The sequence below is a fragment of the Macaca nemestrina genome, chromosome 6, assembly GCF_043159975.1.
Source record: "Macaca nemestrina isolate mMacNem1 chromosome 6, mMacNem.hap1, whole genome shotgun sequence".
NCBI lineage: Eukaryota > Metazoa > Chordata > Mammalia > Primates > Cercopithecidae > Macaca > Macaca nemestrina.
Genome location: NC_092130.1, coordinates 149781936 through 149854024, shown reverse-complemented (window position 1 = coordinate 149854024; position 72089 = coordinate 149781936). Strand labels below are relative to the sequence as shown.

The window sequence follows — 72089 nt, the reverse complement described above, 5'->3', positions numbered from 1 at the left end:
ATTAAAACTCTAGCATTTTCCACACCCCTTCCTTTCTCTCCATCCCTGTGATTGTTTCTGTCTTGGTTGCTGGTCTGGGCTATTACATTAGTCTTCTAACTAATGTCCTACCCTGGCTCTCACCCCTCCTCAGTTCTTTCCATGGATTCCAGATGGTTCTTTCCAAACTACAAAATTGATCATGTTACACTCCTGAGTAAAATCCTCCAACTAATTGAGGTTGTTTCTGAAAGACCAAACTCCAGCAGTAGGTGTGTGAACCTACCTGGCCCAAGTTATCTAGTAACCCAAAAATAAAATAGAATAAAAAGCAAATATGTCATCCATTATCATGAAGTGTAATGGAAATGTACAGAGCACAGGTTCAGTATAATCTGTCATCCAGAATAAGTCCTCCCATCACCTGAGTTGCCTTTAAATAAACTTTCTTACTATGGTCATGAATGACAGGAATGAAAATAGCAGAAACTTAGGAATTTCTAACTGGATAGTTCAAGTGTCAGCTGTTTAATGTTTTCTCCAAGTTTTATTATGGTTCTTATCAAATCTGAGAGGAATAAAGAAATAGTAGCAGAGGAAAGGTAAAACCCATTGAACATCAATGCTCTTACTCTTTCTGAACAGTAAATGTAGGAATGTTGAAATCACAATTTCATCAGTTTTTACTTTAAATTTTGTTCCTTTGTAGAACAAGAAGGAAAAAGCATCTATTCATTCAAGAAGGAATTTTTGAACATCAACTATGTACTTGGCATAGCATTAAGTACTGGAAATTAAAAAAAATTAATGTCACAATCTCTGCCTTTAAGAAACACATATTGTAGTGGTGAAAATATGTAAAAATGTAATTAGCACAGCAAATACTTCTATAGTAATTACTGTGTGCCAGACACTGTCCTAAGAGTTTTACATATATTTACTCATTTATTATTGACAACAATCCTTTGAGGTAGATCCTATTATCCCTATTTTACAGATGAAGAAAATTAGGCACAGAGATGTTATCTACTTGCTCAGGTCCTCACAACTAGTATGTAGCAGAAACCAAACTCAAACCCATACACTCTGGATCCACAACACTGCATTGCCTGTAAATGATAAGTTAAGGAATAGAAATATGCTCATGATATTATAGGAACAGGTTCAGATTAGACAAGGTTTAGAGAAGTTATTTTAATACTAATAATAAATATTATATATTATACACTAATCAAAAACTAATGCATATTGCAATCATTTATTATGTTCTAAATACTTTTATGTGTTGACCCATTTCAACCTCATAACAATCTCATGAGACTGGTTTCATTATTATCCCCATTTTTCAAATAAGGAAAACGAGGGGTTTGGTAACTTACCCAAGTGATATGGTTTGGCTGTGTCCCCACCCAAATCTCATCTTGAATTGTAGTTCCCATATTCCCCACATGTCATGAGAGGGACCAGGTGGAGGTAATTGAATTATGGAGGTGGTTTCCCCCATGCTATTCTCATGATGAAGAGTGGGTCTCACCAGATCTGATGGTTTTATAAGCTTCTGTCATTTCCCCTGCTTGCACTCATTGTCTCTCCTGCCACCCTGTGAAGAGGTGCCTTCTGCCATGATTGTAAGTTTCCTGAGGCCTCCCCAACCATGCAGAACTGTGAGTCAACTAAACCTCTATTCTTTATAAATTACCCAGTTTCGAGTATTTCTTCATAGCAGCATGAGAACAGACTAATACACAAAGGTTACTCAGCTATTAAGTGCCAGAAGTTTCTATAGTAGGCAGAGTAGAATTTGGTCTTAAATACATATATGGAGTTAGCCAAGCCACCAAGTCAGAGACCAGAAGTATGGGTGAAAAGGATACCCTTTTCAGGGATACATGTGGAGACAAAGAGGTACCTGGGCCACAGAGACTTGCAGATGTCCCCAGCACATGAACTCCCAAAGCACAGCTCAGAGTGAGAAGAATTAGGCAAAGCAGATGATGCAGGGACCAGTATGCACGGTTTGATTTTACCTCTAGAAAATAGGAGCCTTTGAAGGACTTTCAGGCAGGGACTGACATGGCCAGGTTTTAATTTTAGATAGGACACTGATGATTGTGAATCAATTTGAAAGGCAAAAGATGGAGACTCTTGAACTTGCCCAGGAGGCTCACTTCTAAAGTAGGACAGTAGTGTTAGAGTGAAAAACTAGAAAGGACATAAAACCAGCAAGTTGCTCCATTCACACCACAATCTCTTCTCTTTCTGAATGGTTATTTGATTATTCACACAACCACCCATCCATAGCAGGTCTCTTCTTTTTTCTGTAACATTAGAGAAGTCAATATATTTATAGGTAATCACTCTTATCTTTACTGTATCCTCTTCAACTAGTGGCTCTCAAAAATCTTGCACTTAATTACTCTCAATGTTCTCACTGAAAATTATTATATGCTTTTTACCAAAAAAGTACAACATGACCAAAAGTCCAAACAACACGAAAAAGACTAACTCTCCTATGGGTTCAGTCATCCCAAATCTGTTTCTTTTGGTGTGTAAGTAAGTACAGATGAGTTCTTGCTTTATCTAGACTGTGGTAGGCAGTTTGGGTACAACTCCACATTTAAGGCATTTTCATTAACTCCTTTATTATGTCAACTAATGTTAACATAACTAATAGTTAAAACACAACACATTATGTCCCTAGTGAGGGATATTATGTTAACTAATAATTAAAACACATTACAAAAACAAAGTAAACAATGAAAAATAAATAAATACAAAAATCCTAAAAGATTACACTATTTTCAAAAACATAATGCAATAGTCAAGACTGGTATGACTAGCTTTGGGCTGCAAGTAAACAAAAATCACAGTGGTTTAACCAAAAAGGGATGTATTTTTATGACCTAACAGGAAATGCATAAGGAGGCAGATCAAGAAAGAAAGAAAGATCTCAGGCTCTGTCCAGCATCCTGCTTTGTCCTCTTAGGCCTAAGGCTCTTACCCTCATGGTCATAGTCTGGCTTGTGTATCTTCAGTCATCTGTGTGCATGCTTGGCTTTCTCAGCAAAACAAAGCAAGAAGGCAGAAAGCACATGTCCCTTTCTAGCTAGAAAACAATGTTTCCCAATGAAGCCCATTCTCTAAACTTTTTATTCTATCTCATTGCTCAGAATTAGTCCAAAAGAGTCTGGAAAAATGACTACATGTACCTGGAATACCTTTCAACTCCAACAAAATCAGGATTCTATTGGAAAAGAAGAATAGATACTGAGTACATAAATTGGCAGAGTCTGACACCCTGAGAAACACTGGTATTTGCAGGATGGATGGGACGATAGGAGCACAAGAAGGGAGTAGAGAGGTACATTATGAGAAGCATATGGACAAGCCTGAGAGGAGTCACAGAAGCATCGAATTCAGCCTCAGTTTACAAAAAGAGGTTGACAGAAACACACCAGCTGCATCTCACAATTAGGACACCACTGGTGATGTTTGAATATAAATGGGACTCTTTTGTGAAGGAAGAACTAAAACAATATAGTGTATCCAAGAGTGTAGACACTAGAATAAACAGCGTTAATGTACCTGGCACAAAGATGTGCATAGAAGTTAGGGAGATAACTTGTCCTAGAGGGACTGGCAAAAATAACCAGAGATGGTCCAGTCAGAGAGAGCCTGTGTTGCTTTCTGCATTATGCTACCTAAGTTTACAAAAATTGTTCCTGCATTAAGGGTCTGACCTGAGAAAATAAACAGAACTCTCTTTTAGTTTCCTATCTCGTCAGTAGTGTTACTATCCACTGCAGTGGCAGAGAATGAGAAGAGAGCCTCCCTCTTTCAATTACACATTCCGTCAACATATTTCCTTCCTTTTGCCTCTGGATTAAAGAAATCACATTAACAGCTATAATTGCAAGGCAGGTGGTCAACAGATCAGATAGGCTGCTTTTACAAAGTGCACACTCTATTTTACCTAGTTCTCATCATTTGTACCCTATTTTTTCATATTTTTATCATATTCTAAAAGGAACTAGGCTTTGAGACAACATCATTCTTAATTCCTGAGAGCACAGTGGGGACCAAAAAATTGCTTTTGAGTATTCTAATGTCTTTTTTGGTATAAGATGAGCAATCTTTTAACAAAGAAGAAATTTTACAGAAATATTACATTGATTTTCTTGAAGTTATCCTGCATAAAGTATCCTAACTTCCACGACTCAGAATATTAACCAATTATTCAAAGTCCAATTTGTCACCCCAAGCATATTTTGAACCTGGAAATCTTAATAAAGTTTTATGCTACAGATAAAAGTAAACTTACTTTTTTTGTTTTATCTCAATACAAGTCAACTACCTCGCAGATTTTGAGTCTGTTAAAATTTGTCAAATGTGGATCATTGATTTCTTTAGCCGGATGTAGCAACTAAATTGAAACTCTTTTTTGTCAATTAACTGTTCTCAGAGATGCCTACAATATGGGTAGTCTCATGGATTTGGGCTCTTAGGTAAAATACCTTTCTACTCAGAACGTATTTTTTCCCTTTATCATGTTTAAAGACAAATACCTTGAAATCTAGAATCTGTATGGCATCAGATTCAACTGAATTTATCATATTCAGCTGAATCCCTTTGGTAAAACTAAAGCCAGTTTTGATAAACAAAAGTTATTTCTAAAAACCTTTAGACTAAAATCTATAAAATGAATGCCACATTCTAGCTCTGTCCCTGCCCAAGTACACATGTTCCTTTGAGGGGGTCTGGACATCCTATTAGGTGAGAAATAATTAGAGAAAAGATGAATACACATGATAATGTTCAGATCTTGGAGGGCACTAGGGGTTCTCCAAATACTGATTATTAAGCGGAAGAAGTAGTAAGAAAGAAAAAGAAAAGATGGATTTCAGCATATTGTGAAGGACTTCCTACTATTAGGAATGGTGGTGAGTTTAACTTTAATTAAATACTGAATTCCTTTTCACTTGAAGGGTTTAAACACTTGAAACCCAACAATGTTTCAATGATAATAAAACCATCAACTGATAATAAGAAAGCCACCTCTTTGTCATGCCAGGAGTCGCCATTCACATTTTTGTCTGCATGAATGACATGCCACCAGTCATGCTCTGTAGAATAGTTTAGAAAAGTCTGCATTCGCTGGATAAGAAGATGAAGGTAATGCGAGTCACAGGGACACAAATGATGGGCTAAAAAAGAGAGCCAATTTTTTTAATTTTTTTTTATTTTTTGAGACAGAGTCTCGCTCTGTCGCCCAGGCTGGAGGGCAGTGGCACCATCTTGGCTCACTGCAAGCTCTGCCTCCCGGGTTCATGCCACTCTCCTGCCTCAGCCTCCCGAGTAGCTGGGACTACAGGTGCTGGCCACCAAGCCCGGGTAATTTTTTGTATTTTTAGTAGAGACAGGGTTTCACCATGTTAGCCAGAATGGTCTCGATCTCCCAACCTCGTGATCCACCCACCTTGGCCTCCCAAAGTGCTGGGATTACAGGAGTGAGCCACCGCGCTGGCCCAGATGACCAATTTTAAGGAGGGAGGGATACCACTTGGCAACTCATCAGACCCAGGGTATAAAACAAAAGAAATTGGTTAGAATTTCAAGATTTCAAAATTATGTGACCACATGAATGATGCAACTTTTACAGTGAGGGGATTCAGAACAAGCACTCCATTTTAGAAGAAGTCAAGAATAGATAATGCTACTGGAGGATGACATGAAGTCTCCACATTAGAAGCCTAATATAATACGTGTACGTTTCATCAGTCCACTAAGACTGAAACCTTATTGAAAATCCTGACTCTCTCATGCCTTTTATGCTACACCAAACTAGTACTGAAGAGTTTTCACAAGGTAGAATTTAAAACACACTTACTGAATCAAACTAATCATGTTTTACATCATGTATTGGTTTCTCTCAACATACATCTCGCCAGACTCTTGGTGTGAAAATTGTATTATTGGCATGAACAAGGCACTGGAAACCTGCATTAACTTCTGCCAGCCACTAGAATACCACTCAGAAAATTACAGCTTCCACGGCTAAAATGAGTTAATATCCTGCCAAATAGAAAGAAATGTGTTCTCTCCATGTTGCCAACAGATTAACTTAAATGCTTGTGGCAAAGACCACTGAGCCCATTCAATCAGGATTATATTTGACCAAAGTTGCAATTTCATCAAAGGACATTGTAAACAAGAGGAAAAGCAAGATTCCCATTTGACATGATTAGAAGTATGCTTAGATATGAAACTGAAATCTTATGAGAGAGAGAATAAAATGTTACAGAACATAACGCTTGAGCTGTGTATGTAATAAGAGATGACTTCAAATTTCAACCATGGAACTGCCTTCATTCTAAATGTTTGGCTGGTATACAAAATATTATTACATTATTTATTTAAGCCAAGTTTGAGTTCTAATATCTACTATAGTCAGTGTTCAAGAAGTGTTTATTGAATGGACATCATGTATTCATCTATTCCATGAATACATATTGCAAATCATGAAGCTTACTGTTTAGTGAGGGAAATTAAAAAATAATTCTATACATACGTAAATGTGTATCTTTACAAATTGTGAATGTGTTAGTAGAAAATACAGCGTGGCTCCTCAGTTGGAAGCCAGGTGAATGCATAGCAGGTTTCTATTCTATACTGAAAAGATATGAGAGCAAAGACTTTTCACAACATTGTCATATCTCAGCATAGTACGATGCCAGGCACACAGAACATTGGAATTTGGACTGAAATTAGAAGAGTAAGTGAGAATTAACCAGATAAGTCTAGGGCTAGGCACGGGTACACTGAAAGAACCATCCAGGTCAAGGCAACTTGTGAAAGATTCCAAGATGAGTAGGAGAATCAGGCATTTGAGGAACTTACAGAAACACCAAAGTAGTGGGGTGGGGAAGCAAAGAGAAAAGCAGTAAGACAAGAAGGAGATCATGCATGGCTTTACAGCTCACCTTAAATATTTTGATCATTATCTTGAGAACAGCAGGAAATGCTTGAGTGTTTTTAAAGAGTAAAGGAGCATTATCGGATTTGCTTCTGTAAAAACACCACTTTAGTTACAGGGCAGAATAGGTAGATTGGTCGGTAAATAGATGTAGTAAGGAAGCTTGCAGGCAAGACCAGGCAAGCCATGATGGTAGCTCAGGCTAGGGTGGTGGCAATGGGGATAAAGATAAATGAATAGATTTGGGAACTAATAAGTAAAATCGAATTGCTAGTATGTAGCAGACATTACGTTTTGACAGTTACAAACAAAGTAACTTCCTTTGAAGAGCTAAGATTCTAGTTTAAGGGAAAAAAAATATGTATCTCAACAACAGCACCTTAAGAGATATTTATAAGCATAAGAAATTAAAAATAGCAATATGATAAGTAACAATACGAATGGGTAAACCATTAGATAAGATGTTCAGGGAAGGTTTCTTTAAGGGGGAAGTGTTTGAGATGAGAAATAAATGAAGAATAGGATATGTCTACGGAAAGAATTAGAGACAAGATATTCCAGGCAGAAGTAAGAGCAAGTGCAGAGATCTTGTGATAGAAGTTATCTTGTTCTATTCAAAGAATGGCAAGCAGGCCAGTATAGCTGGTGCACAGCACAGGAGGACGTTGAAGGAGATATGGTCAGAGACACAGTGTTCACAGCAATAGGAAACACAGAATACTGAGTTTGGGATGGGAGGTCATTGGTGCCGTTTTAGACATGTCGAGTTTGAGGCACCTTTGAAGCATCTAAAGAGAAACTTTCAATAAGCACAATAAGCAAAATTGGAGCTAAGAGATAAAAATATCAATTTCAGGGTTCTTATACAGATGGTAATTTAAACTACGGATGTGAATAAGATACACTAGGGAGAATACACAGAAAACAGAAGGGAGCAAAGAATCTTGGAGTCTTAAGGAATTTTAACACTCAACAGCCAGGCAGAGGGAAATGAGCCTGCACATGAAAGATGTAGCTTGAAAGGGAGCCTCACATAGCTGCCCTGAAGCCCAAGGATGGGAATAGTTCAAGGAGAGTGGCCAAGAGAGTCAGTTGCTACTGAGAAGCAAAACTCATAGAGATGGATTTCAAGATAAGGATTTCACTAGTGGTTTTAAAGAACTTCTTGCTGAAGTAAAAAGAGAAAAAGCCAGATTAAAGTGGACTGAGGAGTGAGGAGGGAATGGAAAGTGATAAAGTGTTGCCACTTGGGTAGACAAGTTTTCTGAGAATTTTGGATGTGAGGATAAAGTTTTCAAAGGTAGAAGTTAGAAGAAAAATTTACTCTTAGGTGTTTTCCTTGGTTTTTCTATTTTTGAAAAGGAGGAAATTTGAGTATATTTGGATGCTGAGAAGAAACATCAGAATATACAGTTAGAGAAATTAAAGCAAAGGTCCTACTCATATAGAAGGAGCCATTTTCTCAGTCTTGTTATTAATTGAAAATTTTAACAATTATTGTGAGCATATGCAAACTCTAGGCAAAACAATGTTTTATATAGACAAATTCCGATTTTCATTATCATCATAATTTTATTTTCTTCATATTGTTAGACCACTCTAACAAAATTAAGTGGGAAGTGTACACATTCAATATTTAGTGTGTATATGTATACATACATACATATATGAATACATACATATATGTATGTACACATGTGATTATAGATTTGACTTGTATTCACTATTTTATCATAACATTCAACATTGTGCATTCATTTTTAAATAGGGATCTTTCATTAAAAGTTTCATTCATTTTGACATTTTCAACAATTAAAAATGCAGGAAAAAAACACTCTAAATGTATTTCAGTCAGCTGTTTTTACCAAAGAAATTTAATTTGAAAAAAGTAATTCATAGACATATTCACTACATCTTCATAATCGTATTATGGTTCGTATGACTAAAAAATGAATGAATAGGAAAATTAGACATTTCATTCAGTTGACTCTCAACATCAAATGCTATAGTCTGAAAAGAGATAGTGTTCAAATATCTAATATAGGATATTTAAATACCTAAATTATCAATTTAAAAAAACAATGTACTGTATGTATATTATTCCTACAAAATAAGTATACAATTTACAATTAGCATTCTTTTTTCTCTCTTGCAAAGATGTAAGATAATATTGATGTAAATATTATTTTGAGCCTTGCCTGATAAGAAGTTTAAACTCCATACTATATCACAGTGAAAATCATCTGAAATGTTTGTTCAGCAAACAGAAAATACATGATAAGGTGTGAGGTTGGTTGGACCCTTAAAGATTAATTCAATGTTCAGTCATTCAAGAAATATTTGAGTGTCTCCTACATATCAAACGACATTTTAAAAGGTGAACCATAGGCCAAAAACCTGAAACATCCCTATTTCAAATCACGAAATTTAAATCACTCCTCTGCATACTGATTCCTCTATCCAAAAAAGAATGTTGTAGGTATTTCTTGAGAACATTCTGTAAGACTCTAGGTAGAACCAACAGGTAGGTAATATGGTATACTCAAAAATAAAGCAATTAGGAAAGCATTGGAGATTCAAGAAGCAAATACATCACTCAAGGATAATAAAGAATATGTTTGTCAAGGAAACTTGCGGGAGATACTCAATGATTACATGCATTCACACACACTCATACACACAGCTATCGCTTTTCTATGATTGTCAGATCTGACTAATGCAGAATTTTATTTCATGTATTTTTCACCATGATTGGCCAATGCCACATGCTAAAGGTATAATCAGGTAGTCAACCAGAGACATAATAGCCGTTACCAGGAGCGAGGACTTATGTGTCTCACACTGTAGCAGCTCACAGGCAAAGAACTGTCATTGAAAAGACCAATCAAATAATCCCAGTAAAAAGTGGGCAACGGACATAAACAGACATTTTTCAGATGAAGACCTACAAATGGACAAGTATATGAAAAAATGCTCAGCATCACTAATCATCAGATAAATGCAAATAAAATCACAATGAGATATCATCTTATGCCAGTCAGAATAGTTATTATTAAAAAGTCAAGGCCAGCCGGGAGCCGGGGCTCACGCCTGTAATCCCAGCACGTTGGGAGGCCGAGGCGGGCGGATCACGAGGTCAGGAGATTGAGACCATCCTGGCTAACACACGGTGGAACCCCGTCTCTACTAAAAATACAAAAAAAATTAGCCGGGCGTGATGGCGGGTGCCTACAGTCCCAGCTACTCGGAAGGCTGAGGCAGGAGAATGGCGTGAACCTGGAAGGCGGAGCCTGCAGTGAGCCGAGATGGTGCCACTGCACTTCAGCCTGGTCGACAGAGGCTCCGTCAAAAAAAAAACAAAGTGAAAAAAAAAAACCAGATATTGACAAGGATCAGGAGAAAAAGGAAAACTTACACTGGTGGGAATGTAACTTAGTGCAACCTCTATGGAAAACAGTATGGAAATTTCTCAAAGAACTAAAAATAGAACTACCATTTACCCAGCAATCTCAGATACCCATAATTGTCCTTTATTTTTTTGGCGGAGTCTCGGTCTGTCACCCAGGCTGGAATGCAGTGGCACCATCTTGGCTCACTGCAACCTCTGCCTCGCAGGTCTAAGCAATTCTCCTGCCTCAGCCTCCCAAGTAGCTGGGATTACAGGCACATGCCACCACACCCGGCTAATTTTTGTTTTTTGTTTTTTGTTTTTTTTTTTAGTAGAGACGGGGTTTCACCATGTTGGCCAGGCTGGTCTCGAACTCCTGATCTCAATGACCGGCCCGCCTTGACCTTCCAAAGTGCTGGGATTACAGGCACGAGTCACCGCACCCAGCCATACTCGTACTTTTATAGCAGCACTATTCATAATAGCAAGGATATGAAATCAACTTAAGTATCCATCAACAGATGACTGGATGTGTATATATATATACATACACACACATATATATAAATAAAATACAGTATATATACATGTATATATTTTATATATACATGCATATATAGTTATATATGTATATACATACACCAGATGTGTGTGTATACATATATACATACATTTATGTGTCATAGAATACTACTCAGGCAAACCATATACATATATATACACTACATATATGTAGTATACACATATATACATAACATACACACATAACATACATATATACACACACTACTCAGGCAAGCCATGGTTCGCCTCAGTATTCCATGGCACATGGAGGTAGTATACATACATATATATGTAGTATACATATGCATACTATATGCTATACATATATACATGTATATAGACCTGTATGTAGTACATGTATAAATATACACATCACATATATGCATACATACATAACATATATACATATATACTATACATATATACCATACAAATATACATATATACTACATACATGTATATATACATATGTGTATATATACACACACACACATATATATATGACATGGAAACTCAAACAAAAGAATGAAACCATTCATGTCTTTTGCAGCAACATGGAACTGGATGCCAATATCATAAGTGAAATAACTCAGAAACAGAAGGTCAAATATCACATATTTTCACTTGTAAGTGGGAGCTAAATAATGTGTACACATGGACATAGACAGTGAAATAATAGACATCGAAGACTCAGAAGGGTACAGGGTGGAATGGGGGTAAGGGATGAGAAATGACTTAGTGGGTACACTGCACATTATTCACGTGATGGCTATTCTCAAATCTCAAACTTCACCACTACACAATATATCCACATAACAAAACTGTACTTGTACCCTCTAAATTTATGCAAATAAAAAAAGAAAAGACCAATCAAGTCATGATATAAATTTGTAGAAGAGGATAAACTGCAGATTTAGCAGAGAAGAAAGTGGTTGAGCAATTCTGCCCACGGTGACCACTATATGGGTGGCATTTGGCCTCAAGACCAGAGAAAACCTTAGATGGTTTCATCTCTGATGATGGAAAGTATAAGCAGAAATTCACCCCTTTCAGGTTGGAAATGTTCCCTGAAATTTAAACGGAGACAAATCTAAACTTGAAAGAGGCTTAACAAGAGTTAGGCTTAGAGATGTAATCTACATAATTTTGAAGCTGTGTGGAAATACACAGAGAGAAATTCACCCAGGACCTTGAAATACTTGCACATAAAAGATTCTTCAGTTGATGGGATATATTCACAGGCTTAAACATAGGCACACACACAGAGACCAATAGAGAAAGACCACAGCGAGACTTTAATAGCTTCAAGTATTTTATGAATATTTCTGAAGGATTGAACTGTTTGTCACAGTGTTGACATGAAATCATTCAAAGGTTCCTCTGTAGTAATGAATACTAGCAAAAGTTAAGCACAAAGCAATGAACTGACAGCACCAATATTTCTCCATATACTTTCTGTTAATCATTATTCACCAGTTACATTTTCTTTTTTTGATCACTCACAAATCCAAAAAAATGCAAGCACACCCACAGACACTGATGATTAATGATAAGTTCAGATATTGTAAGGTTAAAGAACAAATGATTAACCACTTCATCATTGCCCGGCTGATTTCGAGAATGATGTCAGTGTGAAGGATTCTCTGAAAACAAACAAACATTATCATCAATTGGTTTCAGGCAAACTGCGGTTCTTCTAAACCTGTGGTCCTAAATACTGACTTTTTAAAAGGTATCAGGTCTAACAAGTGACCTCAGAAGACTCAGTTACTGTGAGCTACAGCCTAAATCCCAGAGTGACTCAAATCGGGAAAATGTCCAAACTCTGGGTAATCTCCATCGAGAACAATCACTTCTAAAGAATCTGTGCAAAGTACCTGTCTCAGACTTTGGTTCATGATTATAATCCAAGTAATGCAGACATGACAGTTTCTTATGTCTATGTGCAAGGTAAAAAGGAAAAGGGAGCTTATTTAAAATGTACTAAGTGGTCTAAGGAAAAAAAAAACAGCACATTTTTATGTTTATGGAATACTAATAGTTTAATAGTACTCTATGAAAAGCTTATCTCTCCAATCAAATATACATGTCTTTGACATAATTGCTTATATTCAAACTACCTTCACACATGTTACACTTTATGCTATATCTTGTGTATTTTGTTTTTATTTCATTTCCAAGTTCTTATCTTTTTGCATTGAGGATTAAGATATTTAAAAATTGCTAGAGGCACTAACCCTAGCTATTTTCTTTTTTTTTTAATTATACTTTAAGTTCTGGGATACATGTGCAGAATGTGCAGGTTTGTTATATAGGTATACATGTGCCATGCTGGATTGCTGCACCCATCAACCCATCACCTAGGTTTTAAGCCTCGCATGTGTTAGGTATTTCTCCTAACGCTATCCCTCCCTTTGCTTCCCCCACCCCTCGACAGGCCCCAGTGTGTCATGTTCCCCTCCCTGTGTCCATGCGTTCTCATTGTTCAACTCCTACTTATGGGGGTGAACATGTGGTGTTTGGTTTTCTGTACCTGTGTTAGTTTGCTGAGAATGATGGTTTCCAGCTTCATCCATGTTCCTGCAAAGGACAAGAACTCATTCTTTTTTTATGGCTGCATAGTATTCCATGGTGTATATGTGACACATTTTCTTTATCCAGTCTATCATTGACGGGCATTTGGGCTGGCTCCAAATCTTTGCTATTGTAAATAGTGCTGCAATAAACACACGTGTGCATGTGTCTTTATAGAATGATTTATAATCCTTTAGGTATATACCCAGTAATGGGATTGACCCCTACCACTTTCTTTTTTTTTTTTTTTTTGAGATGGAGTCTCGCTCTGTCCCCCATGCTGGAGCATAGTGGCCGGATCTCAGCTCACTGCAAGCTCCGCCTCCCGGGTTTACGCCATTCTCCTGCCTCAGCCTCCCGAGTAGCTGGGACTACAGGCGCCCGCCACCTCGCCCGGCTAGTTTTTTGTATTTTTTTTTAGTAGAGACGGGGTTTCACCGTGTTAGCCAGGATGGTCTTGATCTCCTGACCTCGTGATCCGCCCGTCTCGGCCTCCCAAAGTGCTGGGATTACAGGCTTGAGCCACCGCGCCCGGCCATGACCCCTACCACTTTCATCACAGTTATTCAATCTTTATCAAAAACTTATGGTAATAATACTCTTTGACTAAAATTCTAATCTAGTCTTAGCACTCTAAATTTTAAAATATCTAGTTACTTAAACCAAGTCAGTAATTTTCTTAGTTAACATATGTATACAGATATTTATAAAATTTCTCCCCAAAATATATAACTTTAACTTTCTTCTAAAGATCTATCCAAATAGTCAGATTTTATGTGTATCTTGGTCGTTTTTAAAGTGTAAAGCTCTTTAGCTTACAAATACGTCATCCTAACAGACTGCTGTCCTCCAAGATTGGAGAATTTTATGGAACTTTCTTCAGAATACTTCTGAAATTCTTGGGATTAACAGTGACTGCTGGTGCAGCACACCAACATGGCACAAGTATACATATGTAACAAACCTGCACGTTATGCACATGTACCCAAGAACTTAAAGTATAATAATAATTTTTAAAAATTAAGAAAAAAACAGTGACTGCTTCAGACAACAGGCAGAGTGAAGAGGTGTAAGAAATACTTTTATTTACATTTTTATTTCTGTATGTATTGCCGCCTGGGAGCTCTGGCAGAAGAAAGGTGTTATAGAAATATAATTTATTAATAATAATTTGTTTCAGGATGGTTTACAATGAAAAGGGAAGAGGAAAGGATCTGAGAAAAGCCATAAAATTCCCTGAGAAGGTGGCTTACTAGCAGTGTTAAGTATTTACAACAAGAATAAAAGGATAGCTCTCACAATTGTTTTTATGAGCAAAGAACTGCATTGGTAGCTCCCAGCCAGGCTTGACGGCTTCTTCAGAGCAGACTAAAGTAATTTTCCATGGTACGAATTCACTAGACTAGTTTCTGTCCCACCCAACAAACAATGGCAGATTACACAAGTCCTTATCTGCTGAATGCTTCACTTTCCCCTTACTCATACAATTTCTTTAGAAAAAAAGGAAATCTGATACAAGGATGATTTAGAAATAGTCATTTGAACTCGAGCAACTCGTTTATTTGAAGAAGTCATGCAAAGACCAGGAAATATTTATTCTTCCTGTATCAGAAATAAGTCAGACCTTTGTTGATATAGGGTATCCAGATTAAAGGGATGTGAGGCAGCTTGCATTGGTCCCTACATAAATAGCAAAAATGTGGAAAATATTTCCAGTGAGAAAAATTTAAGTGAAGTTTGTTGGCTTAGCCAAGAGTAAAAAACTTTAAGCATTTGCCAAATGTAAGTATAGAAATGACTTTTCTTTTCTGAGAGAGGGAAGGGACGTTTATAATTAATTTGTTTTAACTTTGGAGCATTCAATCAGAAACATGGTTCTCAACCCTGGTTGCTCATCCCAATACCTAGGGAGCTTTAAGAAAACACTGATCCCTAAAGTGCATTCACAATAATTCTAGGGTAAGGAGGGGTACCCAGGTATGTGTAGTTTGTAAAAAGGTCTCCAGATGTTTTCAATATGTAGTCAGTGTTGGAAACCAATGAATTAGAGCTATTTCCACAGTTGAAAACAGCTGAGATGATCAGGGAATTAAAGAAGACATTTTAGGTTAGTTATTTTGTTTGTCTTTTTACAAACCAGGGCATTGATCAACATCAAAATCACCTAGATTGCAGTGGTCAATACCCAGGACAGGCCCACTTTCCCACACTTCTCATCCAAACCAAAGCTCCCCATGACATTTTGACAAAGACTATTTCCTTGACCAAACTTTAGTCAGGTTTCTCTGAGCACTCTTCTCAAGTAGGTCTCAGCTTTGATCCCTGCCCCACCCCAACCCCTGCAGCCCATCCCCTCATCCTTGCTGGGCCTACATAACACAGTAGCAAACTTTTAACAAGAAACCCGTTAAGCCTGCTAGAGAGAACCCCCTACACTTCATATCCAATTTCCCTCATTCAAATTCTACATCCCCCGACTCCCATCCATCCCTCATATCTGGTCACCCTGGCCTGCCTTCAGCAAGAATCCTATTAGGTCAGTTTAGAGAGAATTCCCCCAATTCTTGCTACCTCTGATGTCTCTTCTTGTTCATTTTCCATCCACTGATTATTGCCCCCACCACCCCTTCCACCCCAACAACCTGCTCCTTGACTATAAATTCCTATTTGATCTTGTTGTCTTCAGAGTTGAGCCTGTACTCTTTCTACTCTATTGCAATGGTCTTGACACTCATCACAGTAGTCCTGAATAAAGTCTTCCTTACCATTTTCAGAAGTGTCAGAATAATTCTTTCTTTAGCAAATAAGATTCCGGGGCAGTGATATTGGCAGCCTTCCTCCTCCTACCCTCCTCCTACCTCCTGCCCACATTGGGAAACACTCCTTTATGCCACCCAGGTGACACCACTCTAAAATGTGCTACCACTCAAGTATTATGAACTTCAGCACTATCAGTGTCCCTAGGGAAGACTGCAGTAGAAACAGTATATACAAAAAAAAGGATATATGATTTTTTCCCCCAACAGATAAGATAAATGTGGCCTAGCAGTAAATATTGAAGGAATAAAATCCCTTTGGGATAACAGAAATGCAGAACTGTAAAAATGTATAAAGGGTTTGATTGATGGTTTTGTTAGTAACAAGGTATGTATTAAAGAGAGAGAGAAAGAGGCAACAAAATAGGAAAAAGAAATACGAGCCAGCACTTTTAAGAGAATATGATTTCAGAAAGAAAAGAAAATGTTAAAATTCAGCGCCAAACCTAGAATGAGATCTGTGGAATGTAGGCCAGGTGACAGATTCCTGAGTCAGGACCTATTGGTCCTAATGGCTTTAATGGAAGTGGATTACCTTACTTTACATATGTTAATGATTGACCTTGGAAATTAAGACCCAACCAGGCTATGGCTAATAAATACATTCACCTCTGCAACAGACAAGAGCTACTCTTTTGTCTTCCCATACAATGCATACTTATAATACAAGTAAATCACCTTGTAATCTTTTTCATGTAAAATTCTACAAAAATAACATTAAAATACATTAAGCATTTAAAAATGTTCATGAATAAAGTGAGATGGCAACTTTCTATCCTTATGAAATAACTGTGCCTGAAAGAGGACTTAACCAGATAACCTTGCAGAATCTCTTCCATTTCTAAACCTATCTGTCTTTAGTTCTTCAGCAAGTTTATGGAGAATCTATTTTTAGACTGATTTTATAGATGGGAAAATAGAGGAAGTAATGGTAAATGGACTTCCCAAGGTGTTAGAGAGGATGTCTATTGGAGTTAAAATTATAATTTACAGTCCCTTAATTGCCCAACTAATTACCAAGCCTGCTGTTAAAAGCACTAAGTTATATTTTTTGAATATAAAGTTTGATGCACATTTCCTCTGATATCAAGAGAATTACATCAAATAGAAAGCCTGCTCCACTTTTTATGGGTATTTCAAATTGAATTCTGCACCAATTACGTGTGGTTTTGAGAAGTATGCTGCCCACAATATGTAGGATAACTCACTTGTGCAGGACACACAGACACAGTTGTGAATTCTTTGACCTTTCTGTGCCTTTTGAATTCTCTTCAAGATGCAATAAACATACAAAATACATCTGCGTTGATGTAAACCAAGAGTTTGGAAAACCAAACTTTGTTATTATATGCATGATATAGCAAAGATGAACATAGTTACATGTTATGAAATATGTTTTGCACCAATTTAAAATTTTAAAAGCACACTAACAAATGTACATTCATTTCAAGAAATAGGAATTGTTTCATCTGTTCCAGGCACTGCGGAAGACACTGGATAGGAATGCGCAAGAAGACAGTGTAAGCTGAGAAGAGGCCCAATCTAACTTGTATTTAGCAAGGCTCACTCTGGTTGCTGGCTTCTGAATAGACTTTAGGGGGTGTTATGGGATGAATTCACAAGTGCTCCCCCTAGTAGTCATATGTTGAAATCCTAACCCCCAGTAACTCAGAATGTGGCTGTATTTGGAGATACAGTCTTTAAAGAGGTCATTAAGGTAAAATGAGGTCACTAGTCTTATTATATTAAGGGTAGACTACTGATATAGCTTGGCTGTGTCCCCACCCAAATCTCATCTTGAATTTTAGCTTCCGTAATTCCTATGTGTTGTGGGAGGCACCCAGTGGGAGGTAACTGAATCAGGTAGCTGAATGGGGGTGGGTCTTTCCTGTGCTGTTCTCGTGATAGTAAGTCTCAAGACATCTGATGGTTTTATGAAGGGGAGTTCTCCTGCACACATTCTCTTGCCTGACACTATATAAGAAGTGACTTTGCTCCTCATTTGACTTTCACCATCATTGTGAGGCCTCCCCAGCCCTGTGGAACTGTGAGTCAATTAAACCTCTTTCTTTTATAAATTACCCAATCTTAGGTATGTCTTTATTAGCAGTGTGAGAACAGACTAATACAACTACCCTTAATATAATACGATGGTGTCCTACAAGAAGAAGAAATTGGCACACAGAGGGAAGACCATATGAAGACACAGGGAGAAGATGGTCATCTAAAAGCTGAAAGAGGCCCACAGAAAAAACCAACCCTGCTGACACATGAAGTATGGTCTGGGACTTTATGCCTCCAGAATTGTGAGAACATTAAGCCACCCAGTCTATGCTACATTGTAAAGACAGCCCCAATAAACTCATATGGAAGCAATCCAATGAAGCCACAGGAAACAGTGAAAATGTCCAGGTATCATTAAAATTATTCTAATATTATTAAACGGTATGGTTGAATTCCGAAAATGGCACTCTTTCTGATGCAGCATGTTGTCTAAATACAAAAGAATAGCCAGGGACCTGATGATTACTATTTTCTTGCTTTTGATACAGTTCATATATAGGATTAATGTTTTCTACATATTATACAAAAGTTTTGAATAAAATTTCAAAACTAAGAGAAGAAAATGAATGGAAACAAAGAGCCCTAGGACAGACAGCTGCCAGGAGTATCAAAAAAAAAAGTCTAGAAACATAATTTCTGAATAGGCCTTTCAAGTAGCATGCCCAAGCACTGTCTGTACAGTTGTAGCTGGTGATGTTAGGTTATTATTAATCTCATCTTGCTACTGCTGAGTCTACCTGACGTCCAGGGCCATGTTGTTTATTAATTTAAGAGGTCAGTGGACTGCTACAAAGAATAGCTGTCGTAGAAGTTGATGTGGATCACAATTTTCTTTCCCTCATGTTGATTTTGGCTTAGCTTTTATCCATGATTTTCTAAATTAGGAGTTTAAACACTGGGGTTATGAGAGGCAGGATTAGGAAAGTGTTCCCAGAATGACTCTTCTCTTCGAAAGACCAAAAACCCAAAATGTGTCTCCTTACCCATTATTTGCCTTGCTCCCAAATAAACTACCTAACAAGAAAAAAAAGGGGGGTTTAAAGGAAGACATCTCCCACACAGCTGGTTATATATTGATAAATAAATCCAATTTTTTTCGCATGCCAGAATGTGACCACTGGGAATCTTCCCAGTAAAATATTAACCAACTCTGTCCTTATTGAATCAAAACAATGAATAACAAAAGAGGACTTTGACTCTAATCTGAAGCCATAAAACAAACTGGATGAGGCATGATAATTCAACAGGAAAGAGATTACTGACCCTTCATAGACTGGCAGCTCTTTAAATTAAGATGACTCCTAAGAGAAAAGGTAAGGTTCTTACAGGTCAGGCAGCAGGCTTTCTTGTTAAAATTAAAGTTGAGTATTAGTCCACTGAGTTTATAAGGAAAACAAAGCAAATATAAATAAGAAAGAATAGAATTCTCAGAGTGGTTTAGTAGAGTGTCACAAAATCGGACAGACATATATTAGCTGAATTCTAACACCCTTAAATTGTCAGGCTATAGAAAATTAACATTTTAAGCCTCAATTCCATTTATATAAATGGGATAATAATACTTGCTTCCCAGAGAGATTGTGAAGACAAAACAAAGTAGCATATGTAAAGCATTTAGGACAATGCCTGGTACTTGGAAGACACAGTAACTATTACATTTTTATGTCTTCCTTTCTGCCTTTCCCAAGAATATATTTATAGCATTGCCTGAACCCTCAACTAATTTTTATCAAGGAATGTGAAGGCAAGACACTCTTTAAAGTTTGTTGATGTTTTCCAAACTTAGAAGACCAAGTGATCTGGCAAATATTTCTAACATACTTTCTTCTTCCCACTTTACCTTCCTTCTTTCTTCTCTTATTTGCTATTATAGTTGTCTAGAGTAGAAAATCTGTGTCATTCTAGTGACTACGTGAGAAAGGATGAAAAAAAAAGAAACACTAGAGGTAATACTTGAATCACTAATATGAATTTTATAAGAAATATGCTTAATAGTCAACTAAATATCGAAATCAAAAACAAACTAGATTGAAAGTACTTTTAGTTTGTCTTAGTGAGGTTGGGCTGCCATAACAGAATGCCACAGACTGGGTGACTGAAAAGTACATTAATTCCATCATGGAGGTCCCCACCATCCTTTTGACCTAATCTAATTTTAATTACTTCCTAAAAGCCTCATTTCCAAATAACATCACATTGGTTGTCAGGTTTCAAACACGTGAATGAGAGGGGCACAATTCAGTCCACCACATAGTTTAGAAACAAATATGTTTTTTCTCTATATTTCAAACAAATAAAAGCATCCCTGTTGAAAAACTCTAAGAAGTTTCATGAGTAGGTTGTTAGCCCCCAGTGCCTTATAGAAGGTAGGTACTCAGAAATTATTTCAAATGAAACCTAAACAAAGACCTGCAGGAATAAGCTTTATTAAAGCACAAAAGAACTACCAAATTTTGGAAGATCCACATTTCTATTTAGACAAAGCATTCAACACAATCTCAAAAAACAAATAAGGATATATTGAAAAATGCCATTTCCAAAATGGAAAATGGCTTAGGAAAGAAAAAAATACTAGTAAAAATGCAAAATTCCACCGAGTTTTGGATCTTGTAGGAGATAAGATTAAATCATACCACTGCATTAGGGATGAGGAAAAAAGACTTTGCAAGTATGAAAAATAAAGTAGTGGAACTGTAAGAAAAAGTATGAATGAGGGCCTCCTACAGCAGAAGTCAAATACATGGAAATAAAATTATCAAAAGAGATGAGTTAGGTAGGAAAGAATCCACTGCATGATTTGGAATTAGGACTGGCAACAAAGGTAAGTGAGATGTTTTATGAAGTTTCTGGCTGTATGGTCCCTATTCTGAGAGGAAATACTGCTGGGAATGAGAAAGAGGCAAGAAATTTAGAAAGTGGCTATGGTTGTGTCAGAAGTACTAACATGAACGTGGACAAGAATTCCTGACACTACATCATCTCCTGGCAAAAGGAGTCAAAATCATGACCCCAGTAGAAATGGCAGGCTAGTGCCCAATGACATCTTGCCGTTGTTCTCCATGAAGTTGCCTCTTGGGGTTGACTACATAATTTGCAGGGCCTAGTGCAAAATGAAAATTTGTGGTCCTGACTGGGAACAGAGAAGTCAATCATTTCCTCCCAAGGGCCTGTGACTCCATCCCACATCAGATTGGTGTAGTACAACAGATTGCAACTTCCCTGCTGGGATGCCCTTAGTATTTGAATGAGTACAGCCTTCGGAGAAGATAGCCACAGTCTTATTCTCCTCTGAAACACCACGAGGCACTTGCCTAATCCTGATTTTCCCTGGGCCAACACCCAAGTGCCCCCTACAGGCAGAAGGCATGGGCAGATGCAGACATCTCCGCCCGCACAATCCAAAGTGCAGCAGCCCTTTTGAGGCTCCAAGACGCCAAACCCCCAGGTCACATTATATTGTTTCGTTGAACTTCACTTTTAAAACACAGAGTCAAAAATACAATTATTAAGAACTTCAAGACTGTAACAACATGGACAGGTAGCGGTGACTCACACCTGTAATCCCAGCACTTTGGGAGGCCAAGGCAGGTGGATCACCTGAGGTCAAGAGTTCGAGACCAGCCTGGCCAACATGGTGAAACCCTGTCTCTGGATAAAAAAACAAACAAACAAACAAAAAATACAAAAAATAGCTGGGCGTGATGGCGGGTGCCCTGTAATCCTAACTACTCGGGAGGCTGAGGCAGAGAATTGCTTGCAGTGAGCCAAGATTGTGCCATTGCACTCCAGCCTGGGTGACAGAGTGAGACTCTACCTCAAAAAAAAAAAAAAAAAAAAAAAGACTGTAACCACAGAGCATTAAACTCCAACATCTAAAACATCTACAAGATTTGAAAAAGATGGCACTGTTAAAATTGTTCGCTGTTTGCTATGTTTTCTTTAACCCAATGTCAAAGACATGGGAACTTTTCTTTCTAAAACTAGGTATTTTTATCATTATCATTATAAAACATTGCACTCAACACAGTAAAATAAATCTCAAGTAATACAGAAGGATGGAAAAGTAAAAATATCTCAATGCCTCCTGTCCCCAGAAACCAAGGGTTAACCTTAGTAGATTTCTCAGTTATACTAGTGGCTAGGGATGTAAAATTAAATAAAATACACCTTTAATTCTTCCTTTGTCAACAATGAAAATGAAAACTATAGCTTTCAAAATCTTCTATACCGTTCCCAACTCCTTTTTTTCTTTTTTTTTTTTTTCTTGAGACAGAGTTTCACACTCGTAGCCTAGGCTGGAGTGCAATGGCGTGATCTTGGCTCATTGCAACCTCTGCCTCCCGGGTTCAAGCAATTCTCCTGCCTCAACCTCCGGAGTAGCTGGGATTACAGGAGCCCGCCACCACGCCCGGTTAATTTTTTTAAACATTCTCCTGGTCATATTTAGCCATTGCCCTGGTGGTGTATCAATTCATACTCTCTCCTTTTTTATCCTAAGTACCTGCTGGATAATTTTTCATATAGGGTATTATGTGTAATGGTCTGGATTTATACATGTTCAAAATGTAAATTTGGATACGATATGTAATAGACATTTTGAAGTATACTGGAGAATTTTACAAGTTGACAATTATTTTTGCTATAACTTTTAAGTCCTGGTTGCGTTGCTTTCTAGGATTCAGAGTTGCTAAGATAATTATTCTCTTCCTGTTGTAAACAAATGACCTCCATGTCTCCAGGAGCTTTTAAGAATTATTCCGTTCCTTTGGAATTTTGAAATTAAAATAGAATGATTTCTTTTATTTATTTATTTATTATTATTATACTTTAAGTTCTAGGGTACATGTGCATAACGTGCAGGTTTGTTACATATGTGTACTTGTGCCATGTTGGTGTTCTACACTAGTCTTTTTCATGATTTGTCTTAGTATTCAGTTTGCCCTCAAGGTCTCCCAAAACCTGAACTTTCTACTTTTGGGGGAAAATGTGTCCTATTAACTTTTATAATTATTTTGTCTTCTATAGAGATTATTTGAAGATTTGTTATACTTACTTTTATATTTTGCATCTCTAAATTTTATTCTGAATTACGGCAGATTTTGTTAACTTTATATTCTATATAATCAATTCTGTTTCCAGCCATGCTCATTCCATTATTCATTCATCCCAAGTGCTTGATTAATTTTAACATTAATTGGCATATCATCTGGCCTTAAATTAGTACCCATTTAACATTTGAGTATACTAATTGCTCCAAAGTCACTATCAAAACTTTCTTCATTTTATGCAGAGAATGGGACTCTGTTATGTCTGTGACTAAAATATTAAAGTTATTATGTTGAAAAAAGTTTGAAAATAAGCGTAGACAGATTCAAAGAATAACTAAGATGTCTCATTTTTGGAAACAAAGATTACATGTGGTAAGTAAAAGACAGTGATGTAAATTAAACTGACTTGGAGAAGAACATAAACTACAACTTCCCCAAGAGGAAAAACATTAGAATAAAGTAATTATTCCAAGAAATAGAAGATACTTGATTGACTAAATATAGACAAAGCTAGACAGACTGGATTAAGAGTAAGTTATGAAGAGATGGTGGTTAAAACTCTGAATATGTGAAGGATATTGGTATCTGATTATTGTTCAAAATACCAGACACTGGTTTAAAGAAGATACAATTAGACATAGCCTTATTAATTAACAGCTTACATTTTCAAGGTGCCTCATTACTATAATTACTCACAACAGATCAGGGGAAAACTTTTCTCACATCTTTCTGTGAATCAGCATTAGTAACAGAGATTTGAATCCTCAATTCTGTATTTAGTACCCTTAACTATTTTGATCTCATATTATTTGACCACATTTCATTAAAAGAACCAACATATTTCTACTTTAGGTACAAGGTTTTATTGATTTTGAACATATGGGGCATATAATTAAATTTAGCATTATATTTTCTAGTGAATAGACTAACTCAATACATGAGAAATACATACATTAATAGCTAATAGATTAAAATCAGCAAAATTCTTAAGAAGCTACTATAGTTTGGTTTGTATTACCCTTTCAAATCTCATCTTGAAATTTGATTTCCAGTGTAGTTGGGACTTAGTGGGAGGTTTTCTGGGTCATGGTGGCAGATCCCTTATGAATAGATTAATGCCCTTTCTGAGGAAGTAAGTTCTCATTCTATTAGTTCTTGTGAGAGCTTGTTGTTAAAAACAGCACCTCCATCTCCCTCTCTCTTGCTTCCTCTCTCACCATGTAACTTCTGCAAATGCTGTCTCCTCTTTACCTTCCATCGTGAGTGGAAGCAGCCAGAGGCCCTCACCAGAAGCAGATGCTGGTCCCATGCTTCTCATACAGCCTGCAGAACCATGAGCCAAATAATATTTTTTTTAGCAATTACTCAGCCTCAGGTATTCCTCTAGAGCAACACAAATGGACTACAACAGAAGCCTATCTATCAAACGTTGTACCATTCACTGAAGTATTGTAAATCAATGAAATGACAAATATTAATAGCAAGCTGTTAACTTAAGAAAGTTAATACTTTCTATTACACCATCATGGAAATTGGACCAGTCAAGTGTCTGTGGATTCAGATTTGCTTGAATTTGTTTTGTTTTTAAATGTACAACCCTTCAGAGTTTATTTTCTCTGGGTCAAGAAGCATAGCATTCTAGTTCTAAAGGAGTTTTTTAAATAGGGATTATTCCTTAATAAAAAGTATACAGTTGGGTCAGCTTGTGGTTTACAATAAAAGATACTATGACTAGTGGAGAATGAATCAAATAGTACTTCCAATTACCTTCTACCCAAGAGAGTTTGATCTCATTATTTTGTTTGAATTTCTAAACCCATACTTTCATCCTTCTTTGGTCATGTTCCCAGAAACATCTGACGTATTTAAAACAAATAAATAATTTGTAGCTGTTGCTTCAGATGAGTGAGGAAATGACCAAATTAGTATTTTCTCTGGGTCAACATGTGCTCTGTGAAAAATAGGATAAATAGTAGATAGCCTGAACAAAATTGGAGCCTGGCCAATGGAAAAATAGAGAAGTCTGCTCTTTGATGTATTGGAGCACTCATTAAAGGAAAAAAAAAAACAGCTAAAAAAGAACTCACCCTTTTTCATCAATATCATGTTTTATGAGAAAGAAATGAAGTATCCAATGATGAAAATTATGATTCTTCTCACACTGGAAACATGGAAGTTTTGAAATGCAAGACTTTCAGAAACCCATTCTAATCTAGTACTGAAATATTTCTTGCACCAATCATAATCATAACTTTTTAATTGTGTTGACATCTCAGAAAGACTACGTAAAATTTGCCATTTTGGGGAAATCACTATAGAATAAGTTAAAACTTGGGCTGGGCGTGGTGGCTCACGCCTATAATCCCTGAACTTTGGGAGGCTGAGGCGGGTGAATCACAAGGTCAGGAAATCGAGATCAGCCTGGTTAACACGGTGAAACCTCATCTCTACTAAAAATACAAAAAATTAGCTGGGTGTGGTGGCACACGCCTGTAGTCCCAGCTACTCGGGAGGCTGAGGCAGGGGAATCACTTGAACCCGGGAGGCAGAGGTTGCAGTGAGCCAAGATTGTGCCATTGCACTCCAGCCTGGGTGAGAGAGCAAGGCTCCGTCTCAAAAAACAAAACAAAACAAACAACTTGCGCTGGTCTAAATTTCATCATGATAGTATAATTTAAATTCTTATTGTAGTCTGTTTCTTGTTCTATACCATGTATATGGATGGTTAAAATGGTTATAGTTGCTTTCTGGGTAGTTATTTCCTTTAATATGGCAAAATAGAAATTATGCTTTTAAAGATGCAGATCAAGTGAAAGGGTTTTCTTTCAGTCATCAGGATTAATTTCTTTGTTTTAGCAACTATTATAATTTTAGATGAACTCTCATTTGCTAAGGAAGAAGAAAAAAATCAGTGACAGTACACATTTCAGGTAATCTACATTTATCTGCCATTACGAATGAATTTGGATAATGTCTCAGACTTCCACCTCTTTATTTTACACATTAGGAAAACCGAGGATGAGACAGACTAGAAAATGCAACTTAATGTCAGCAGTCAGCTATTATATTTAGATATCAAGCTAAGACTAAAACTCAGACTTCTGACTTTTAGTTGGTTAGCCTTTCCACAATATACTGCATCTCCTTAACATAAAAAGATTTTAAAAACATATTAAGTGAGATGGGAAAAGAAATTCAAAGTAACTAAGAGCTTCTAAGAAAGCAGTAGTTGTAGATTAGCCTTGAAAAGGGAGAGTTTTTTCTTCTACATTTCTTATAAAGTCATGTTTTAGATTTTAGGTTGAATAATTATGTGTCTGCCTAAAAAGGATCATAAGTAGATTGCTAGGTGTGTTACACATAGAATGATTTAAGTCCTGAAGATCAAATTCCTTTGTTTTCCTCCCAAATGGTTGTTTACATTCTATTTTTTGCAGCGTAACTCACTTTCCAAACCAATGTTATTGCCGTAAATAGATCAATGAACTCACTGTAATAAATCATTACTAGGTTTTAAAAAAATAAATATAAAAAGACTATGAAAACTACATAGCTAGAATGTAGTTTTCTAAACAAGTGGACATAAGACCAATAAAAGGCAAGCCCTTCTTTTGGAACATTAACATGGCATTACCATTGGCAGAACTACTAGTTGATAGGTGACAACACATCTTCAAGATAAAGATTCTGAGGGAAACATAAGATATTGCCAGTGTTCAAATAAGTCATTGTAACAGAAAGAAGAGCTTACTAGAAATCTGGGCAAGGGAAAGTCTGTGGATGAACAATGAGTGCTGAAAGGCTGTTCACAGAAAGCACACATTGAAAAGGGATGAGGTTGGAATATGGCATGTACATCTGGTATACCCGCTGACCTCTCTAGAACCTGTTTTAAATTTCACATTCAAGAATTCTTGTTTCAGTTATTTACTCTCTGCCATAAAGTTTTGGAAGATAGGATTCTGATAGGTGAATAAATAATGCAGTGACTTGAGTATAGAGACAAAGATCAATGTGGAGACTGGGAAACCACAGATTCATTGGAGGAAAGTCAAAGCGGGTCAGAGACCCTTTCCAGCTCAGAAAGTCTATTAGTTCAACCTTTAAAGCCAACAGGAGATTTTATAAAAGGCAGCAGAATTGAAACCATGGAAAAAGAAAAAGAATGGCAATAAAGGTATTTTATCTAGTTTACCCTTATTGAAAAATCCAGAAGTAAAGACACAATAAAAATATAATGATAGATTTAATTCAGTAAGGCTGTGTCAAAAAGAATATGGCAAATAATGAGATAATATCATATAGGATTCAATCTTGAGATAAGAATTTTCTCTTATCAGGTATGTATGGCCTAATGAAGGAAGTATAATTTTTAACCACCCAGGTTTTTTGTTTTATTTTTAGCCATTGATTTATGATAGAAATAAGCATTGAGAAGGAACCTTAAACTGTATCTTTTTTCTTCAGGTTTCATTTGAGCAAAGAACTGTGACTTTAATCACCCTGTATGTCTTTCATATGTACGTCAATAGAACTAAAATCAAAATTACTTTAAATAACTGTCTGAACTATCTGCAACTGTAGTCACACAGAAAACATTTAACCAAAATGTAAATTAAGTCAATTTAATATCACCATTCTTGGAAATATTTTCTTTATCAGTCATAGTAACTAGATAGAAAAGCATTCACAATCAAGTTTTTAAAATACCCAAGAAAATAAAGGAATTTATAGGAATATTATTTTTCCCTGAAATAAATTTATTTTACAATATTTAAAAAACAGAAGGTAGCAGTTTCTTACATACCCACAAAGAAACTTACTTTTAATAAGAATATACATTAAATAGTGTTCAATAATTTAAAAATAAAACAAACACAATAAATCACTTATAGAAACAATAAAGCAGATATAAAACTGCAAAAAAAAAGTTAAATCAACATTATGACAAAAAGAATTAAGGGAAAACTAAATGGAGTAAAAAACAGAAGGAAAGATACCAGGCACAAACAGAGAAAACAGGGATGCAAACTAAAAATAGTAAACTTCTTGGGAGAAGTTAAAAGAGTAATTAGTTCAGAACTGGTAGTTATATGTATAGAAAGAAACATTTTAATCAGAAAAAAAAAAGAAAAAGAAAAACCTGACGTTTTGCCTAGGCAAATTTAATCAGAACTGAACAACTAGAAATATCTCAATAAAAACTTAAATTTCAAAGATAAATAGGTAACCCAAGAAGTATTCTAGGAGGACAATAATTTTAAAAATATTAGCTTCAGCCTTCCTCTATGCAAAAATAAATGTCAGAAAGTAATTATATGAAGGCAGCCAGTGAAACTGGGGAGGGGTCAGAGGGTGAAGGAAGCTCCTAGCTGAATTTTTTAATAATTTCAACTGAGCACGAATTTTCCTGAACAGAATCCAGAAGGGGAGTGTGGGGAGGAGTGGGGAGGAGTGGGGAGGAGGAAGAGGCAGCAGGGGTGACGGGGTGGCAGTGCAAATAAGAAGTGCAGATACAAGCGCAGAAGCCACAGCCAAGGATGCAGGCATGTTGAGAGAGCAAGGCCTAATAGCCCTGCTTGTTTTTTCAGTGGGGAGGCTTGTAACTTGGGGCACGATCTCAGCACTGCACATGGAACATTCTCCAAGATAGACCACGACAGGCCACAAAACAAGTCGCAATAAATTTAAGAAAACCGAAGTACTCTCTCAGACAAGATTGGAATAAAATTGGAAATTAACTCCAAAAGGAACCCTCAAAACAGTACAAACACATGGAAATTAAATAATCTGCTCCTGAATGATTGAGTCAACAATGAAATAAAGATGGAAATTTAAAAATGCTTTGAACTGAACAAAAATAATGACACAGCCCATCAAAATCTCTGGGATAAAACAAAAGGGGTGCTAAGAGGAAAGTTCATAACATTAAATGCCTACATCAGAAAATCTGAAAGAGCACAAACAGACAATCTAAGGTCACCCTCACCAAAGTATAGAAACAAGAACAATCCAAACCCAAACCCAGCAGAAGAAAAGAAACAAAGATTAGAGTAGAACTAAATGAAGTTGAAAAAATAACAACCAGCAAAAAAAAAAAAAAAAAAAAGAGAGAGAAGGATAAATGAAACAAAAGCTGGCTCTTTGAAAAGATTAATAAAATTGATAGACCTTTAGTGAGATTAACCAACACAAGAAAGAGAAGATCCAAATAAGCTCAATTAGAAATGAAATAGGAGATATTACAACCAATACTACAGAAATACAAAAAATCATTCAAGACTACTATGAACACCTATATGTGCACAAACTAGAAAACCTAGAGGAGGTGGTAAACTCTTGGAAATATACAACCCTCCTACTTTCAACCAGGAAGAAACAGAAACTCTGAACAGACCAATAACAACTAATAAGATTGAAGCAGTAATAAAAAAATTTGCCCACAAGGATGCCCACTCTCACCACTCCTATTCAATGTAGTATTGGAAGTTCTGGCCAGGGCAATCAGGCAGGAGAAAGAAATAAAGGTATTCAAATCAAAAGAGAGGAAGTTAAATTGTCTCTGTTTGCAGACAAATCTGAAGGCATCACATAACCTGGCTTCAAACTATACTGTGAGGCCATAGTCACCAAATCAGCATGGTACTAGTATAAAAATAGGCACATAGACCAATGGAACAGAATAGAGAACCCAGAAATAAAACCAAATACTTACAGCCAACTGATCTTTGACAAAGCAAACAAAAACATAAAATGGGGAAAGGAGACCTTGTTCAACAAATGGTCCTGGGATAATTGGCAAGCCACGTGCAGGAGAATGAAACTGAATCCTCATCTCTCACCTTATATAAAAATCAACTCAAGATGGATCAAAGACTTAAATCTAAGACCTGAAACCATAAAAATTCTAAAAGATAACATCAGAAAAATCCTTCTAGACATTGACTTAGGCAAAGACTTCATGACCAAAAACCCAAAAGCAAATGTGATAAAAACAAAGATAAATAGATGGAATTTAAACGAAAAGACTTCTGCACAGCAAAAGAAATAATCAGCAAAGTAAACAGACAACCCACAGAGTGGGAGAAAATCTTCACAATCCATATATCTGACAAAGGACTAATATACAGAGTCTACAAAGAATTCAAACAAATCAGCAAGAAAAAAACAATCCCATCAAAAAGTGGGCTAAGGACATGAATAGACAATTCTCAAAGGAAGATATACAAATGACCAACAAGCATACAGAAAAATGCTCAACGTCACTAATTATAATGGATAGGAAAATAAAAACCACAATGTGATACCACCTTACTCCTCCAAGAATGGTCACAATTTAAAAATTTTAAAAAAATAGGTGTTTGTGTGGATGTGGTGGTGGGAAGGTAAACTAGTACAACCACTATGGAAAACAGTGTGGACATTCCTTAAAGAAATAAAAGGGAAACTACCATTTGATTCAGCAATCCCACTACTAGGTATCTACCCAGAGGAAAACAAGTTATTATATGAAAAATATTCTTGCACATGCATGCTTATAGCAGCAAAATTCACAATTGCAAAGATATGGAACCAGCCTAAATGCCCATGAACCAACAAGTGAATAAAGAAAATGTAATATATATATATATATCATACACACACACACACACACACACACACATACATCATGGAATACTACTCAGTCATAAAAAGGAACAAAATAATGTCATTTGCAGCAATCTGGATGGAGTTGGAAACCATTATTCTAAGTGAAGTAACTTAGGAATGGAATACCAAACATCATATGTTCTTACTTATGTTATGTAGGAGCTAAGCTATGAAGATGCAAAGGAGTAAGAATGATATAATGGACTCTGAGAATTTGGGGTGAAGAGTGGGAAGGGAGTGAGGGACAAAAGACTGCATATTGGGTGCAGTGTACACTGCTCATATGATGGGTGCGCCAGAATCTCAGAAATCACACCTAAAGAACGTATCCATGTAACCAAACACCACCTGTTCCCCAAAAACTATTGAAATCATCATCCTCATTTTTAAAAATTTAAATAATGTCTGGGTGTGGTGGCTCACACCTGTAATCCCCGCACTTTGGGAGGCTGAGGCGTGCGGATCACAAGGTCAGGAGATCAAGACCATCCTGGCTAACACGGTGAAACCCCGTCTCTACTAAAAATACAAAAAATTAGCCGGGTGAGGTGGCGGGCGCCTGTAGTCCCAGCTACTCAGGAGGCTGAGGCAGGAGAATGGAGTGAATCCAGGAGGTGGAGCCTGCAGTGAACCGAGATTGCGCCACTGCCCTCCAGCCTGGGCGACACAGCGAGACTCCGTCTCAAAAAAATAAAAATAAAATAATAAAATAAAATAAAATAAATAAAAATTTCAAAAGAAATTAGTTATAATACAAAACCTTCCATTTCAAAAAAGTATTTTGCTAATTAATTGTTTGCTAGCTAAACACCTTTTATATCAAAAAGATGACTGGAATTTATCTAAAATCTGAAAGATTCAGAATATTTATCATCTTATTTTTTTCCTACAGAAGTGATAATTATTTTGAGTATACAAGCATATACCATGCAATAGTTGGAATATAGTTGTACTAAAATAAAATTCATTGTTTATCTGAAATTCAAATTTGACCGAGTATCCTGTATTTACTCTGGCAACCTTATGCATAAGTGAATTGGGTTGAGGAAACAAGAACCAAATTGGCTATACAGAAGGACTTTTTAAATAGCTATGAATTTTGGCTACCAAATACCATGTAGAGGCTACCACAGTGGTATCAAGTCCCCTCCCCAATAACTCTAAGACATCTACATCACCGCTACGGTTCTATTCTGCTGGAACTCCTAAGCACTTAGGGCTTTTCCAACACATCTAGCATCTGAGTAAAATATGGGAGAGCCTTACTCCATATCATAGTCAGCTTTTGGAACCATGTTTGTAATTTGTTTTACTGCCTAGAGGACTCTCAGGCTAACTCATTATTCCATTTCAGACAAAATCCCTGAAAAAAAAAATCTATTTCTTTATTTAGCACAGAAACCACTTTTATTTTAGAGTTCCAAAGCAGAGCCCATATCCTCTTCTCCTCAAATCAAACATTCCTGCAATCTTCATGCCTAGCTTACAATTGAACTGGGTCTGCATCTCCTGAATAAAACGTATCACTCTCAACCTCATCCCCAAAAGCCTCAAGTTTCTGGCATCTTTCTCTTTCCTGATAGTTCCCTCTTCCTATATTTGCACTATTTTTGTTCTCAGTATGCACTGCAACACAATTTCCCCGTGTGGACCAAAGCCATACTATAGAAACAAATAAGAACCCCAACCGACAATTGCTGCAAAGTTCACTATTATTCCTATCATAGAAAAACAGCATCAAGCATAATGACAGTTAGAAGTGTGCATTCAACTAAGGAAGTAAACCAAATTAAATTCCAGGAATATCATTTAATTAATATAAAATTAGCTTTACATTCACAGTTTATTATATGATAGAAGAAATAAAGCTCTATTACTTGTTACTTGTATCTTTTGTTCTAAGATTGCATTAAAATTATAACTTACAGCTTTTTACATTTATAGCTATAACAAGATTTCAAAAACTCAAGAAAATCAAATGCTTTCTATAATACTGTACACTGATAATAATTAGATAATGATGATCTAAAACCCCTCTAAATGTTGATGTGCCTTTTAAACCTTAATTCACTCAGCATATACTGCTCACCAGGTTTTTGCACAGGACTATGCTGCGGTCTTTGGAGATATCAAATACATGGCACTGCAATACAATCTTTCTTTGAATTACAATCTAATTATCAAGAGACGAATGTATTATTTGACATAAAATGTCAAAATGTAAAATATCTTCAATGACGGTGCAACATTTTCTAAATTTTTCAACTAACTCAAGCTCTTAACGTCTCCTACACAAGTGCTTAAAAGAAAAGGTGTTATATGATAAAAATTAATTAAGGATGGAATTAAGAATTCAGCAATGCAGTTGCAGTCTGCCATGCTTTCTGAGATGAGCTCTTCTTAATCTGGCACACGCTTTCCCTCTCACCCCCTTGCATAACCAGGTTTGCTCAAGCCATAATTATGATAGTTTGTTCCATAGCTGCGGTATCTGTATGTGCCATTTTTCACATCTCTCCCCTTTTTACAGCTGATGAGTTTGTCTTCCAATGTCTACATTTGCAGTTTGGTTCTGCCAGGTTTAATTAGTTACTGCTGGTAATAATATCGGATCTCATGACCTACTTGTTTCTCTATCTCCTTAGTGACTGCCAAATGGAACAAATACACATAATCAGAAAATAAAGACTAAAGACGCTATTTGAGCGGAGGATAAATTAAGGAATAATCTACTATCAAACAGAATAAGAAAAGCATAAGCATGCAGAAAATGCAATAATCCCTCATTAGAACTCCCTTAACCTTTTCTGCAGCTCACATGCATCCACGAGGACCTCCAGCATTGCCTAAGAAGCTGCTTGGAGTCTTCCTTTAAGTTAGATTTTTCTTTTGTTTCTATCATATTGTCTTCCACTCCTACTATCCATTCAGACACCCACGGAAAAGTTATAAATTGAAAAGCCTTCTAGAGAAAGAGCTACTGTGAACTAAGTAATGCTGTGATTTCTAGAAAGCTTTTAATTTTAAGCACAAATGGAAATATGCATGTCATGATTGATGATGTGCTGAGGCATATGTGTTTATGACCTTCAAAAATAGGTTTCAAATACCAAAAAAGAAAAAGTTCTTTAATACGCTACTTTTATTGTACTACCTCACTGTGCTTGTATCATTGGTTTGTCATCATACATATATTTATAGCCAGAAATCCACCTGTCTTGGTTAATATTCCAAGTCAATTAAACTGTGGGAAAATCTCAGACTAAACCTTAGTGTTACGCAGGAGAACATAATTTTTTTAATTTCAACTTTTATTTTAGATACATGTTTGTTACATAAGGATATTGCACCCGCATAGTGAACATAGTACCCAATAGGTTGTTTTTCAACCCACAGCCTCATCCTTCCCTACCCCCTGTAGCAGTGTTTATTGTTCTTATGTTTATGTCCATGTGTGCTCCATGATTAGCACCCACTTATAGTGACAGCATGCAGTATTTTGTTTTCTATTCCTGTGTTAATTTGATTAGAATTATTATCTCCACATCCATCCATTTTGCTGCAAAGAACATGATTTCATTCTTTTTTATAGCTGCATTATATTCCCTAATGTATATGCACCATATTTTCTTTATCTAATCCATCATGGATGGACATGTAGGTTGATTCTACGTCTTTGCAATTTGTGAATAGCATGGCAATCAGCATACGAGTGCATGCATCTTTTAGGTATAATGATCTAGGGAAAATACAATTTAAGACAATAAAACCTTGCTATAAAACTGAAGAAATTTAAAGTGCTCTAGCTGTTTAGTTAATGCTCTCTCATTTCATTCAACAGTGTACTTTTTATCTAAATTGCACTATAACTGTCTTAGCTCATCTGAAAATCCTGCCATAGAACTGAACTTAGAAAGTCAGTTTTCATAGTGAGAAAATTCCAAAACTCCATTAAACATTTTTAAAGCCAAAAAAAGTCAGTCTTCCTTGGGAATAACTTAAAAAAAAATTTTTACACCATTCATATAATAAAAGAGTCATTTAATTTATAGATACATTAATGATATGCCAATATAAAGAGATTCTGAGTCTTGGCTAAAACAAACAAGATAAACAAAAATGAATCATTTGCATATTTTAAAAATTTATTTTATGAAAGCACTTGGGGATTATAGACAGAGTCTAAGCTCCAGTGTCCAAGTTTACATAAAACATCATTTGGGGGAGTTTTTTATAGAGCTCCAATAAATGCCAAAATTTCTACATGGGCCCTATATTTATTAAGACAAAACCCAAGTGATTTTCAAAAGATTGAATTCAGGACTCTTGATCAATTAGACATTTCTGTTTTATAAGTTTGATCTTTAATTTTTTTTTAAAGGAGGGAACGTGGCAAAGTTCACGAGAAGGAGCAAACAGTATTTGAAGACCTCTTTGAAAAGTCTCCCCAGGAGCAGGAAGATAGGCGCCCGCTGTACCAGTCAGAGACACCACCCTACTGTGATGTTAATAAGATGAAGGGTACTAGTACAAAAAGCCACAGTAATTATAGGAAGAGGTAAATACTTTTTTTTGTTATTCACAGACTGCCTCTCCGTGCAGCCTGCACGTTAACACAAGAGTTTTTGTTACACTAGATGCACATGTGAATTAAACATTTCTTTAGAATTTTGCCTTTCACTAATAGGTCAGAGAAGAACCACAATAGGGACAAATCATTGCCAGTCATATAGGATATTAGAAGATGCCTACATCTCCTAATTCTTTTGTTCTGCCTTTCAAGAAAGTTATTTTGCCACCAATTTTTCAAATACCTGTCACAAATATTAATGCCAACTGGTTTCCAGAATCATGTGGCTTAAAGGGATAATAGACTAACAAGACCATTTTATATATACCCAAGAGGGCACCCAAAAGTAAAATACAAGATAGGGAAACAGAATACAGTCATGGAATTCCTGTAAAATTTCTTTAACATCTCATTGAGTCTCTTCTGCAGAAAAACGATGTCAAAAAAGAGACGGAAAACAACATTGGCTTTTAGCCAAGTGTGAAGTTCTGTATTTAGTAATCCTGAATTGTCACAATAATCATGCGATTATTTAGCTTAATGTGGTTTCCTGAATATATAACTGAAAAGAAAAAAAAAATGGATTCTGATCCGCTGAATCCAAGAATGTATGAAATTCTAAAACGAAGTTCTTGTGCAAAAGCTTGGCATGAGTCTATTTCCCTAAATGAATCAAGTGACAAGCAGGGAGGTTGTCAGGAAGTAGAGATATTTCTTTTTCTTTGCAAAAGGAGCAAGCATATATTTAAATCCCTAGTTGGTTTAACTAATTGGTGTGGAGTGAAGTAAATTAGTGGCCCTAATGCAGACAGTTCAGAGCCTGACAATATGGGAGCATGTAGGTTATGATCTGATCCTACGTAATAGTGGCTATGCCCTAAACACAGATTATGGAAAGAAGATAAAATAAGCATGTGTCCCTGACCTTGAGGAGAATCATTTCTAGGACACTGTTTCAGCCCTCTGCATATATGATTCACTTAATATTTGCCTGCTTTTCAGAACTTAAAAAACAGGATTTTTTTCTTCAATGATAGAGAAAGGTTGAACCATTGAGATGTAATCTGCTACAGATAATAAGTGAAAAGGTCTAAATATGCCATAGACACTCTCCCACAATTCTTTATGAATGTGGTCTGTGATTTATAATTGCTTTAAAGAGTCAGGCTCAATGGTGGGGGTGGTGTATAGCTAGGGAGAAGTGGTCAAAGGGAACGCCATTCTTGGGGCAAGTGTCTTAATTCACGATTATTGCATAAGCTCACTCAGACTACACAGATATAGAGAATGTCCTTAGAATAGAAAATCCTGGACTTGGAAAGAAAACAGTGGTGACCAAATCCAATCCTTCCCCATAAGCAGAAAATGACCCTGAAACATCTAGGATTTTACAGCACTCAATCCCTCCAGTCATTAAGAGCTTTCTGCCTTTGACAAGGCCCAAATCATTTTTGCACAGCTGTGACTACGAGACAGGGCTACCTTTTACACAATTGATATCTGCCTCCCTGTGGCATCTCTCCATTGGTTTATTCCCTAGGATTTCATCTAAATTGCTATGAAAATATTGAACAACGCGGGGTCAGAGTCCTCCCCCCAGATATGCAAGGATCACCTGGTTAACACTCCTTGCTTAATCTCCTGAGGCTCCCCTAATTGTTCGGTTCTCTGTGGGAAAGCAGCCTCTGAATCTAAGGATAGTATCTGTGTGCTGCCTATCAAATGCAGAAGAGGGATTTTACAACCTATCAAACTCAAAAGAGGGACTTGGCAAGACCCTTCTGAGTGATTTCACTTTGGCTGTGAGTTATTAGCACTTCTCTTTTAAGTACCAGCAGACCATCTTTTCTAGAATTTGGCTCGAGATAAAGGCGGGGTGCCAAAACTGATTTCATATACTTCTCAATGTAGTCCACAACTAACCCTAGGCCTACTAAAAAAAAAAAAAACAATTACATCTCAGCATCCTTATAAAATTATAATTATGCCACGGTTCCAACATTGGAGAGGAAAACACTGATTTGACACTCAATATGTCCACATGGGACAAAATCTCTTCTGAGAACATTTACATTTTTAGTGATATCTTACAACATCTTAAAATAGCAACAACAACAAAAATCCTTTGGTGTGCAGGAGGACCACCAATGTTTTAAGATGGTGTTTTTTAGATCTATTTCCATGGAATATGCATGTCAACCTCTCATTTTTCTTCAAGCTCCTCCTTTGGCTTCAGTATCTCCACACTTGCTTTTCCCTAAACTTCTCTGACTTTCCTTTGTTAGTCCCTTTTACTATATTCTCTTCCTACACTTGTCTGTTATTGTTGGCGTTTTCCTTATTTTCTCTACATTATTTCCTTCAATAATATCCTCCCGTGACTTCAGCAACTGCCAAAAAGTCAATAACTTCCCAAACCTGTATTTCTGGCCCTAACAACTTCCGGGAGCTCACTCATGAGTAAAACCCCATACTCTGTCATCCCTGCCTCTGGATCATGCTGCCTTCTTTATGAAAGGCCCCTTCCTCCCACCTTTCTGACTGGCATAATTTAACTCACTCTTCATAGCGCAACATCAATGTCCATTCACGTTTGTAACTGGCTAATACTTACCTCACTGCACGACACCTGCTATATGGATGCATATGGCTTATCCCTAAGCCATAAGCTCCTTGAGGACAAGAACTGCAGCATATCCACCTTTATTTTTCTAGGACTTAGACCAATGCATGAACTATTCCAGGGGCTAAAATGAAATAGAATATGAAATGAGTTTCTCACTAAGCAGAGGCGTTGAGGTGCCGGTGCTTGCAACTCAGTCACTGAATACGTAAAGCAAGTGCTTTTTCAGATGGGTATTTGTTGTGCATGCTTACAAAGCATGCATGGTTTATCCTCTCAATGGCCTGTGCTTAATGCTCCCTAGGTACCCTGGGGCTTGGTAATCTTTGAAAGCACTGCACCAAAGTTAGAAGCCTAGCAAGCGTGCACAGATAATGGCATTTAAAGCTAGAACTTCGCCTTCCTGTTAGAATAACCCAACTAGCGCATTCTCACAATAAAACAAAATATTTGTCAAAGTTTATATGATTTCTCAGTGAAATATTCTGCAAGCTATGAAATGTAGCCACCTCTAAATAAACATAGCAATGCATAGCATAGCATCCCAAAGTAAAACTGAAAATCAGTTATCTTTTCAATGCAAATGAACATAGAGAATCTCACGTCCCACAGTACTTCCTGTGTCTTCTAAATTCCCATGATTAAATGTTCCAAGTGTTTGTTTAGAATGGTCTTGATGTTAGTCACAGTGTTACAGTGAGAACCATGATATTTTTACAGAGAACTCCAGGATCTGAAGGAGCCACAGAGACATGGTTGTTAGCAGGAGCAGGGACAAGATTTAAAGGTGGATGCTGAAATGATCAATGCAGCCTTTTTGTGTGTGTGTGAAAAAGAATGAATAGAAAGATTTGTAATGAGATGAACAGCACAAAAACAAAGGTAACCCATAGAATATCACGAGAGAATATATCCTTCCTGGGGAGTATCATGCACTAATGGGAAACACAGTTAAGTGAAAAAGAATGGACAGGTTAGGAACCAAGAGCAAATGAGCTTCAACCATGTGCTAGGCATGGGCTGGGTGCTGCACACTGGTTGACACTGGACATTAGAAGAAAGTTGATCTAATACCTATTTAGTCTCCATTTTTAAAATGAAAATATTTATTTTGAGATTAGCAGCTTCCTCTCTAATGAATCTTATGTATCCTCTATGAATACTTTGCAGCTATAAATGAAAGAAGTCAAATGAGAGTTTCTCTGTATTCACCCCACTTCCAATCCAGAGATTCTTGTAAATGATATCTGAATCATATCATTACTTGTCTTGTCTTAGAATAATGTACATTTGGATAATGGGCAAAGTAAATGTGCATAACATGGCAGAGAATGAGCAAGGTTACATGAGTATAAAATACACTCATTAAAGAAAAAAAAGTTTATCATGGAGGATCAGCAATATTGGATGGGACAGTAAAATGAATATGTACCTATATATAATTAGAGAAAGTATTTCTTTCATCTTTCTCCGTTCCCTGTGGCACTTAAGTGCACAAGAAATGTTCTTTGAAGTCAAGGAGCACCGTCTACTGGATTTGGAGAACATGATGCTGGGAACAATTCAAACGGAGTTTCATTTTCTAAAGTACAGATGAATGTCTTAAGAATTAACAATGTAGAACACGATAGGTAAAAATGAACAATGTGATAAAAACAAACTTGAACATGCTGCTCAATGCCCTTGGATTTCTAATAATTACACTCTTTCTCTGAACCTCCTTAGGGCTCGGGTATAATTAAAATAGCAATTACTGACAACAGCAAGATTTTCTCTCATAGATATATGAAATAACTAGCAGCAACATAAATGAGGATGAATGTAAATATTATATTTAAAAGTTTCACATCATACTTCATAGAATGATAGCTTTTTTTAAAAGTATATCTCTGGGTATATAATTTGCAAGTGCATAAACATAGAACTTCCAAGTTAAGAATGCCCCCAGGTAATGAGAATGAGTGCTGCTGTCATATGACATTGGCAAGCCTCTGAAATAGTGCAGCACTGGATTTCTTAACTTTATCTTGCCAGTGTTCAGTGATAAGAATGGAGAGAAATCCATACCGGGCCACTCTTACAACACAGCCCCCAGGGAACCATGCTCAACCCCTGGCACAGGGTGACATGTCTGATGTTGCTCTGCTACATTCTCTCCCAACTCACACTTTTTCTCCTTCTGAAGAGTAGAGTTATGAATGTCTAAGACAAAAGTCAGCATCATCACCTGCTTCTAATCAAGATATTTCATTGTTTTCTGGAACACAGACAGATACCAGTTCTCCCTCCAAAGGGACACATTTTCTAATCAGCATGTCACTAGTGAAAGCACCAGCACCCTTTACTCAACACCTTTCCAGCTGAGTTTATGCACAGGTCGATACCATATCATGGATAGCATGCGACCAAGCCCATTTATGGATTTACAATAAACATTAAAGAATATTACCATGGCTACATACATGGGGAGAAAGTACAGACACTAAATCTCCAGCTGATTGCCATTTCCTTTTATAACAACCTGGTAGTCGTGCAAATTAGTATAACTCTTGAATGCCTTTAAGGAGCAGATATGAGTTTAGTGGGAGTTGTGGCTCATTGACTTTAGTGGGAGAATATGACTCAAATCCTCTGAGTTTTAGAAGGTGATGAGTTAGTTTAGGTTAAAGCAAACCTTGAAACATAATTTGATTGGTTTTTCCTCTATCAGTGATGGATGCTTGATAATCACTTTCTGCCTATTATATCAATAAATCAACTGCAATTCAATTTTAATCTGTAAATAAAGTTAAATCAGGGCTATGAGCAAATTACACGCCTGCATTAGCTACTTAGAGGTGTCATTACTGTCTGTGGTTATTGAGCCAAATATAGATATTTGAGTTTTTAAATTCTAGTTTCAAAGAAGTTGAGATAAATTTGTTGAATGTTCTTACAAGAAACACCATACACTCTGAGAAATTTGTACCTGCCTGAAATTGCAAACATAAATTATGTGATATCAGAACAAATAAGGATTTCTAGCTTCAAGCACCAAGTGATATTATCTTCAGATTGTCAGTAGGCATGCAGGGAACACAATATAGAATGAAGTTAAATGCTCCTCATGGAGAAGAAAAATGGGACAATAATTCCATCTCGGCCTAAGAAATTAAAGCTAGGAAAAATACACAGTGTGTCAACCTGCCGTGTTGTGCTGTGCTCACAGCGGACTCCATCATACAGGCAGTGTTACAGCACCTAGCACGTTATGAGTGCTCAATAAATATCACAGAATGATATTAACCAGTGCAAGGCACCACAGGCTCTAAATCTCTAACATAATGGGACATGTCTATATGAATGTGAAGCACAGCAGGCTGGATGAAAGCAAATGTCAGCCCAGGAGATAGAAAGGAGACTGGCCAAGCCTCTGTGAGAATGGTGAGAGTTAGAACCACCCAGAAAAAAATGGTGACCACTGCACTTAGTTCTGTTTGTGTGGACAGATAATTCCTCAGCCTTCTGTGACTGAAATCAACTAAGGAAACCAGAGTGTAATTTTTTTGCCAGTCATATTTGACTCACTGCACCCTTGTGACAAGTTACTGAGAGGCAAACATTCCAGAATGATAACTAATTTCCAGTTAATGGGGGCTATAGAAAGTCATGCATACAGAGCCCTTTCCTCATTCCTTTCGCTGCTGTGGCCACAGCCATAAGTATGCTCAGGCTTCAGAAGAGGCTCGCCTCTAGCATCCACCACTATGGCAAGAAGAAGGTCTGGTTGGACCCCAATGAGACCAATGAAATCGACAATGCCAACTCCCATCAGTAGATCTGGAAGCTGATCAAAGATGGGCTGATCAGTTGGAAGCCTGTGACTGTCCATTCCTGGGCTCGATTCTGGAAAAACACCTTGGCCACCAGAAGGGCAAGCACATGTGCATAGGAAAGCAAAAGCATACGGCCAAATGCCCAAATGCCAGGGCAGGTCACTTCAATAAGAATGAGGATTCTGCACTGGCTGCTCAGAAAGTACCATGAATCTAAGAAGATTGATTGCCACATGTATCACAGCCTGTACCTGAAGATGAAGGGGAATGTGTTCAAAAACAAGCAGATTCTCATGGAATACATCCAGAAGCTGAAGGCAGGCAAGGCCTGCAAGAAGCTCCTGGCTGACCAGGCTGAGGCCCGCAGGTCTAAGACCAAGGAAGCACAAAAGTGCAATGAAGAGCACCTCCAGGCCAAGAAGGGGGAGAAAATCAAGACTTTGTCCAAGCAGAAAGAGACCAAGAAATAAAAGCTCCCCCTTTGCACATACAGGTCTCCATGATTACATAGATCAGCCATTAAAATAAAACAAGCCTTTATCTGAAAAAAAAAAAAAAGGGTCATGCATGTGTATTCTGAACAGGAATGTGTATGTAATTTTATCACATGAATAAAAGTTAAAAGAAATCACCCATAATGCCTGTTAAAAACCTGAACTTAGCACAATTTTGCTCCAAATTAAACTTGAACAAGACTTCCTACAGATTTTAGGATATTAATCAGAACTTAAAAGATATGGACAGGTATTGGACTTTTAAGATAAATGTGATTTTCTTGTATCTTGTTTAACTTTTGTGTTGTCAAAACCACTTCCCTCTTTGAATTAATTATTTAAGTTATCAAGCCTTAGACGGGTTTTGTTTGTTTCCTTGGTTATATTATAGGGAAGAGTTGAGGAAAACAGAGCTCACCAGGATACTGGGAACTGATGTAAACACACTGAAAGTCTAATTCCACCAGTAAAGCAGCCAAGAAAACAAACACCGATTCATGTACAGAGTTCACAACACAGGATAAGGGGAGCTTAAACAAAGCAAGGAGTGGACTTAAAGGGGATTCACATCGTCTGCATCTGCTTTTCTGAATTATGTGTTAATATAGGTTCAGTGGGTAAATCCTAATGCATATGTTGGAGATGTGTTTTTTATCTCAGAGTATCAGGGAAAAATAGTGGAAAGAAAAATAATTATATATATATGTACATATACAATATGCATATATTATGTATATATGCATATTATGCAGAGAGAGAACACAAAGATCTCAGATTTAGTGATTAAACAAATTGGAAGGTTCAAGTGGCTCACTCTACGACATACAGGACAGTGTATCTAAAATAGCTCTAGGTCAGGCATGGTGGCTCACAACTGTAATCCCAGCATTATGGGAGGTCGAGGCAGGCAGATCACTTGAGCCCAGGAGTTCAAGACTAGCCTGTGCAACATGGCTAAATGCTGTCTCTGCAAAAAATTAGCCAGGCATGGTGGCACACACCTGTCAGCTACTTGGGAGGCTGAGGTGCGAAGATGACTTGAGCCTGAGAGGTCAAGGCTACAGTGGGCCATGATCTTGCCATTGCACTCCAGCCTGGGTGACCGAGTGAGACCCTATTTAAAAAAAAAAAAAAAAGATAGTTCCATCCATTTTACTTCACAGAAAGTCCTGGAGTTGCAGGCACTAAGTTCATATTCAATTCATATTCAGAATAATCATATTCATATTATAAGTATAGCCTTCTTTGCGAATCTAATCAAAATAGCCAGAGCACCAAAACAGCATTTTCAGAATCAAATTTGAAATAGTCTCATAAGAAGGGCCCTAGAGCCTTGCCTCCTGAATTGTCACATTCACTTAAGATTTGGTACTGTTCTAGTATCAAGTATATTCTGTTTTGCAGACTGGGATATTGTTGTATTAGTCTGTTCTCACAGTGCTATAAAGAAATAGCTGAGACTGGGTAATTTATAAAGAAAAGAGATGTAATTGCTCACAGTTCTGCAGGCTGTACAGGAAGCATGATGCTGGCACCTGTTCAACTTCTGAGGAGGCCTCAGAAAACTTACAATCATGGCAAAAAGTGCAGGGGGAGCAAGAACATCTTACATGGACAGAACAGGAGGAAGAAAGAGAGGGAGAAGGCACTACACACTTTTAAACAACCAGATCACACCAGAACTCACTATTGCAACAATAGCACTAAGAGGGATGGTGTTGAACCATGAGAAACCGCCCCATGATCAAATCACCTCCCACCAGACCCCACCTCCTGCACTGGGGATTACATTTCAACATGAGATTTGGGTGAGGACACAGATCCAAATCATATCACTGTTAGAGACCAAAGCTTTACTAAACCAATAGCAGGGCATATCAAACTCTTTTAGTTTTTCATTCATCAGTGGGAAGAAGGTGAAGCCCACAGACAGTAGAATAACTCCACCATTCGCACTTGTTCTCCCAAACCATTCAACAAACGTGTGATCCATGCATCAGAATCAGTCCCCAGCTCTGTTAGCACCTCTCCCTCCACTCCCTGCAAATCTTAGCCACCAAACCCATCCCTCATAGTCCCACCTCACCACAGTGATTCCAAGTGTTGGGGAAATGTACCATTCTTCAAAATAAAATGGGCCTTCTTCTTACTTACAGTAATTTTCACTTAACGATCATATTGATTTTGCCATAAAATTCCATAGTTTTAACTGATTTCCATAGTTTTAACTTTTAACATAATTTTGGAAAACTGATATTTAACAAATTCATTCCTATTTTGCTTATCTGGCATTCCTTACCCTGATGAGCAACTATAGTTTATATTCAAAATCTCCTATTCTCTTCCCTGAGAAAATTATCATATAAAAAGAATCAATATACAGTCTCCTTTCAGAAAAAAAAAATATGATAATGCCTTCTGTTTCAGAACACAAGCCACCAATCTTTGCCAAGCATGGAACATTAACAAAAGTGGATATGTGGAATACTGGCTAGCACAAACTGAGAAAAGCTCCTAATTTCTCTTTACCATTAGATAAGTAGACTCGAACCCAATAGAAGAAAGTTAATGAGTAGAGGATATTGAAATCTTGGAGACCTATTGACCAGATGTTTCACCACCACTAGAAATAATGATTGCTTGCTAAAAGCCAAGCTGATAGACAGATATTTACTTCCATTGTTTATTGTAAGGAAAAATAAATGAGTAATAAATAAGAGTAATTCCTTACAATAAACAATGGAAGTAAATTATATACTCAGTAAAGGCACAACAGGTTAATTATTTCCAGAGTTACGGAATTTAAATAGAAGAGCATTTGTCTAAAGAGCATCTTGTCTACCATAATATGCCTGATGAGTAGTGGTTCATCCTGTCTATGGTAGGAAAATACTTCCCAGAAGTCAATACCACTGTACAGCCTTAATCACTAGAATTACTTTTCTCTTACCAAAATGTTAATGGTAGTTACCCCTATGGAAGTGGGATGAGGTAAGGGAAGCAGGGCTTTCACTTTTACATTAATTGGATTTTCCATAATGTATTAGTCTGTTTTCATACTGCTATAAAGAATTGCCTGGGACTGGGTTATCTATAAACAAAAGAGGTTTAATTGACTCATAGTTCTGCATGGCCAGGCAGGTCTCTAGAAACTGACAATCATGGTGGAATGCAAAGGGGATGCACGCACCTTCTTGACAAGGTGGCAGGAGAGAGAGCCAGGGAGGAACTGCCAAACACTTTTAAACCATCAGATCTCGTGAGAACTCACTCACTATCACAAGAACAGCATGGTGGAAACTGCCCCCATGATCCATTACCTCCCACCAGGTCCCTCCCTCAACACATGGAGATTTCAACTGGAGATGAGATTTGGGTGGGGACACAGAACCAAACCATATCACATAACAACAGTATTTTAGTTTGTAACTCAAGTAACAACTGATTCGAAATCTGATTTCATTTACTTTCCTTGTTTTACCTAATAAGAGGCCCAAGGACCATAGATGAAACTCTTTCCACTTTGTTGCTTGAAGACCGAGATCAGGTTAACCTCTGTCTTTGCTTCTTTGTAACAATCAGTCTCAGTTCCTCCACAGACATTTTGCTGGGTACTGTTGGGAGAAAATTCTTCATGGATCTCCCATATTTCTGCACATCTTGCAAGCAGAGACACCAGCTGCCTTTCTTCCTGACGAATTTTTTCAACAATGTTTGTGTAACGAAGAGTCTTAGAAGACAGAAATAATGTCTCCCTCTAGAACAAAAAAGGCAGACATCCTTATTACCCGTTATAATAGATTTGGGTTTCCTAAGCTTAGGGTTCCCCTCCAGCAAAGCAACCCACTGGATGGGCAGATGTCACCTGGCCCTCTTTGTATTGCCCTATAGGAATTGGGGCTTAGGGGACAGATGCCAGAAGATCTATAATTTTGGGTACTACTATTACTATGAATAATGAAGTCTTTTGCCTCTGACCCAAGAGTCTCCTGCATTCTTCCAACATCTATGAAACTGCATCAGTCTCATCAAAATCTCAAGACCTTTCACAGGTTTTTGCACATACTTTATACAGCAGAGTTGAAAATATGTTCTTGTTCTTGAGGAGATTATAATCTAAAAATGTCAAACTTGTAAATTTTTGAAATACATATAATTGGATAAGCTTAAAACTGTATTTGAATACTTTCAAAAATAAAATATAAAGAAGCAGAGTTATAACGGTCACAAAGTCTATTCAACAAAGAGGAAAACAAAATCATCAGATACATTAAGGATAAGGGAGCTTCCTATGATCATGAAAGATGTTTTTCCTTCAGTTGTGTATACAAGCTTGAAGGGTTTTAGAGATGGCAGTGACATTTTACCCCCATAACCTATAACTCAAAAGTTCCTGATGTAGTTTGGATATTTGTCCCTACACAAATCTCATGTTGAATTGTAATCCCCAAAGCTAGAGGTGGGGCCTGGTGAGAGGGTTTGGATCATGGGGGTGGATCCCTCATGGCTTAATACTATCTTCATGATAGTGAGTTCTCATGAGATCTGGTCATTTAAAAGTGTGGCACCTCCTTCCCCCACTTTCTCCTACTCCTGCCATGTGAGACACCTGCTCCCCTTCATCTTCCACCATGACTTTAAACTTCCTGAGCACCACCCCCCACAGGAAGCCAAGCAAATGCCATCACCATGCTTCCTATAAAGCCTGCAGAACCATGAGACAAACAAATCTCCTTTTGTTTTAAATTACCCAGTCTCAGACATTTCTTAGTAGCCATGCAAGAATGGCCTAATACAGCTCCTAAACATTTTGCCTTTTATGTTCGTCTATGGGGTATTGATGAGTCATATCATAAAAAGGTTTTCCTCACTTGCTGAATCCCCTGGGTCTACCAGCGTCTACTTTTAGCGCTCCCTCCTGAAGCCATGCCCTGGGCTCAGTATGTTGAGGAGCTGATACAGCAACAGCTGATTTCAAAGACTTGGAAAACTTCAGTTCAATCAGTTTTACCACTGCTGAGACATTTGCCTTCTTCAGCCAGCACTTGGGGAACTCAGATATCTTAAACTAATTGAGCACTTAATATACAGCTATAAATTAATCACATTGAAATTTTGCTAATTATTTCATTAGCTCCCAACCAATCCAATCTAAATAATCACTTATTAGGACTCATCTGCTAAATTTCTTTAAGTATTGATTAAACTATGCTATAAATTACGTATGCAGATAACATTTCTGTGTAATTTTCTGGAAATCCATATATATAACGAAGGAGTGTGTGTGTTTCCAATCAGTTTTCTTTTTTTTTTTCCTGCAACATATACAGCAGTAACTGCAATTCATAGCCACATGAGTAAAGTAAGGTCAGAACAAATTTTCATCCCACCAGTCCCAAGGCAAACTGATGAGCACAAAAGCTCTTTGCTCTCCCTTTTTTTTTCCCCCTGAACATCTTGACTGGCAGGCTGGGAGATAATCCTGTTCAGAGCTAATGTGTAGTAACAAGATTGAGGGAAACTGACTTAAGAGGCTTGCATCTGGGCCAGGACATATTGTATCGATGCCATATTTAAAGATGTTCCCTCTGTTCACCTCTGTGAAGATAAATGTCTGAACACTGAGCTTAAAAGCAAAAAGTGAGAGAGACACTCAGAGATGGGTGATGAATTGTCAAACTGTGGAAAAGAACTTTCACCAAAGAAGCATGTTTGCTTTGTACAGAGGCAGGGAGTAAAGAAGAAATGGAGAAAATAATTAAAATGCTCTTACTTCTTTAAGCTCTGTTAGCTGGAAACCAAATTCTTAACGGGTGTAGAGGAAGCTCAGCTATTTTAACTCATGAAGATGAGCCCTCTTGAGCGACAAGAATAATAGAATTCAGCCTCCTGTGCCCAATAAAATAGGCCAAAGGCCTGGCTGTGCAATTCATTTGGCAATTCATCAGCACTATCCCATGTAAAAGCATCTATAATCATAAAATGCTATTGCAATCTTTTATCAGCATTTAACCTGATAGTCACTCTTTTCTCAAGCTGGAGTATAAGAATCTCATGAGTATGGAACTCTCTAATGCGTCTTTGTTTTCTTTCTCTGCAAGGCTTAGTTCTAAGCCTTTTCATTAGGACAATTTCAATGAGTAAATGTTCATGTGATTTGCTGATGACATTTGAGAATTTAGACAGTAGCCTAATGGTGGAATTCAAGCTTTTAAACATGGGAATTTAAAGGTGAAGATGTGCCCTTTTCTTAAAAGCCTAAAAGCCATCAATCATCCATTTAGTTTGCCCAAGCACAATTTTGGAGCCCAAAGAGACAGACAACAACAGGTGGCCTAGGACTCTGGAAGTGAACGTGAAGGACCACCAACATCAATAACCCGTAGTTTCCACAAGGTATGGATTGTGACAATATACAGTTCCACTCTACTGAGTTGCAATGAAATGTGTGTGTGTGATCAGCAAATCAGTGTAACACTAATCTTAAGTTATGACTCTTTGCAATGAGCTGAACTACTGTATTGTCAGAGTACCTATGAGCTTCTTGTATTCTCTCTGGATAAAGCTACGTGACTTGGTTTGCAGTTCTCTCAGTATCTGTATTCGCTGTCAACTTTGGTGACTTTTTTCAAAGATCTACCAGTCTGCACTTTAGGCACTGCATTTAAAAGTATGCATCAAAGGGCAACATGCCAATGCTGCCAATGACATCAGACAACTTATAGCATAATTATATTTTTCCACAGATTAAAAGTTGATCATACTGTAAGCTTCATGAAAGCAGGCACTATATGTTTTCTTCCTTCTTGAGAAGCACCTAGAATTATATCTGACATATAAAAGACTCTATAAATATATACATAAATGAATGAACGAGTAAAACTAACTTTATTGTACTTGTGATTTGAAAAGCCTTCTATTAATCTATTTTACCAGATAGATTTTGCTATACCTAAATTGTCTTGAGAGTGTCTCTATGTAAGGAGTTTCTTTTCTGGAATTTCTCCAAAACATGAACCCTCTGATTCTGACAACTTCGAATATCTTTAATGATTTCTTTAAAGAGCACTAAAATGACAGGCTACTAAAAAGGAGATAACTGTACCATCTCTTTTTGTGAATAGACTTAGCAAGCATTTAAGGAGCCTTAACATCAATCTTCCACAGCTAGATTTATAACACATTCATTTTATGAATCCCTTTGACTTGGATCCTAAAGCCCCTAGGCACAATTTTGCAGGGAATTCCTATGACACACATCCATTAGACTGAGAAGCAGGAGATACAATTCTCCTAGAGGCTGGTAGTCACCTACTTTGATTATTCTGCATAGTAAGACAGGTTGTCAGGTCATTATCTGATGGATATTGCCAACGACAGGAAAAAAAAACAGGGCAAGGGGGCCTTAATATTGAATAAACTGAAACATATCCAAGCCATGGGAAATATTTTATTAAACTAACAGTAAAAACTAGAGTTAGTGTCTTCAGCATTCATTCCAGTCTAAATGAATATTCATTTGTGCCTTTTTTGGGACATTTAATGAATCTATGCTTTATGAAGAAAATAACACGGTAAAAAGAGCTACTAGACTTTTCATTTTGCCTTGGAGATTGGCAGAATTATTTTTAAGGTCCTCAGGTCTCCCTGAATAGGTAACAATTTTTAAAAGACTTGAGTGCATGAGCCAAATGTGACCTTGAATGAGTTCCTGTCATCTCTTAATAATACACAAATCAAATATCTTTACCACACCTGTATAAATTTTTAAACATTGTTTTGATATATATCCCTTGACATGCATATTTGCAAGCCCATCAGCACTCCCTCCAAAAACGCTTTACAATTAAATGTAATTGTAAATGAAATCAAAGGGTCATAGAAGTCTATGGTTGGTAGATACCATGTAATCATCTTGCTAATCGTCCCTTCCCCTGGACGTGTCATTATAGAGTAACCCTGACAAATTCTGCTTTAGTTTCTCCATATATGAGGAGCTCAGTAGCTAGCAAGATACACTTCGTTACATAAGCAGCAGTAGATATGAAACATTTATTTCCCATAAAAATAACTTCCACTTCTACATCACTTCATGCAGTTTGCACTGCATTTCCACAAACATCATCCCATTCTCGCCCCAAGACACTGTGGTCAAGTAGGAATTATTAATACTAATCTCCAGGTAAGAAAATTGAAGCTCAAAAATATATAAATATAAAATTTTAATAAAATGGTCTAATTTTCACATTTCAACCTATGTAATAAAACCAAGTATAGATCTGATAAATATATGCCCTTGGGATCTGTCTTCATTTCCTTCAAAATGCATCCCTGGCTTGAGTCAAATAGTGCTTATTTAGATCCTGATGAGGCTATAGAAGTAGCACCTTCTTCTGCTTAAAGAGGTCCGGGGGGCGGGGTGGGGGTTATAATTGCTACTACTGGAATAAGCATGGTGCTAGAACAGCTGTTCCCACAGAAACCAAGATGGTTTGGCATATTAAAGATCCATAAAGAACATATTAATGACCTATCATGTCTTCACAACTAAAGATACTAAATGTAAAATAGTAAGCTGAGTAATGGAAAAACGCCCTTTTGAGAGGATTTTTTTCAACAATTTATAAAGCAACAGGCAATAAATGGTATCTCAAGTGCAATCATGATCTTAAAGTAAACTTGAAAGAGTAGATTCTATATTTTATAGTATTTTCTGTCATCACAGGCATTCTTGAATGTGCAAGTACTGTTCTGCCATTCAGCCAGGAGCTACATGTAAGGAGTCCAGTCACAAGCTTACTGATTTTCCATCTTAGGATACAAAAGAAGTCACTTCTTCAATTAGAGTACAATGACACTAATGAATGCACTCTGGTTGTTCCCTTTCTTACAAGACTTTCTTATCTGGCAGCTCTACTGATGTGATGAGAAGGCGATTTGCAAGTCTGATTTGGAAGTTTTTTTGATCACAAGAGACTAGGGAGTACAAAGTCTCCGCTTACAGTCTTAGGGACATTATAGAAAATTAGCTCTGGTAATGTATTGAAATTATTCAAATAGAAATAGACTCTTAACTTTGTGATCCTTCCTTCTTAACTTGCACAAGAACTGTGATGTAAATGAGAACTCTTATGGTTATCCTCTAGAGACTTCTGTTTAGTAACTGAATCTCTTCGAATTTTGCATTATACAGCTCTCTCTGGTCAGTGGGCGGGAATAGAAATAGAGATATTGTCAGGTCTTCAAATATTCTATTCATTTCCTTGATGAATTTGAATCAACAGTTCTAAACAAGTTTTAATACTCAATTGGCAAGGTTTGTATGCAGAAAAGCTAAGTGCTTTGCTTTATCATTTTGTACATATACATGACACCATCCATCATATTGCTCTCCCATATTATCTGAACATCTTGAAAGTAAAATACTCATATTATTATAAGAAGTGTTATTTCTAGTCTACATATACTAGAAGATAGAAAATCCTAGATAAATGCTGTATTAAGCAAACTACAGCACTAAAGTATTATTCATGGAACTAAGCATAATGATAAAAGCAATCTACTGATAATATCATGGATAAGTAAATGTGGAAACAGTCAGAAAAATATTTCTTTGCTTTATGGTGCAAAAAAAGAATGTAGTCAGCCTATTGGTCCCTGAAAGACAGATGCATATAATGTAGTCTGTTCCACTATAGAGCACATTCTATTAGACCAGTGGTAAGGCTGAACTTCATCAGTTTTTGTAGGGGCCACCTCAACTCCCTTTCCATCTGGGTGATTGAGAGCACTGCCAGGTGGAGATTGGCCAGGTGCACTGAAGGAGAATAAGATGTCAGAAAGGCAAAAGGTAATTTGTTTTCTCCTCTGGGGTAACCTAGATATGTTCTTTTTCTCCAAACTGTTCAGTTTCAAGAAAATATGCCTACGCCAAGTTTTGAATTATTAACAAGTTTAACATCCATGTGCCACCTAATGCAGATGCATTTGGAGGTAGGTGAAGATCAATTTTCTGTTCCTAATTTTTAATTGAGTCTAATGACCAGCAATGACCTAGAAGGCCTTCAGTCTTGGGAGAAAAAGCATTAAGCAGATCTGGGGAATGACATACTTCTCCTTGCATGAAGATTTTTTATTTCAGACTCTGTCCCTGAATCTGCCAACATGACAATGCTCTTCAATAATAAAAAGACGTGTTCTGAGCTTCTGCAAAGATGACATCTGCTTGAGTGACAGGCTATTCCCGCACGCTGGTTCCTTGGCTCTAGTTACACAGCAATCTGTCAGCCACTTAGATGGCATGCACTCTAAGAGTTAACATACATTATTTTTTTTAATCTGGTAAAATAAATGTCTGGCCATAATTCTTGGGGTGGCAAAATTGCTCTCCAAAATAAATAACACTATTGAAAGGTTAATTACTTGATTAATGTGTATCTTCCTGCAACGCTTGCTCTTCATTTAGACAGACTGAAGAATCTCCCTCTATATCTTATTTTAAATATTTTCCTTTCCTTTACTTTCTCTGTTTGTCCAAAGAGATAATTTCTGATGGGTCTTCAACACATAAATCAAAACATTATTCTACTTTTTTTTTGGTTGTTGTTGTTTAAAAGATCTGCTTTCATTATTGACATGCAGATAACTTGATTGAAAGTGGATGAGCCATTTTTCACTCCCCTCCACGTGGGTAGAGCTGAGAAATATTTCTCATCATTAAGTAAAAAACATTTTACTTTTGTTTGGCATGAAAATGACATAAGTGCTCTCCTTCACTTTCTAAGGCATCTGGAAAGTGAAAACCTTTCAGCACACGACACGAAGTCAATCTTTTACCCTCCCGTTAACGTTAAAGGTGACCATGTAGGCAAATTCATGTACATACAAATATGCTTTATTCAGAATCCAATTAGCAATCAGCATTGTGTTGCTTTTCCAGAGCAACTATAAAAACACAAAATAATGTCAGAAACTCAGCTTGTATGTTTGAAAAGAACTGTGGGCATTAAGGACAAGAATATTATCTATTTACTCCATCTGAAGACCTTCCACAAGATCAGTGGTAACCCTACAGACAGACTCAAGAGTGACTGTGCTGTGGTCAACAGAACTTTTAGATAAAATTGGTCTTTTGCCCTCCTCTGCCTCTGAAGTTTCCAAAACTTCCTGAGGAGGTGGAAAACACATGCAGGTATGAATAATCAAAGAAAACTTTCACTTTGTGGATTGTATTTCCGTAAGAAAACGCTCTATGTCACTGTGCACAGGATGGATCTGCCAGCTAACGCTGGTAGAAGGAATGAACTATGGTGGACTGAGGAGAGGGGAAAAAGTGGAAGGAGAAAAAGATAAGGGGGAGAGAGTAAAAGAAGCAGGAGTGTACTGGATATATTTCCAAAGGAATCAACAGAATATGATCACTCATGATTCTGTTTTTCTAAAACATCTACAAAGCTTCTTCTCTTGATCTAATAAATCCAGTGAGAACACATATTTTTATTTTCCTACAAATTTGATTTCCTTTATTCTTCAAAAATAAATAAAACATGTATGTCTAAATCAATTTTAGTAAATTAGGAAGACCTACCAGAAACAGAAGACACTCAGAAACATCTTTCACAGATAAATACAGAGAAAATGGGGACAATATATTAACAGGTATTTTAGAAATACCTATTGGAAGAAACTTTTACATTTAATGCATTCACAAAATTTGCAGTTATGCCTCCTACTTTTTGGGGGATAGAGTGTAAGACTGCATAGGCAAATAGAAAGTATCACTCTGGTTTACTATGGGGTGGTGGGTTGAGGCGACTTGCTGGGGTATAGTTATCTGGATCTCCAAACAGGTCCGGTGAAAATAAAACTAATGTTAAGTGCTAGTAGGAGAAGTAGCATCAGGAAAGAGGAAGACAGAAATAAAACCAAAAGAAAAGGCCCACTGATCCTACTGTATTTGTTTTCTACTATTGTGTAACAAAGTACTACAAACTCTGCAATTTAAAACAACACAGATTTATCATCTCATAGTCTCTGTGGCTCAGAAATCTGGGCACAACTCACTAGTTCCTCTGTTCAAGGCTGCAATCAAGGTGTCAGCCACCCACATTCTCACCTTGAACTCAGGTTCCTCTTCTAACTGTATATGATTGTTGGCAGAATTCAGAATTCAGCTCCTTGCAGGTATAGGACTGAGGCCCTCAGTTTTTAGAGACCACCCGTATTTTCCTGTTATGTGATGCTCTTCATGGGCAATTTATATCATAGCAGCTTGTTTGTTTGAGGTTATTGGAAGAGTCTCTCAAGTGCATGCTAACAAGACAGAGCCATATATGCACGTAGGTAGGTAGACAGACAAACTAACCTAATTATGGGAGTAACATCCCATCATCTTTGCCATATTCTATCGGTTAAAACCAAGTCGTAAGTCCCACCCACATTCAAGAGGAGGGAATAATACAGGGTATGTCCATGGAGTTACCCTAAAAGCTATCCGACACAGCTGTGAAAAGAATTCCCCACAGCTCATAATAGAGAGAGCATTCCTTACATATCCAAGGAGCCTTTTCTTGGCATGCAACCTCCTATTTAAATGCCAAATCAGTCCTGCAAAAATATTTATTTCTGGTTCTGATCATTTCTCAAAAACAAAATGAGAAATATTCTAGTGTTCAGTGGAATGTAGTTGTTCATCAGTGTGTAACATTATGAAACAATGGTGTGAACCTACTTGATGACTGTTTCAAATTATGGCTTAGTTGATATTCTAAGATGTCTTCAAAAATGCCTTCCTAATGTTTTGTTTCTCTGATAGGAATGGCTTATCATGTGAAGACAACTGTAAACATGCAATGAAATGACCTTATGAGAAAATTAATGTCTCTATCCAGCACCAGGATGTAGAAGGCTAGAACCCAATGGTGTGTTTGAACAGGTTGTTAAGGAGACAGGAATGTCCATGCCTCTGTTTAAATGCTGACACAGACTCCTCTAATATATGCTGCTTTCAAGAAAAAAAAACAGTATTGACATCTTATCCAACTTACTGAAACTAGTATTTGATAAATTATACAAAAATGAAATTGGTTAGCACAGGGAAGTTTTAGATGCGTATTTTCCATAAGCATTTATTTAACTTAAAAGCAAATAAAGGTATATTTTTGCTATTATTTTGATGTCAGCCCAAAGCAATATTGAATGTCTTTATTACAACTGATGGGATTTCCCTGTTGTCTTTCAGAGTGTAACATCTATGATGTCTAGTTTTGTTTTCCTTAAAGAGAAAGAACACACTAACAAAGTACAGGTTTTTAAAGTGAATGTTCCAGATTAATATTTATTTATACATCTATTTGAACAGCAATTGTTAGTAACTCACCTCTACCAAATATTTCAAAAACGTTTTTCAAAACGATCAACTCCCTTCCATTCTATCCTTATATTTTATGAGTAAAATGCAATTAACTTGCAAAACCACCATAACCAGTTCAAATAACATTAACAGGTTTAGGACCAAGCCCAGCTAACTTTTGGTAATGGTCTTACCCTCAAATAGAGCAGTCTACTAGGCATAGCACTCACGGAGTGCTTTGGGCAATAGTATGCTCCAAGAAGGAATGAAGAATGTCATTTAATCCAGTAGGTCGGTCAAGAGAAGGTCATTTAAAGGGGCTTCTGCTCTTCAAAGATACAATCAACTTTCGCACATTAAATATTTGTTGAACTTCTACTATGTGCTAAATCACAGGAATAAGTGCCTGCTACTCCTCAGAGGAAAAAAAAAATGATTGTTGCCCTTGAAGATCCCAATACAATTACTTTGAAAGATACCATTGCATTTGTGTGTTTATAATATACAAGGGGTTGCTATCTGTTTTAACCCTAAAAAGCTTTTGATGTTAGCCTGGATTCTGGCAGGTGCTGAAGAATGGTGAGAAATTTGCTGAGGTCCTAAGGTTATTGCTTGATGATTTATGACTCATCAGTCCTTAGTTGAAAGTGCCCTGTCAAATTCATTTTTTAACACCAACAAACATGAGGTTGAATTGTAAAATAGGTTCCATTTAATCCAATTTATTTTATGTAGCTGTGCTCAAGGATGCATGAAGGGGCCTCTGCTACATAAGAAATTCTTTCAAAGAGTATCAGAGATGAATATTTACCCAAGAAAAACCACAGGGGTATATTCCAGTCTCCTCCCCTACACCCTGTATTTAATCAGTCACCAAATCACATCACTCAAAACTGTCTATCCTCCCCACTAATTTATGTCCCTGCTTCCCCCCACCACAATTTTCCATGTCACTGCTTTAGTACAATCCTAATCTCCCAAAAAATTCCCTATCCTCTTCCTGACCCCAATCTTCTACCTCCAGCCCACACCCACAGAGCTTCCAAAGTTCACAAATCTGTTATGACTCTCATTTTTAGAGTCTACTAAGGCTTTCCACATTCCAAAGAATAGTGGATAAGCTTCTCCAAATGGGACATGGATTTACCGTATTTTACCAGCAACATCTATGATTGTTTCCACCCATGTGGTCTAATTGCAGCTTCATAAATCCATCTCCATTTTTCTGCAAGAATACAAACTTTTTAAATCATTTTGTATCATTGCAATTCTGTTCTGTGTTTTGGAAGCACCCCTTTTCCTTAAATTTTTGGCAAACCTCCATACATCCTTCAAGATCAGCTCTTTACACTCTTACCCAAATCTTTCCATGCAGTTTGGTCACAAAATTTTAGGCAGCTCTCTTTCATAGCACCAATTCTATTGCACAAGTATTTACTGAATCTCAAACAGTGGGTTGGGTTCTAGGGATATAGTAGTAAACAAAAACATTGTAGTGTACTATTATTTTTGTTTATTTATTGTATCTATTATGTTTTAAACCCTGAGAGAGCAGGTACCATATCTTACTCATTTTTATATCAATCACAACTATTTAATACAAGGCACCCATACCAGGCACTGTATTTATGTTTATTGAATGAGTGACTGCACATTAATGGCATTAAACATAATGATAACTTAGTTTTTGGTTTTTATTAAAATGTTTCCCATGAACTGTCCCCAGGATTTTAGAAAATACATGGGGGCGGTATTCTGAAGTGAATAGCCTTGTTGCCCTTTGAGCTTTTTAACTGCAAAAACATTTTTCTGTGCTTATTGAATTAAATATGTTCTCATTAGTTTAAAAATCCAAATGGATAAATATATCTATTCCCATGATGTGTGGAAGTGCAGAAATTGCAGAAATCAATCCACCATTTGGTATCATATACATACAGTAAATAATCAGATTCAGATTGACGTGGATTTTCAATGAATTGGCTATTTCTTATTTAGGCAATAGTTTTAGAATCATATTTATGCTTTGAAATCTTCTAATTGGGGTAGAAGGTAGATTATTAGTTCCATAACTTAATAGAAATGTAAAACTTATCATATTAATTGCAACTCAGCAACACACCTAATTTCTTCACCACTTACATATCACATACCACCTTTACAATATGTACTATAGTGATAGTGTAATTGACATGCAGTTAGAACATTTTCCCTTTTAGTCAATTGAGGTTTTCGTCAAAGCTTTTAAAGATAATTGAGGATCATAACTTTCTGCTCATTCAGTTTCTTGAAAATCTTATCTACCTTTGATTATCTGGCAAACCTCTAATGATAGCTGTTAATTTAAATGTATGTGTTAATACCTTGCCATAAGTGTAACCAGAAGTTTTAAGACAATCCTTTATCTTGCAAAAAAGTAAAGATGAGAAGGGGAAAGAGCCAATATTCCTAAATTCATCCATTATAAAAATGAATTTTCTGTTATTTCTGGATATTTTGGCAGAAAACTTCAGTGAAACACTAGTTGTGAACACTAAGATGTTTTATTAACTTGGAAACATACAGTTACCAAGACCAACTCTGATCAGAATGTGCAATTCTTCAGAATGCATTGCTGAAATAATAATTTGCTGTGCGTGTGGTTTACTCATTTAAATCCCTGAAGATATTTGGACCTTTTGATCATTAGAGCCTGTTATCACTATAAATTTTCAACTACTAATTTCACACATTTGAATTAGTGTCACATGGACACTTTCAAAAGCAGGATGATAAAATCTAAGATTTTGTTGGGAGCAATGTAAGTAATTTGGGATTCCAAATAGTGTATTATAATAGCTATTCGGTAACAGAGAACAAGGTGATCTTTCTAAAAAGAACCATTAGGTACCACTAATTTTATGTGGATATGAATTGTCCAGTTATCTAGAAATTAAAATGTATAAAATTATGCTCATTGAAAATTGAGAACCAATGTGTTAACAGTACTAACTGGAAGTTAATAGTCCTAATTGGAAGGCATGGATTATTCCAGAACAACGAGCAACACACGTTGGAGGAGCATAGAAGAGAGTATACATATGAAGGAAGGATAGAGAGAAGTTGATGGTCCCCACAACAGACTGCCTGGTCAGCTGCATCCATCGCCTATCCCAACCTGTCCCTTGGTAGACATACAAATATCTGTAGTATAATATTTTTAATGACTAAATGAAGGATAGCACAAATAAGAGAGAAAGTGGCTGTAGATCCTTGAGAAGGAAACAATATTGGCATATTTTTTTAATTGCTTTAAAATATTTACAGTGTTTGCACTGCCCTAGCTTAGAATTTTTTTTGTTTGTTTTTTGTTTTTTGTTCTTTTTTTTTGAGACGGAGTCTTGCTCTGCCCAGGCTGGAGTGCTGTGGCACGATCTCGGCTCACAGCAAGCTCCGCCTCCTGGGTTTATGCCATTCTCCTGCCTCAGCCTCCCGAGTAGCTGGGACTACAGGCGCCCGCCACCACATCCGGCTAATTTTTTGCATTTTTAGTAGAGACGGGGTTTCATCTTGTTAGCCAGGATGGTCTCGATCTCCTGACCTCATGATCCACCCCCCTCGGCCTCCCAAAGTGCTGAGATTACAGGCGTGAGCCACCGTACCCAGCTAGAATTCTTATACTTCAAATTAGTGACATGTTTCCTAAGGACATGTGTTAGGTGATCATCTAAATTGAACCACATCTGAGATTTCACTTCAAAACCCTTATTTAATCAAAGACATTCATACGTGATCCCGCAATCTCCATCCCTGCCTTTCACACATAGGGACACAAAAGGAGGAACAAAGCAGCAGCTGAAATCACTGAGATTAAGATGCTGCTGTTCAGAATGAAGATATTAGCAGAGGACAAAGCTAAATAAAATCTCAGATTCTTATCACCCAAGTTCATTGGCAGTCTTGGAATGTAATGTTTGAATAATAAAACTAAAATGTTTTCATTGTGCTTACATTTATTTAATAACTTGAAGTTTGGGACTAATTCATGATAGCACTGTCTTTATAATACCACCATCCTAAGCATTATTGACCACCACATATGTGTCAGTTGCATTGCATATATGTAAATCTATGCTTCCAAAATACTTGAAAGTATATTTGGTTTTGTTATTAAGTATCCCAGGCATTAGTCAGGAGTTTTTTGGTTGCAACTAACCAAATACCCATTTGGATTAAGTGAAGTAAAATAATAAATGGGGCCAGGCATGGTGACTCATGCCAGTAATCCCAACACTTAGGGAGGCTGAGGTGGGTGGATCACCAGAGGTCAGGAGTTCAAGACTAACCTGGCCAACATGGCGAAATCCTGTCTCTACTGAAAGTACAAAAATTAGCCCAGTGTGGTGGTGCATGCCTGTAGTCCCAGCTACTCAGGTGGCTGAGGCAGAAGAATCACTTGAACCTGGGAGGCAGAGGTTGCAGTGAGCCGAGATCGTACCATTGCACTGCAGCCCAGGTGACAGAGTAAGACTCCTTCATAAAAAAAAAAGAAAAGAAAAAGAAAAAGAAAAAAAGAAATGAAATGGAAGGTACTAAAATTGACTTCTGAATCAAAGGAGAAACTGGCCAATGGGAGGGCACCCCTCATCTGAAGGAACTCCAAACAACAACAGCATATCCACCACCACGTGCCCGTTCCCTAAAACCCAGGAGGAACCATTAAAACCTCTGTGACATGGAAAGGTGTCCATACTGTGCCCACTCTCCTCCCCTTGACATCTTGATAACACTGTTTATTGGCAGCAATTTTCTTTGTTACCTCAAATTTTGAAGCCTCAGAAACAAAAAAACCATACATAAGTCTAAGAGACAGAAAAATAACCTTTCTCCTTTCTGTCCCCTTGTCCCACCCCACCCCACATTGGGTAACGTTACATTTTAGAAGAAATTTTGTCCAAAGTAACAAACTTTAAGGCAGTGAACAGCAATTTAATAACACAATTGTATATGCTATTTATGCTCTATAAATTTACTGTTCCCTTCATAATTTCAGTCCCACTAATATTTTCTCTTCTGTGTTTTAGTTAACTTGTCTCTTCAAACAGTACATATACTTTTAAGTATATAACAATATACATATATACATTTATATGGTATATTTTCATTATTCTCTAATAAAAGTAAAATAATTTTGGAGAAGCTATTCTCCCCAACTTCTGCTTAGAAAGAAGCAGCTTTATTTCCTTGGGAGAAGCCTTTAACCATCTTCACATCCAAAGAAACTGTAGCTTCTTTCTTTCTCATAATGCATTTGAGTATCCTTACGAGTTGCTGGATAGCAGAGTCTGAGAATAAACTTTTAATGCCCCAGTTTATGGTACCACAAAGCAATCCCTTTAGGGTAAATCTTAGGCTTTTAGTCTTCCACCCCTTCTCTTCTTCTTCTCCTATTTCCGTTCAAGATGGCACCAAAGCATATTAGTGGATAGGGAGAGTGGTAACTAGAACTTCACTGGTCCCTGCTGGAGCCTGACTAGTCAGGTCTGTTTACAAAGCTGGTGGCCAGCAAGGTAGTGAGTCCCACAGGGACATAGAGCATCACATGTGTACTCACAGCCATTACTAGTGCATGGTCCTGGTCATTGCCCCTGTGAGAGTTGCCCCTGTTCTATGGAATCCTAAGCCCTACTCCAGCCCTTATTAAGTCCTTATACCTTTACCATCCTAACCATCTGTCTCACTGTCCTCTTACAGAACTCCATCCCATTGCCTTCCTGAGATGCTGGACCACTGTGGGCAGCTGCCCTTGGAAGAAGCATGCCACTGTCTCCTTCAAACCCCTCAAAGTCTCAGCTTCTCTCATACTTTTGGAAATTCTCAAGATTGAATAGAGTGAGCTTCTTCTTCAGTATCATTAGTTCTTTCTACACTACAGAAGAAATTCTAATCTGAACATAAAGAAACATATTTTGGATTAATAAATTCTTCTAAAAGTATCTGTATTATCTGTTTTCATGCTGCTGATAAAGACATACCCGAGACTGGGAAGAAAAAGAGGTTTAATTGGACTTACAGTTCCACATGGCTGGGGAGGCCTCAGAATCATGGCAGAGGGTGAAAGGCATTTCTTACATGGCAGCAGCAAGAGAAAATAAGGATGCAAAAGTGGAAAGCCCTGATAAAACCATCAGATCACGTGAGACAGATACCATGAGAACAGTATGGAGGAAACCACCCCCATGATTCAAATTATCTCCCACAGGGTCCCTCCCACAACACAAGGAAATTATGGGAGTATAATTCCATATAAGATTTGGGTGGGAACACAGAGACAAACCATAGCATTGCACTCCTGGCCCCTCCAAATTTCATGTCCTCACATTTCAAAACCAATCATGCCTTACGGACAATCCCCCAAAGTCGTAACTCATTTCCCCATTACCCCAAAAGTCCACAGTCCAGAGTCTCAGAGAGAGAAGGCAAGTCCCTTCAGCCTACGAGCCTTTAAAAATCAAAAGCAAGCTGGTTACTTACTAGATACAATGGGGGTACATGTATTGGGTAAATACAGCTGTTCCAAATGGAAGAAATTGGCCCAAACAAAGGGGTTACAGAGCCCATGAAAGTCCGAAATCCAGCAAGGCAGTCAAATTTTAAAGCTCCAAAATGATTTCCTTTGACTCCAGGTCTCACATCCAGGTCATGCTGATGCAAGAGATGGGTTCCCATGGTCTTGGGCAGCTCTGCCCCTGTGGCTTTGCAGGGTACAGCCTCCCTCCTGGCTTCTTTCACAGCTGGCATCGAGTGTCTGCAGCTTTTCCAAATACATGGTGCAAGCTGTTGGTAGATGCACCATTCTGGGGTGTGGAAGACAGTGGCCCTCTTCTCACAGCTCCACTAGGCAATGCTCTAGTAGGGACTCTCTGTGGGGGCTCCAACCCCACATTTCCCTTCTATACTGCCCTAGCAGAGGTTCTCCATGAGGGCCCCGACCCTGCAGCAAACTTTTGCCTGGGCATCCAGGTGTTTCCATACATCTTCTGAAATCTAGACAGAGGTTCCCAAACCTCAATTCTTGACTTCCATGTACCCGCAGGCTCAACACCACATGGAAACTGCCAAGGCTTGGGGTTTCCACCCTCTAAAGCCACAGCCCAAGCTGTACTTTGGCCCCTTTCAGCCACAGCTGGAGCAGCTGGGACACAGGGCACCAAGTCCCTTGGCTGCACACAGCACAAGGACCTTGGGCCAGGCCCAAGAAACCATTTTTTCCTCCAAGGCCCTGGGGCCTATAATGGGAAGGGCTGCTGTGAAGGTCTCTGACATGGCCTGGAGACATTTTCCCCAGGGTCTTGAAGAGTAACATTAGGCTCCTTGCTACTCAAGCAAATTTCTGCAGCCAGCTTAAATTTCTTCCCAGAAAATGGGTTTCTCTTTTCTATTTCATAGTCAGGCTGCAAATTTTCCAAACTTTTATCTTCTGCTTCCCTTATAAAACTGAATGCCTTTAATAGTACCTAAGTCACCTCTTGAATGCTTTGCTGCTTAGAAATTTCATCCATCAGATACCCTAACTCATCTTAAGTTCAAAGTTCCACAAATCTCTAGGGAAGGGGCAAAATGCCACCAGTCTATTTGCTAAAACATAAGAGTCACCTTTACTCCAGTTCCCAACAAGTTCCTCGTCTCTATCTGAGATCACCTCAGCCTGGATTTTATTGTCCATATCGCTATCAGCATTTTGGGCAAAGGCATTCAACACGTCTCTAGGAAGTTCTAAACTCTCCAACATTTTCCTGTCTTCTTATGAGACCTTCAAACTGTTCCAATCTCTGCCTGTTACCCAGTTCCAAAGTTGCTTCCACATTTTTGGGTATCTTTTCAGCAACACCCCACTCTACTGGTACCAATTTACTATATTCATCTGTTTTCACACTGCTGATAGAGACATACCCGAGACTGGGAAGAAAAAGAGGTTTAATTGGACTTATAGTTCCACATGGCTGGGGAGGCCTCAGAATCATGGCAGAGGAAGAAAGGCATTTCTTACATGGTGGTGGCAGGAGAAATGAGGATGTAAAAGTGGAAACCCCTGATAAAACCATCAGATCTCATGAGACTTATTCACACCATGAGAACAGTATGGGGGAAACCACCCCCATGATTCAAATGATCTCCCACAGGGTCCCTCCCACAACATATGGGAATTGTGGGAGTACAATTCAAGATGATATTTGGGTGGGGACCCAGAGCCAAACCATAGCAGTATCTATGTTTCAATAATGTAAAATTACCGTCTTCCAATCCCCAGCCAATACCCTGAGCTCTAACCACCTTAAACCTTGTCTTTCTGTTGATTGTTTCTGCCACGTGGAACATACCAGCTCTATTCCTCCACCTGAGTAACTTTTCCTTGTCTTCTGAGATGCCTGCAAGGTGAATCTTCCCCAGATAATCTTTCCTGTTTTGTCCAGACCAGAATAGGTTACTCAACAGCTCCCTTCAAAGCATCCTACCCATTGCTCTCACTGTGCCATGGCTGCTGTCTATGTCCATGCTAAGCAGTAGAAATATAATGCAAGTCACAAATCCAAGTTGCATACATAATTTTACATTTTCTAACAGCCACATTAAAAAAATTTAAAATAGGTGAAATTAATCTTCATATATTTTATGTAACCCCACATATCAAAAATATTTCACCATGTAATCGATATAAAAAAATTATTAGTGAGGTTTTTTTGTTCTAAATTCTTTGAACTCCACTGTGTACTTACATTTATGACACATCTCAATTCGCACTAGACATATTTCAGGGGCTCAGTCGCCATATATGGTTAGTGGCTCACATGTTTATTGCACCATGAATCTACGTGTGGTTGAGTCTGTGTAAGTGTGCCTAGTGCTGGTAGGTACTCAGGAAACATTTGTAGAATGAACTGTTAAGAAAAGCTTTTATTAACCAAAGAGTTACAATTCTGGGTGAATATTAAACACTCCTGGGAATTCTAGTGTCAGGAGAGAAAACTGGTTGTGTTAATTAAGTCATTCGTGGGAATATAAAAGTGAGAGAAACCTGAAAGAAAAATAGCAAAGAAGAAAATGAAGCTAATATGGTATCTCTGCCACTCCAGAAATTTTACTGAAAAACATTCAAAACACTTGAGAGTGTTGGTCTGCTCAGAGGGATAGGCGGCTGCCTTCTACCACCACACCCCCTCCACCCCGCCCCCCGATCTTTCTGTTCTGGCTCAGAAGAGAGAAAAATTTAGTGATGTGACTGGCAAAAAAGACATAACAAATGAGACATCTTGCTGGAACTAGCAAAAGACAGTGCTCCAAAAAGGTGTTAGCTTAGGTGTGGGGTAAGCTCCTAATTACAGACCCGCTGCTGTAAGTCCAATTAAACCTCTTTTTCTTTTTCTTCCCAGTCTCGGGTATGTCTCTATCAGCAGTGTGAAAACAGGTGAATATAGTAAATTGGTACCAGTAGAGTGGGGTGTTGCTGAAAAGATACCCAAAAATGTGGAAGCTGGAGGGAAGAGGCTGGAGTTAACACAAGAGCCTTGTAACGCATGGGATTTTTCAAGAGACGCATCAAGGCTTCTAAAATGTAAAGTTGTTGGAGGCTACCTTCTGGCAAGTTGCATGAGTGAAACTTTAAACCTCCGGACTCAGAAGTAAAAGGGACTTGGACTCGCAACTCAAAAATAGTTGTGTTTAGTTAAATAAGTATGAGTGGAGCACAAGGCAGAAGTGTTACTGGGTAGGGGACTCACTTGCTTTGTTTTTATTTTATTGTTCTGATTTTAAATTGTTGATTTTAAAACATTTTCCTAGGTGATATGGAAAAATACCTGTGCTAACCAATAAAGTCCTACTTTTGTATATAAAAAGCAAAAATTAGCAGCATGGAGAGGTTTTATCTGGAAGATTTTGAGTCCTTTATTGGAAATTCTTGACAAACACAGGAAAAGCACCATCTACAGGTGAATATCCTACCACCGGCAGCTACCAACTTGGCTCTGGTTCTTCACAACAGTTTGAGAGAAGTATTAAACAATTCATTTCACTTGTGGATGACACCACAGAATTTTATCTAGTAAATAACCTGGTAATTTTAGTAAGTGATTTACTTTGTTCACAAAATGCCAACATTTATTCAATTCGATGGAGGGAAAAATCAGGCCAGTGTTTGGGTATTACATATTCATAGACAGTTTGATTAAAGTGCTTTTATTTTCAACATGCAACAAGGTCCTTATCTGTATATTTTTAAGTATCCAACTTTTAGTCATTGAGGGAAAAAATGGGCACTGGAATAGCTTCGTAATTGAAATCTACAAACAATCTGGCATTTCAATCTAGCAAAATGTTTCCCTTTACTACTTACTAACAAGAAGCAAAAAGACTGATTTACATTCCACCATGGACTTCTCATGGTCTCCATTACCCTTGTTATCACTGTCCCTATTAGCACAGATAATTGAGAAGTATGTGTACCTCACCGTTAAATGATGAGATCTCATTCTTTGCCTCCCACCCATCACAAATTGCTGCTCACCCTCAGTAAATAGCTATTTACAAAAATGATTTACAAGCTTATGCACATGGCTCCATGCTGTATATTACGGTGGCACCCTTTTAAAAATGGTTTTTAAAACTAGTGATATGGAAGCTGGTCTCAGTAATAAGAGCCTTCCTGAGTTAGAAGGTTAATTGTTGAAGGGAGATGCTCCCTCAGAAACATGTCATAGATTTTTATTCTTTAAGGCATAATTGTGTGTAGGATGCAAGGTAATAAGACAGAACAAAGGAAAAACATTTGTTTTCAAACAGGCTCAAAGGCAGAGAGGGTAAGAAACGAAGTAGCTAATGAGGAAGGGTCATCTCACAGTTTTATTACATTGTTCATAATTTTGCCCTAAAAACTGGTCATCCCAAGTGGTCTTGTCACTCTGCACCAGACATGAACTAAGAATAAGATTTTGTTGGAAGGTCAGGGAAAATCCCAAAAGGCCATCCCAAAAGAGCAATCCTAAAAGGTAATGTAGGAAGACAAGAGGTGCCACACTTGAATGTGGTAGCTCATTGGTGGCTTCCAGCAGGGCTCAGTTATGACTGTCAGAAAATCAGTAACAGATGGGGAAATGATCACTTACGTTTGGGCCTCTGGAATAATTAACAGGTTCAGCATGTTAATATAAAATGTGCAGCTGAAGCAGAGGAAATAACTGAAGTTTCCTAGAGACCCGCACGAGAAAGGTCTTGTGTAGAAATAGTTTAGTTTTGTTTGTTTGTTTGTTTTCTGGTTTAAATAGTAGGGCCTGGCTATCATGAAAATTGCTGTACTTTCTTACAGTATTTTATCTATCCATATTCTCTCTCCCATAACCATCCCACTTGAGTTGTACAATTGTCATGCCTGCCTTTTCCTGAAAAGATGGGCTCATGTTGAAATGAGACTCAGTGCTGGAGTCAAATGACCTACAGTCCCATCCCAGCTTCGCTACCTACCTGCTCTGCTGAGTCTCAGGGCTTCAGGATTGTCCTGTATAAAATAGGGAGACTAGTATCTATCTCACAGGATTGTGGGTGGGATTAAAAGAGATGATGCTTTTCAATTCTCTGGTGATACTAAAGGATCTAGGAACTTTTTCCTTCCTCCGTTATCTAGTTTACCTCTTTGGTGCCCCCATCCTTACTCTGAGTCAGAATTTTCTACCATCTCAATGTCCTTCTAAGACTTACCCTCCTATCTTTAAAATAATCCCCCAAATTGCACTCATTCCATTCCATAAGGTTTATGCTCAGTTAAGTAGATTAGAACCTAGGACTACAAACATTCCCTCCCCTGCACAACTAGCAAAACTCTGGAAACTAAAACTCTAGCTTTCTATGAAGTAGGGGGTGGCTCCTTCCCTTTGACTCCTCCCAGCCCAATTAGGCCCTTTAAAACAAGAGAATCTGGGGAGAAGGCACTAAAGTCAGCAGGGTCTGGGCAAAGGCCAAGACTTTTTATTTTCCCTCCCTCCATCTGCTTCTGATTGTTACCAGGAGATACCTAGGGGGAGATTCTGCAGGTTTTAATCAGGGAAACACAGTTTCCCTCTAATCAAGTTTACATTGTTTTCAGAGGGGTAGATAATTTAGCATCCTGAGCCATTTAGGAAGATGTCCCTGCTGTAAGAGTTCTTATCCAGAACTACAGATTTCTTAGTGTAATTTCCTATGAATTAGTTCATTGAGTCCTTAGAAAATGCTTGTGTAGATTTTAAGAGTCACAATTTTCCCATTCAGATGTTGTGCTAGTTTTAACCTGTCAGGTTATAAATATCCAAGTGAGCTCTTCTCTATTTTTAAGTGATTTTTTTTTCAGTTGCCCTAAAATATAGTCAGGATACAAAGCCAGCAAACCTAGTAAATTCTTCCAGTTGCAGCTTTTCAGATAAGTCATCTCTCTGTTGCTTATGTATCATTGTGAATCTGAAATACTATTAAATCCATGCAATTACTATAATCAATGGAGGATAAGTAATTAGATTCATTTACTTGTTCATTCAGTACCATATGAAGCACCTTTGTAATAAATACTCATTGCCTCTGGAATGCATGCTAAGGGCATATGGCAAAGGGATAGGTAAAAGTCACTAACACATAAATCCAAATCCTAATCCTTTGCTCTAACACGGTGCTTCTCAGAATGCAGTCCCAGAACTGCAGCATTAGTATCATCTGGGATACTATGCAAATTTTCATTAGTATCATCTGGGATACTAGGCAAATTCTTAGTATCATCTGTGAAATATGCAAATTCTCAGGACCCAGTCCATATCTACAGAATCAGAAAAACTCTAGGGGTGAGGCCCAGCAATCTATTTTAACAAGTCTCCATGTGATCCTGATACACACTAAAATTTGAGAACACTGCTCTCTAAGATTCATCTTTACTCGAAGTATATTACTCACTTTTCTTAATAACCTCATATTTAGGGCTGGGCATGGCAGCTCACGCCTGTAATCCCAGCACCTTGGGAAACTGAGGAGGGAGGATCACTTGAGGCCAGGAGTTCAAGGCTGCAGTGAACCATGATTGCACCACGGCAGCCTGGGCAACAGAGCAAGACCCCAACTCAAACAGACAAACAAATAACCTCATACCTAGATGATACACTGCACATTTATTAGAATTGAACTACATAACAATTCAAAGATATCACTAGCCTCTAGGTAGAACGGACATAATACCCTCCACATGAAGCCCCATCACACAGTTAACTCCTGCCCACCTCTCAGAGCTCCTCCTCCAGGCAGGCTTCCTTAACCCTCATGGACTCTGTAGTGTGCCCTGCTGCTTTCTCTCACCACACCTGCTGTATTAGTCTGTTTTTATGCTTCTGATAAGACACACCCGAGACTGGGAAGAAAAGGAGGTTGAATTTGACTTACAGTTCCACATGGCTGGGGAGGTCTCATAATCATGGCGGAGAGCGAAACGCACTTCTTACATGGTGGCAGCAAGAGATAGTAAGGAAGAAGCAAAAGCAGAAACCCTGATAAACCCATCAGATCTCGTGAGACTTATTCACAATCACGAGAATAGCACAGGAAATACCGGCCCCCACGATTCAATTACCTCCCCGTGAGTCCCTCCCACAACACGTGGAAATTCTGGGCGATACAATTCAAGCTGAGATTTGAATGGGGATGCAGCCAAACCGTATCACCTGCATTTCCCGCATCTTGGCAATTACTGCACTTTCTGGTAACTTTTCTATGAGGGTGCAAACCATATATTGTTCTCCATTGACTCTTCAGTGCCTACTGCAGTGCTTAGCATATTATGTGATCAATATAAATTTAATGAGTAAATGAATAAATGATGTCATATGTAAGCAGGCAGATTTTGTTATGAGATTTACAATTATGATACATTATCAATTATATAAATTGTTTTCAGAAGCTCTAAGATAAAAGGAGAAGATTTCATCTGAGGAAAATTTTCAGTCTGTTATTTTTCCTCTATCAATTAGCTATTTTGTTGCAAGCTTTTGATGTGATCAGCACTCAAAGACATATTTATTTTAGTGTCATATTTGATGCTGAAGAAGTCAGTTTTTCTTGTGATTCTTCATTGATAATTTAAACCAGGACACAGTTTGATTTTTATCAACATCAAAAAGGCAATAAAAGAGACAGATAAATGACACAGAAAAAACACCGGACCAGGCGCAGTGGCTCATGCCTGTAATCCCAACACTTTGGGAGGCCGAGGCAGGCAGATCACTTGAGACCAGGAGTTTGAGACCAGCAGGGCCAACATGGCGAAACCCCATCTCTACTAAAAATACAAAAAATTAGCCAGGCATGATGGTGCACACCTGTAATCCCAGCTACTTGGGAGGCTGAGGCACGAGAATCGCTTGAAGCCAGGAGGCAGAAGTTGCAGTGAGCTGAGATTGTGCCACTGTACTGCAGCCTGAGTGACAGAGTGAAACCCTATCTTAAGGAAAAAAAAAAGGCCGGGCGCGGTGGCTCAAGCCTGTAATCCCAGCACTTTGGGAGGCCGAGACGGGCGGATCACGAGGTCAGGAGATCGAGACCATCCTGGCTGACACTGTGAAACCCCGTCTCTACTAAAAACTACAAAAAACTAGCCGGGCGAGGTGGCGGGAGCCTGTAGTCCCAGCTACTCGGGAGGCTGAGGCAGGAGAATGGCGTGAACCCGGGAGGCGGAGCTTGCAGTGAGCTGAGATCCGGCCACTGCACTCCAGCCTGGGTGGCAGAGCGAGACTCCGTCTCAAGAAAAAAAAAAAAAAAAAAGAGAGAGAAAGAAAAGAAAAAAGAAACAACACTGGACTTACATCCCAAAATATAGATTGCAGTCCTATTTCTGATACTAATAATCCATCTTGTTACCTCTGGAAAGTCAAGTCACCTCAATATTTCATCTGCAAGATGGGATTTAAGAATATCTGCCCAATCTCTTTCACTAAGAGATTAGTGAAAGAATCAAAGTAGGCCAGGCACGGTGGCTCACGCCTGTAATCCCAGCACTTTGGGAGGCCGAGGCAGGCAGATCATGAGGTCAAGAAATCGAGACAATCCTGGCCAATGTGGTGAAACCCCGTCTCTACTAAAAATTCCAAACTCAGCTGGGCATGGTGGCACATGCCTGTAGTCCCAACTACTCAGGAGGCTGAGGCAGGAAAATCACTTGAAGCCGCGAGGCAGAGGTTGCAGTGAGCCGAGATCGCGCCACTGGACTCCAGCCTGGTGACAGAGTGAGACTCCATCTAAAAGAAAGGAAGGAAAGGAAAGGAAAGGAAAGGAAAGGAAAGGAAAGGAAGGGAAGGGAAGGGAAGGGAAGGGGAGGGGAGGGGAGGGGAGGGGAGGGGAGGGGAGGGGAGGGGAGGGGAGGGGAGGGGAGGGGAGGGGAGGGGAGGGGAGGGAGGGGAGGGAGGGGAGGGGGGGGAGGGGAGGGGAGGGGAGGGGAGGGGAGGGGAGGGGAGGGGGAGGAAGGAAGGAAGGAAGGAAGGAAGGAAGGGAGGGAGGATCAAAGTAAATAGTGAATATGAAATTACTTTGCAAATTTCATAGTACAATACAAGAATGAGGCGTCATTATTTGTTACCATTTTTTAAGTGGTCTTGTTGGGTTAGCTGAAGCTTAATTAGCTTAATCAGAGGAGGTGAAGAGTCATGATTCTACAAGGAGACAGATACATTTTCTCTGTGGTGCAAGATCACATCTAGTAAAATGTACATTTGGCCTATTTGTATAGAGGATCCAGTACCTTCCCTGACTATTCTAACTGGTCTTCCACAGAATGATTTTTTTCTAAACTTTTAGGCATTAATGTCACCTAAACTGTTCTAACAGTCTTTGATTAGTAACCATAAACCCCTGCTGAGATCTTAATGAGAATTCTAAACCTAACAAAATAAATGAGTTTTCATTATACTCCAATGTTGTTTTGAAAAACCAAATAGCATAAGTAAAATTATGAATCTAAAAGTTATATAGAAACAAGGAAATAATCTGCAACCAAACTAGAGTTTAATCACATTTTAGGTCAATAAATGACTGCATTCTCTTCTCTCTTTCATTATCTAAATTCTATTATTATGTCAAATTCATTGTAAGCCTCATTTCTGCCATAAATCTGCCCCCAACTCTGCCACTCCATAACAACCTTTTC

The 72089-nt window shown here is 37.8% G+C and overlaps 1 long non-coding RNA gene and 1 pseudogene across 1 annotated transcript; both read left to right on the top strand.

The window, feature by feature from the left end:
* The first annotated feature begins 19610 nt into the window (after positions 1-19610).
* On the top strand, positions 19611-61974 carry LOC105473007 (uncharacterized). The gene is made up of 3 exons (XR_981999.2): positions 19611-19671; positions 52468-52551; positions 61643-61974. It is a non-coding gene; the product is annotated as an uncharacterized lncRNA (long non-coding RNA).
* On the top strand, positions 41918-42534 carry LOC105473006 (large ribosomal subunit protein eL19-like; annotated as a pseudogene).
* Positions 61975-72089: the final 10115 nt, after the last annotated feature.